The 65,137-nt window shown below is 39.0% G+C and overlaps 2 protein-coding genes across 7 annotated transcripts; one reads left to right on the forward strand and one right to left on the reverse strand.

The window, feature by feature from the left end:
• Positions 1-1,489: 1,489 nt before the first annotated feature.
• On the forward strand, positions 1,490-21,578 carry eIF4E1 (eukaryotic translation initiation factor 4E1). 5 transcript variants are annotated; one of them, XM_067082634.1, is made up of 6 exons: positions 1,490-1,555; positions 6,264-6,811; positions 15,508-15,695; positions 16,709-16,886; positions 17,793-17,932; positions 18,980-21,578. In XM_067082634.1, the coding sequence occupies exons 2-6, from the start codon at positions 6,764-6,766 to the stop codon at positions 19,092-19,094; spliced, it is 669 nt and encodes a 222-aa protein (XP_066938735.1). In that variant the 5' UTR covers positions 1,490-1,555; positions 6,264-6,763; the 3' UTR covers positions 19,095-21,578. The 5 variants fall into 5 exon arrangements, with proteins under 5 accessions (XP_066938735.1, XP_066938734.1, XP_066938736.1 ...); XM_067082633.1 differs by having other exon boundaries at positions 1,539-1,675; XM_067082635.1 differs by having other exon boundaries at positions 1,545-1,675; positions 6,549-6,811.
• A 4,458-nt stretch (positions 21,579-26,036) lies between these two features.
• On the reverse strand, positions 26,037-59,697 carry glu (structural maintenance of chromosomes 4-like protein gluon). 2 transcript variants are annotated; one of them, XM_067082628.1, is made up of 10 exons: positions 59,595-59,697; positions 59,178-59,242; positions 45,228-45,547; positions 41,370-43,844; positions 31,271-31,438; positions 30,648-30,821; positions 29,319-29,507; positions 28,486-28,718; positions 28,114-28,297; positions 26,037-26,377 (listed from the first exon to the last, which is right to left on the reverse strand). In XM_067082628.1, exons 3-10 carry the CDS (start codon positions 45,528-45,530, stop codon positions 26,153-26,155), a joined length of 3,951 nt encoding a protein of 1,316 aa, XP_066938729.1. In that variant the 5' UTR covers positions 45,531-45,547; positions 59,178-59,242; positions 59,595-59,697; the 3' UTR covers positions 26,037-26,152. The 2 variants fall into 2 exon arrangements, with proteins under 2 accessions (XP_066938729.1, XP_066938730.1); XM_067082629.1 differs by lacking the exon at positions 59,595-59,697 and having other exon boundaries at positions 59,021-59,221.
• Between the last annotated feature and the right edge of the window lie 5,440 nt (positions 59,698-65,137).

Here is a 65,137-nt window from a genome sequence, read left to right on the forward strand (position 1 = left end):
GCAAAACAAATCAAAACAAAAATTGTATGAAATCGCTTAGATATTTTACATAGGCGTCCATTACCAAATGAATTTGCAACCGTCACTTAACACGAACCCATATTTATAAGGTTAATGGCGCAATGTTGTTTCCTGAATGCATTCCTAATGTGGAAACAATCCCCTCAACCTCATTACATTAAATAAATTGCTGGAAGTGATTATGAAACACCATCAGCGGCTAAGGTCATCGATACGAAAACAAAAAGCAAAATCTAATCTACCCACGGAGGTTGCCGGCCCTGCGGAGTCGCGGGAATCCGCCCCCGCCCCCCCAACGATTCCTGTATAACCTGCCACTTCACAGAATTAGGAATCTCCTGTCTAGAGATTCCTAATCTCCAGGAATCTCAGATAAGTATATATGCTGGGTTTCTATCAAAATAAGAACAAAGACATTATCATCACGGTGGGTTCTCCATGGTGATCGAGAATTCAAACGGTCACTCTTACTTATGGAAAGATTTCCATATGAAATATGGGACTGCTTCAGTTTAATTTCTCACTATTAAATATTTGATAGTTCACAGTTTTATTTAGGAGCTCAAAAGGTGTCAATCACAGATAAATAAAAAAAATAAATGAGCTTTTCCGTGAATTCCTATTATCTTTATCAGGCTACTGAAGTTCAGATCATCCAGATTTATTTTTGGGACCCCTCCTATCGGATCCCATTTTGGTCCATCGCTAAAATAAGAGGATTCCAGGAAACGGCCTATTTTATACTTTAGTCTTATATTTCAAATTAAAGCTTATTGGAGCGCATAAAAAAAGAGTCTATTATTCCCGTTTTATCTCTGTAGTTCAAAGCTTAATTTTCCCCTCAGTTTCCTAATCAACAAGCGGCGTGATCAGTGGGTGTTCACGTGAGTTTAGTCTCATGCTCCGTACCCGAAAGGAATCGCAGCTGCGCTTAGGAAACATCACCATTATGTGTGTCTGTGTGTGTGTGTGTGTGTGTGTGTGTGGGCGTTTAATAGCTATCCTCTTCATCCTCTACTCGTTAAGATAGTTGGTAACATTGCCAAGCCAACCATAATGACTGAGGACTAATGTCATTAAGCCTTAATCTGCGTGAATCACTTCAATAGTCTATACATATCTGTAGTCGCACGTGTTTCATCCATCAGAGAGTTTACGAGTAATACTGCCTACGTGTTATATCGCTTTGAGCAATGATGACTATTATTCCTGTACCAAGAGGAAATTCTTTTCGTGAACCTCTTTGGTCATTAGTCCTTGCTAATGGGCGACAACAGAACTCTAAGTATTGTACTGTTTCTCGTATTTGGGCATTGGAGATTGAAGTATTTCATATAGAAATTATGCATTACTTAATATCATATTACAATTTTGTAACTTCTAATGAAAAACTTTATAAGATTATTGACGGAGTGAGAGGTTTTAAGGTCATTTCAACTAAGCGGAATAATAAACATTACCTTCGTCAGGCCGCAAACTACCAGCAGTCGGGGTGACACTTCACAGTTCTTCAATTCTTCATAGTTTTGTTTTGGTCTGTGAAGTTTTCGCTTCGTGAATCGTGTTGTCGAAAAACCTGTGAAAGTTTTGCGATGACAAAGTTATTCGTGCTATTTCGTAGTTACTAAAAACTGATAAGACGAAAGCACAAAGGGTAATCCGAGTTGTTAGCCTTTGAAATATGTGATAGGGATTCGAAATTCTCCCGTCCGCCCTCTTTTATGGCCGAATTCGAAGGCCAGGGTTTGTAGGGAAAACTACAATTTTTCGACAGTTAATTTGCCATTCATCACCTGTTTACGCCTGAATTTAATAATATTGAAATCATGGTTGTTGGTCGTATCCAAGAAGTAGGCCTAGTTATTATAAAAGGTTTGAGTTCATTGTATAGTGGTAGACTCGGCAGATATAATATTGACATCTTATCTTACTATAAACCCATTGCATCGCCGAAAAACTTATTTAATAAAGAAATTACTTTGGATAAAATTGTCAGGGTTACCGTGCCTCAGACGGTTAGGTATGCCACGGCGACCTAGGATCATTCTAGTGTGAAATTCAAGTTTGATCACCAAGAAAGGAAAATGAGTGATGGACACATCTTTAGAAAATTGGTACATGACAATCCTTACGAAAAGGAATCATGTTCAATGCAAATTTCGTTGAAGTAGTCTGGAGTAATCTGAAAAAATGTGGCGCTGTGGGTAAACAAGAGGAAGGTAATTCCAGGTAGCTTATGACCATTAGAAATTTAGGAATGGGTAACCACGGAGTACGTTTAGGAAAAACTGTTCAACATATTTAACTTTAGGAAAACTCTTCAACTTGCTCAACTTTAGGAAAAATAAAAGGTGGTAAAATGCATGTATAATAGGCGGGAATCGCAATACCAGCCGAAAAAAAGGTTGTTAGTCGCCGTAGGTAAAAGAGGAACATATTCTGCCATCCTTCATCGAAATAGTGAGGTCGAAACTTGTCACCAGAGACCCAGTTTTGAGACTCATCGCCTTAATTTGTAGTAAAACTGAAGCCACTTTTTACGTTTTGTGTTCGTGTGATGTTACTGTACCGTGCATGCACCGTCTCACTTTTGCACTGATAAAAGAGTATTACCAGCAGGTCGCTTACACACATCGCCTTTAGTTTCTCCCATTTGCAGATTCATTACTCAATTACCAAATGTTATGCAAGCACTGAGTCGTAATGTTGTTATTCTGGAATCATTGCGTCTACAATGTTGATCATTTTTTTAAAACTATGAAGGTTCGAATGAAATTAGCTGATTTTGACATTTTGTCGACACCCAATCCCACCAAAATTGTAATACAATGTGAGTGTTTAGGAAATGTAGCACAAAAATCATCCATTTATAGACATATACTACTGTCCATGACCAGACCATTTTGTTTCAAATTCCCTCCTCATTTCATTTTATGTAATTATGTACTATACGTAAACGGAATGAAAGATAAAAAACATCACAGTACTGGATTTACCCAACAGGTCTTTGTCCTTGTTATAGGCCACTATAAGCAATTATGGAGCTGCATCGATTGTTTCCACGTTGTTATTGTCTTTTTGAAGTGTGTAACTTTTTTTTTTTTACGCGTTTACAATATACAATACTAATTGTAGCACGTCCTCAGTGTGCTGGTCTTTTGATCATAAACTGAACACTGTTGGAGCTTTCCGTTGCACCGAGAGTAGATGGTTGCTGTTGTTGTAGTACTTTGTGCTTTCAGTCGATCAGCTGCTCTCTAGACCAGTTAGTTAAATAAAAAAAATAGTAAATTAAGGCAGAGGATGGATAGGACCGTTAATTTTTTTCAGGTAGTGTGAATCATAGTTATTGTATTACTGGATTTTCAAACGCGAACTCTCGTTTCCCATCCTTTGGACCCTGGTTTATAAGATAGCAAACCCTGGTTTATAAGATAGCAAATTTCATATCAGTCTTAAGCCTAAGATTATTATATAGCTCCAGGAATAGTGTAAGCGTTGTTGTTGGAATAGTGTTAGACCCTAGTTATTGTTGGAATAGTGTTAGACCCTAGTTATTGTTGGAATAGTGTTAGACCCTAGTTATTGTTGGAATAGTGTTAATCCCTAGTTATTGTTGGAATAGTGTTAGACCCTAGTTATTGTTGGAATAGTGTTAGACCCTAGTTACTGTTGTTGTTGTTCAATTAAGCCTGCCTTTTGCCGCTAGTACAAGCTCAAGCGCGGCCCGTTAAGTCTCTCTCTCTCTCTCATACACACACACACACACACACACACACACACATGTGCAGGAAGTGTACGAATACTCGTACGATTTACAGATTCTCATTTGCCGACGCATACCTCAGAGACAGACGGAGAGACGTACAAGAAAACTTCCTCACCTTCATATACAGTGATGTGATGAGGAGGAGGTGGGCATGACGTCAAGGCTCCTCGGCGCTCACGACGAGCTTAAAGATCTTTAATCATTCGCTTCAGATAATCTCGGCCGCGAACCGCGAACGCCATCGCCATTATCCAAATTTTGGGAACGACGGCGTCGCTCCACAAACGATGAGAAATCGCCGCTCTCCATAAATAGAACGTGTCCGGTACAAACAAAGTTGCCCTTCTCTTTGATCCCGGTAAATTCATAATTTCTGCGCTGCAAAATAACTCTCCACTTTTGGCGCCCGTGACACTTTGAACTTTAGGGCGACCGGCGGGAATAATACACTTGACTCGCTGACAATTACCGCCGTCATCACCTCCGGCACTGGGACAAATGAACTGATTGTAGTCCGTTCGGGACATTTTATAATAGGCGGAAAAATGAAAAAGTGTTTTGGTGTTGGATGAAACAAGCATGCGCGCATGTTATACATGCACACACACACACACACACACACACACACACACACACACACACACACACACACACACATATATATATATATATATATATATATATTTATATATATATATATATATATATATATATATATATATAATATATATATATATTATATATATATATATATATATATATATTATATATATATATATATATATTATATATATATATATATATATAATATATATATATATTATATATATATATATATATATATTATATATATATATATTATATATATATATATATAATATATATATATATATAATATATATATATATATATATATATATATATATATATATATATATATATATATATATAAATAGGCATATGTATTTGGTTCCTACTCACCCTCCCAAATCTTCATTTTCATTAAATTCTTTTTTTAACCTTAACAAGAAAGATTAAAAGGAATTTTCCTTTAACATTCTCACGTCTGAAGACCTGCAAGTGTTTAGTCTATAACAGGTGCGGATTTCTAATGATTTTGTTTCGTCTTTCTTCTAATGTTGTAACGTACGCTGACGTTATTCCCGTAAGGTAGACAAAAGATTCCATTGCAGATGAGAACGTAGAAAACGGGCATGCTATTAACAACCCGAAGGACATCACCTCTCTCTCTCTCTCTCTCTCTCTCTCTCTCTCTCTCTCTCTCTCTCTCTCTCTCTCTCTCTCTCTCTCTCTCTATATATATATATATATATATATATATATATATATGAACATTATTCTTTGGAAGCTTGAATTTCAAGTCAGTGGCCCATGTTGGCTTGTTCCATATGAATAGGGTTCATTTTCTGAATAATAATAATAATGATAATAATAATAATAATAATAATAATAATAATAATAATGTGCATAGTGGAAAATTTACACATACTAGAACCATCTATAGTGTACGGGTACCTAAAACTAACATTTTGGGATGTTATGTTCTCTGGAATAGTTATGGTCAGGGAAACGAAGTCATTATGTTATTGACAGTTAATTTCAGTTTTTACCTCTTGTACTTCCTTTTAAAATACATCCTGTTACAGCCTATAGCTTGACAGTATATATCATTGTAAAGCCTTATGTACAAACTAGAATGGAATGCTAAAGGTTTTCCCGTTTGAGCACAAATTTAAGAAACTTTTCAAGTTCGTAAATTGTTGACTATTCCTACATGAATCTCCTTTCACAGCTGGCTACAGCTAAAGTTAAATATAGGCTATATATTATAAATATATATCGTAAATACAATGACAACAGCAATAATTATTATTTTGATTAGGATCTAGGATTAATTTTAGGGATTGTGTAATATGATTTTTAAAAAAAATTTGAAAGCAAAAGTTTGATCTGATGTACTCCATAAAGGGAGTGTACAAATGTACATTACTTTCGCGAGCTTACCAAGGTACCTCGTGACCGATTGATGAAATAAATATGATTATTACTGTTGTACTTTCTGCTCAGATTACATTTCACAGCAACGTTTGTTATAATATATCTCTTTTTTACGATGGCGCCGCCTTCTCTCTCCTTGTCCTGATGTCTTGAAACACGAGTCCGCACGTTACGCTTGTTTTGACTGAACAGGTGGTAAGATTCATAAATGGCGAGGTCTATAGACTAATGGGACTTCCGAATAGGCAAAATATGCAGTAACGCTGACTATATTTTATCAACCAAAATTTGGTCACGTAAAGTTGCTTAACAACCAAACATGTTGGTAGGTGACGTGTTGTGTATTATGGAGGGTCCTGGTTGGTAGGGTCGTTCTTCAGCTGTTAATCTACAGAGACCGCCAGACACCACGTGGCTCATGCATGGTTTCATTTTCTTTTCGTTTTGTTTTCAGATTTTGGTTCCAGAGAAGAACTGGGCCATTGTTTACGAAAAACGTTTTTGGCAAAGTGAATGCGATGGTGCGGAGCTCTATACATTAGACCTTGGTTACTTCCAAACAAGTTACTTTGCTGTAGAAAATACTAGTACTAATGGATTTACGAACTACTGTTTTTTTTCATATATACTTGACATGGTTTTATATTACCATAAATTGCAAGATTATAATCATTAGGCGACCTTTTACCATTCACTGAAACGCAACTAGGCCTACTGATATATCGAGTGCTTCTTCCAGTACCTATAGTGGTCATTTTGAATCTCGCGAAGTGTGACTCATTTGGATTACTTGATCGTCGGCGTGAAACTATGGGTTAACCCAAGGAGGTTATAGTTCGGCAGTGGTCCAGTTGAACTGACCCAGACAGTTTGCTAAGGCGTGTCGTCAGATTTGAAGCGAAGCTGCCTTCGTGAAAACGCCAACATTCAAGCGCTGGGTCATTTGATGAAAAAATGTTGAAAACTGTGAGATGCACAGGTGCAATCCCAAAAGCTCGAAGAGTAAGTACCAATTACTTTTGTTTGACAGTACTATTGTTGGGGCCATTATGTTATGGCGTTAGGCTTATATTTTGTAAGGAGTATTTTTATTACTGTCGAATTGTATGTTGGTATATTTCTTTTGAATTTGAATTCTGTGACTGCGATAGTGCCGATATTCAATAGAGACCAAGAATTTTTATGTATTTTGTCTGTTGGCGATGAAGGTATTAGACAGTGAACAAACAAAGGTTTGTATCAAAGATTTAGCTTGAATTGGCGCTCGTGGGCAGATATTTCAGTGGATGCCTTGTCTAGTTCTGAACCATTTGCCCCAATTCGGAAGATAGGCATTAAGATGAATTAAGTGCAGCCTCAGGTTTGGATATTTTACAGCTCCTTGCTTCCCCCAAGACTCTGGTGTAATGATGGCTGCCCAGAGTAGTTTGTACAAGTTAAATTTTGTATTCATTAATGATTGTTATTATTTTATAAGTATAAAGGAGATGGCATCGAGAAGATATCCATTGTTAATACCAGTTTTTGGCTAAAAAATATAGAAAAGGGTGTATATAATATAGTACATGTGAGATAATCAGAGATAATAAGAAATCTACCGTCTTTTGTTTTTCGTCAATCCCCGAGTGGCTGGTACTACTAAACATGGCAGAATTTCCACAGGACGCCATGTTTAGTACCAGCCCCTCGGGGAATAAAGTAAAAATATAGACAAAATACGATTAATTTCTCATAATCACGGTAAACTTTTCAAATTATCTCACTTGTGTTGCATTATATACACCATTTCCTACATTGTACAGCCGATATATTATATAAAAAAACTATATATTCGTGTGGCCGCCTCGTTTACGCTCACCTTTTATCAGTATAACAAACGGAATTATGGAATATAAAGTTCAAAATACGCAAATGTGAGATAAGCCATTTGTTTTAATAGTCGTAACAGTCGCAACAGGCGTTTCTTACTTAATGATGAGTGTATCAGCACCTTAAGGTACGGTAATTTTTATGAATAATAAAAGTGAAGAAAGTGGTAAGATAGGTTCAGAAAGTGAGGTAGTTCTTAATAAACAAACGATGCCCGAAAGCATTTATCGGGGAAACTTAGGACAATTTGCTGAATGAATTGTTTGTATTGGCCATGAAAGTCTCAGTTTTTTTAAAACACCTCTGACAGTCCTTCTCTTTCCCAGTTTCAAAAATATCGTCATCGTTGGTCAGAATTCAAAGGTCCTCATCAGGCATCTTACACCGTTTAACTTAAAACGCTTAGGGCAAGATTTTGTGCAACTTCATTTAAACCAGCCGGCCTCGGAATATTTTCACTTTTTGAGCTATCGTCCTCCATCCTTTCCAAATGACCAAACCATCTCAAAACACTGATTCATCCAGTCAGTAACATTTATTTATCCTTATTGTATCAGGACTAACTTCTATTTATAAATTGCTCGTAGGTATAGCAACAATTAGACTGGTAGATTTGTATGGGAGGTTTTTTGATATTTCGGTAATGGCTGACAAGGCAGAACTGCGAATAATCTACAAAAAACTGACAATTTTCTTAATTATTTTGTAATCAATGGTAATTCTATAAAGTACACTAAATGTAGGCCTAGAACACTGACTTATGGTACTACTCTCAACAGGATTTGTATTTGACGAGAATTTACCGTTGGCAAAGAAAGGAAAGTTCAATTTGTCGTTTAACTCGCAAATCCGGTTAGTGCTTCACCAACAACACAGTATATTCATTCTCATTTTTTGTTTACGTCATAAGCTAATGTTCTGTTCTATCAGTGCTGCACCAAGGTTCTGTATGATAGTGTTGCACTGTCAACCCTTGATTTACAGAACAAGCTGCAGTTTTGGTCGAATGAGATTTTGTGCAACTACTTTCGCATTACCGTTGATTAAGATGAAATGAAATGCCGTAAAGTTTTGCTGATGATGACAGTTTTGGTTCTAGGCAATACTGACGTCATCTTGTCCAAAATGAAGGTCATTGTGGAGGATGTAAAAAGCTGGATGTGCAGAATGGTTAAAAATGGAAGAGGGCTGAACAAATGCCATATAGGCACAAAAAAATTAATAGTTCTAGTGGCGGGCAAACAATAAGTATTGGTATATGAAACTTGAATGGCAGGTGGGGAGTCATCGTAAGGCATGTGGCTTTTATTAAAAAAAAAAAAGTATTCCGAAATATGGATGGTTGATAATGCTGCTTTTACATATGAAAGTAATCACAGCACTAATCTCAGACTAATTAATGTGATGGCCATGATATTGGGGCCATCACACCACTGACGTCTTTCATAAGGCAGACAGATTAGAAATATAAAATAAATAATTTCCCACTTGGCAGGCATACTTCCACCCTGAGTTTTACTGGATCACTGTTTCAAGCAAGAACAGAGTGTATGTGTATATATATATATATATATATATATATATATATATATATATATATATATATATATATATATATATATATATATATATATGTGTGTGTGTGTGTGTGTGTGTGTTTTGATAATCATAACAAAACCAGCGTGAAATAAGCTATTTTAAATAAATGTATGTTATAGAGCCAAGATGGAAAAGGCATTGGAAAAACTACATATTTTAGTGATACAGAATGAACTAATAAAGTAGTGTTTTTTCTTATTCCGAGATGAGGCCCCACAGAGCGTGTTCTTTAAAGGAGTTGGCCGCGAATAAAACAAACAAGCAAACTAGCAATTGGCATACTTTTGCTGCCGATGTGCATGAGGTTTATCACTCGGGAAAACTTTCCGTAAGATCTCTCCGTTTTCACTTTGGTATCCGCGGTAATTTACGGCTCACTTTAATCTGCCCATATATCATATTCTGTCATATATAATGAGGTTTGTTTTATACCCCGGGTTAGCAGGTCAAAGGAACTACTAGTATTGTTTGACCTTTTTTTACAAAAACTGCATCTGTTGATGATTCAGACAATGTTTATATGAAATAAAATCAGTGGGTATCTCCCATTAGACCTACTAAACCAGGGTCAGAACTGCGCAATTCTGTGGCATATAAGCTATTTCTCTTTATTTTAAACAAAAAAATCTGATAATTAGAATCCCGCGACTTATAACTTCATAAAGTTTGCGCATTCCGCCCCAGTGAAAGATCGGCTGGTAATAATAAAGTCTGCACTTCCTACTTCCTTGAGTGAAGCGACCTGAATTACAAGGAAGCTGTCGAGCCCACGAATCCCGTTATCCAGTTGTTAAGTAACAATTTGCGGGATCAAGTACCCTAGTTAGTTAGTGTATTGACAAAATATACAATACATTATGCAAGGAACATTTATTTACACACAAAAGTTCATTTTTCAAGTGACAAAAATCAGTAAAACCAAAACAAAACTTTTCATTTTTTCTTATGTTTTGTTCACTTCCGCGATTTTGCCTAGTAAAATATTTTCATCGCTTTCTAAATACATTTATGACCCTTGAAAGACTGTTGGTGGTGATTGAGAGCAGGAAGTTGTAGGTTGGCATAATATAATTAGCGAATGCATGTACATTCAGACAGGAAGTGAATCAGTCTGCATCAGTCTTCACGAACTTGAATTAACCCAATTAATACGCACGCAAACATTCATTTGTACAGTGAGGCATATTTTTCACATGAAAGAGATTGAATTACATTTCGAGGAGTTCGACATTGTTCGAAGCATCCGAGTCTCGCTGCGATCGGAAAGTTTCGGCGAAAAGATTCGAGTCATCTCTGAATTTTAGTTTATTATAATGTTTTAATGAGAAGTTGGTATAATGTTTTAGACTGTTGAAATCTTTATTGGTGAATGACTACTCTATATTTATATTGAAAATTGGCATTGCTGAATGAAGTCTCAAACGGGATAAACGAACGTGAAATCCGAAGCATGTGGCCTAATGTCTTCCGAACTCGGGTTGTATGTGTCTCACTTCATTTCAATATGGCTGCTGATGGATTAGACGTGATGGAGGTACGTGGGAGGCAGATGTTTGCCATTTTATTGTATTACTACCCCATGGGAGGTTTTCGTGCGGGAATTGGGCAACGGAAGAGGTAATTTCAGTGTATTTTTCATTCATGTAATGTCCTGCAACAGCCTCAGTTCGCGCCGAGGACGGAGTATCGCCCCCATGACCGACTTGCGACCGGTCTAGATATTTGGGGGAAAAGTTGATGACCCTCTCTCTCCCTGTCAAGGAGCCACGCACACGCCGCCAGATTTTCGTCGGTGATTTTCCCAAGACGGTTTTGATGTCGGTGGTGAGTCTAGGAGAAGAGTGCCGGAAAAGATACTCGGGAGGGGACTGACTGACCTGTCAGTCTGGCGATCGGTTTTTTTTGTCGGTCGTAATATATACTACGTGGCCCCGTCATTGAATGCTTCTAAGTCACTCAGCAGTTATTATTATTTTTTTAGACGTCCTCAGTTTTGACGTAATCCTATCCATCAGATGGTTTTTGTTAGGCCCGTAGCCTCTGCTAGGCTATTCCACTTTTAATTGTCCCGTAACCCAGGCTAGCCTGACCACTGCCCCCTAGCCTACAGGTAGGTTAGGGTGTTAAACTCTAAGGCCCGCCAGCTTAAGCAGCAAGGCCTAACCTAGGGTAGGAAGGGCAAGTGTTTTAGGTTGGTCCTTGACTACTTCCTGTTCAGAGCTCTTCAGCCCAAAATTAGGCCTGATACCCATGGCTAGGAGGAACCCGAGTTGGGGGCTAGGCGAGGTCAAATTACTAAAAGATGTCTAACCCTAGCCCCTCTGTGATAGCCTGACCCAGATATTAGAGTAATCAAGCCTGATAGTTGATACATTGACATATGTTAGATTTTGCCCTACGGCATACACAGGCTGCAGATGGCTAAGTCCCGTAGGGGGTTCGTGCTGTCAGTGCACCTCCAGGGGTGCATAGTAGGCGTCACTAAAGGTTCTTTGCAGCGTCCCTTTGACCTCTAGCTGCAAGCCCTGTCATTCCTTTTAGTGTACCTCCGTTCGTATTCTCTTTCTTCCATTTTGCTATCCACCCTCACCTAACAATTATTTCATAGTGCAACTGTGAGGTTTTCCTCCTGTTCCACCTTTGTAACCTTTTACTCTTAGTTTCACGTCCAGCGAAGAATGCCCTCATAGGTCCCAGCGCTTGGCCTTTGGCCCAAACTCTATATTCCATTCCGTACAGATGGCTAAGCTTAAGGATGTGGTTCAGTCTCCGGTGTTAGGCTTGCCGAAAACTAGCGCAGGGTGTATTATAAGTGTTTGTAGAGAAACGGATTGAACAAGCATATCCTAGTAGCTGAAATGCATAATTTTTGTCTGTCAGTTGGGTATCAGGTGTGATTGGGTTTCGGGGGCTAACGCTATCATTTGTTTAGAACGCAAACTGTGGCAACTAGATGGAAGTGTGCAGACCAAAACAAATGAGAAAATATGCAATCCATGTAAAATACATAATGTTACAATTTGAAGTATGAAAGAAAAGCTACATAAACCTTGTTCCCTACTATACGTATGCAGCAGAAATGATTAATTTCAACTTGAATATCAGGCCCATTTGTGTGAATACCAGCCCCACTGGTATGGAAGTTGAAACATAAGGATGGTAAACGTCGTGGTTTTGGTAAACGTGTGACGGATTGTCGTGTGTTTTTTGTAATAAGCTTATTAAGGAGACCTGAGGGGATAAAACAAGGAACTCCAATTTTGAGATTGGGGACTGACAAGGAAAATGGAAATTTTTACCCATGACAGTAGAATGTTAAGATTCATGGCCAGTATATGATGGGAAGCTTGTATTCCGAATGAAGAACTGGGGAGAGGTGGTATTAAGAGGCTAGAAAAAGACTGAAGATCTTAAAGGTTTAGATGGTTTAGACAGTGAAGAGAAGGGATGGAGACTTGTATGAAGACCCAGGAAATTATAGAAGATGGCGAGCGAGTGAGCTGTGGATGGAAAATTGGTCGGAAAGAGCAGTGAACAGAAAGAAGTAGAGAGAGAGATCATTTGTCTATTCAGTTCAGGTGCATTTCTCTGGCTTGTAATTTTTGTGAAGTTAGATTGAAAAAGGAGAATGAAATATGAAGTTCTCAAATGTGTGCTTGAGACAGGCTAGATTTTTCATGTATTTCCTGCATGTAACATGATACATATATACAGTACTGTACTATAATTGTATAGCAACTTCTGTAGTACATATCAAACAAGAGTTTGTATTTAAGACGATAGAACACAAACAAGAGATTGTATGTAAGAGGATAGAACACACTCAGGGTTGATGTAGTGTTAGGAACATCCTGAATCCTGTTCAGGTAATATTTAATGTGCAAAATGATTTGCAGACTTGATTTGTGGGCATACAGTAATTTACAGTTGTATGCCAATTAGTGAAACCCAAGCAGAGTATAAATTGAAGTTGCTGCAAGTCTTATATAGCCAGTTGTGAACAGTTCTGCTTCGTGATTTGCTTTAATAGACTATTTGATGGCACTGAATGGTGTTAACGTTAACTCCAAGCTATCCTTTTCATGTCACGTGAGAAATTATCCATTGCTTTCAAGGCTTTGTATGTCTAGAAATTATTGGATTAATGCCACTTGCTGCAGAAGTTTTGTTCTGCAGTTATGTGATTGTGATCTGTATGCTTAGTTGTCAATAACTCTCTGGATCTTTGTCTTTTTAGACAAGATTGCTTCAAGTGTAGAGTTCCCTCCTTTTTCTCCAACAAAGATTAATGTGATTTATACTTTGAGGAAGAATGTAATTTGTGTTTAGAAATTCATCAAGCAGCTTTAAAGTTATGTTTGTGAATAGTAAAATAGGCACATACTGTATATAGGCTATATAGTGAAAGTTTGTAGTGTAGTATACTGTACCATGTTTTTTCATTTTGAATGTTAGTGATAGGAAAAGTAAATCTTAGCCTTGAAGTAGGAAGTACCTCTTCCGGCAAAACCATTGTTCTCGAAAGAAAGAAGCACTTCAGGTGCTGTGAAAATGAGAAGTGTGCTGTCGTCAGTAGTTGTGAAGCCTTTTATTAGCCACTGCTTTATTGGAGTATGGCTAGGAATTATTTTCTGTATGTCATTGTGGTATGCATTGCACATATGGTAAGATTTGGAATGTTGATTTCGTAGAATATTAAAATACGATAATTGAAGATGTGAAGTTATCTATGAAAGCTTTGAGACCAGAGGTGCAGCTCTTACTTGTAAAGCAACTCCAATTTGGTAGGTCAAAAACAGTGTGGAGTATTTATTCCTACATGAACTGTGTAACTTGTTGCATGTTTATTGCAGATATTGCATTAATTCACAATTTATGAGGATATTTAATGGTTCAGGACATACTGTCTTTTATTAATTCACATTTTATAAGGATATTTAGTGATTCAGGACATACCATCTTTTCAGTCTTATTGTGTAGCTGAGGTCATATTTTTAAAGGTATCGTGTCAGTGGAATAATATGAGGTCCCATGGTTAGCTTTTACAGTATTCTCTAACCTCAGTCTTTGGTGTATCCTGTATACCACCAACTTTCACATTTTGAGTTTTAGTTCTTTACTTGAGGCACACTTGCACTCAGTCTGGAAAGTTATGGTAATTAGGATGGCCTAGTACAAGGTTTGAGAATATGGTTATTTAGTTGTCACCCATAGTAAGTTAACGAAGTTTACACTTTTAATATAATAAAAACAAAAGAAACTTTTAATATAATAAAAACAAAAGAAACAGCTACTGGGCATCCGAAATACTTCTGAGGAGTAGTTAATGGAAAGGCCCGTGGTGTTTTGCACGTAGAATGTACGGAACTAATATTCACGTAGTCTTGCCACAGCATATATGAAATGGTTAAGATATCTCTTTTACTGTTATACTTGGTCTTGGCTAAGAGCAAAGCTGAGTATCTCATGTTGTAATATCACATGTTATTTCACCACTTCTCCTTTCTCTTTTTCTCCCAAATAATCATTCATCATCGTCATCTTCATCCTAAAAGTTTTTCACCTGTTTCAAGGTCAAATGTATGAAATAAGTTCTCTGCACTTGTCTCTTTCATGTGCTTTCTCATCTTTTAACCCCCATCTGGTCAAGGTTTCCATCTGTTTCATTTTTCCTTGAATTCTTAGGACTTCCTTCAGTTCTTCTTTTGCTACTTCCATAGTTACTGCTTTTTATGACCAATTGTCCCTTATCTCATCACATGTCCAAACCATCTGTCTTATTCTGCCTCTTGATACCACATTTCTGCAGGGGTTTTCCATTTTTTTTGTATAATTTTCCCACTGTACACCAGCCTTGAATTCTCTGGTCACACCTTTTCAAAATCTCCTTCCTTTTCCTTGATAGTGGCCATGTTTTTGCTTGTTTGAATAGTACAGGCCTTTTGTAAATCTTTCCTCTGTATTATTAGTTCATTTTTATCTACCTGTCTTGGCACATTTCATCCTTATTGCATCTACTGGGTCTCTTACTGCTTTCTCAAATGCTGCTTCAGAATTCTGTATCCATGAAGGTACGGAAATGCTCTACCTCTCAATTTTTGCCCACCTGTCAGTACAGGGTTTTCAGTTCCTATCCCTTCCATTTGCTTTGTTAATGAACTTCAGTCACTCCCATTGTTAAAAAGTTATGTGGACATTGTGTAATGATTGTTCTGATTTTGATCTTTCAGAATGACAAGGCCCCACCAAAAACTGGAGAAGAAGGTGCAGAACAGCAAGATGTTTCTCCAGAGCTTGTAATTAAGCATCCTCTACAAAATACATGGACTCTATGGTTCTTCAAGATAGAGACAAATCGATCCTGGGAGGATTGTCAAGTTGAAATTGCTAGTTTCACTACTGTTGAGGATTTTTGGGCGTAAGTTTTATGATGGTTGCAATTCGCCATTTGTAGAAATTACAAGTTGAGGTGTACACAGCTTGATTTGTAATAACTTTTTCAAAATTGTTGCTTTGGGGAATTTTCATTTGGGTTTTTAAAGGTCAATGCTTATCTCAGTCATTTGCTTCATTTTTAATTATTGACCATATGTTTGGCTTAATATTGGAGTTTTGATTCATAAATATCTTGAATTTTTTTCAATCAAAGCATAATGAAATATTTCAGGACCTGTTGCTTTGAGAAGGAAGATCTTGACTGGGGTATGGTTGTAATTTTTACACTGGGAATAAAGGACGTAATATGCAGTGATTTTAGCCCAAAAACCCATCTTGTGATTTGTAAATTTTTGCCCTTTTCAGTAATAAAAAAAAAATTATTGCCTACTCCATATACTGGACAGTACTAGATACTCGACTAGAATGAAATTAATACGATACAAAGCCCTGTGTAGACAACAAATAGAAGTCAAGAAATCGTGATGAAAGTTGTTGGTATGCATAATAAAAATATAGCAATAAAATTTTCGTAAACTCCCCAAAATTACTAAATTTCAATCATTTCAGGTATTAGAAATGTATCATTAAGTTGTAGTTAAATTGGTAGAAAAGTTGAGAGTTGGCAGTTGGAACTGGGGAACTTATATTTTAAAATAAGACTTGCTGAAGTTTGGACAGTTTGACTGTGGGTTTATGCATCTTTGACTTAAGTTTCAAGGTGACGTCTATTGTTTTGGTGATGTTATCTACTTTTGTTGGGGGGAAAAGGAGCCAACAGTCAATTTTGATAGTACTTTTATTAAAATTAATGAAATTTTTAATGAAAGTTATGTAATATATTATTCTGACCAAATTTGCATTTTACTACTTATACAAAAGTTGGGATTTTCTACAAACCCATTTGAAATAATCTCAAAACATTTCAGTTTGCTTTGCTTTAGTGGCTACCATCCTAAACCCCGTAAGATTTGTGAATTTTTCTTTTCTTTTCAGGCTTTATAATCATATAGAACCTGCATCACGACTTAAAGTAGGCTGTGATTATTCAATGTTTAAGCATGGGATAAAACCTATGTGGGAGGACAGCCACAATAAAAGTGGCGGCAGGTGGCTGATAAACCTAAACAAGCAGCAGAGATCAACAGAACTGGACAATTTCTGGATGGAAGTGGTGAGTATTGTATCATTTTCTTTGTTACTCATGAAATATTGTGGAATTAATAGTAATTGAAGCCTAAAGAAGTTGTCCAGCAGGCTTAAGGAATATTTGGGCATTTCTGAAATATAGTTCACCTCATATCCAACCTGTAAGGTTTGTATTCATGTAATACTAATGGAAATCAAACAGAAGTAAGGTGAAAAATAGAAAAAATAACAAAATTGAATGAGAGATTTACCGTTACCTTGCAATAATAGTTATTACCATCATATGGAATAACTCCATTTAATTCATAAACTAGGAGCACTGCCTTGTCTTGTGGAAGTTACATCTAAAACAGAGTATACTAAATAAAAAACATGAGGGAGTTCAGACTCGTAAATCTTTGTTTGTTAATTAAGAAATATTTGTTTGATAGACACTGTTATTTTACGTGGCATTGTCTTCAACCATTCCTTGCTGAATAATGGGTTTACTCAGTGACAAGTCATGTGTTATTGGCAATGTATCGTTTTGACTGTTAGTTTTGCTAAATTCGGACCTCAAATTGTGTCTCCTACATATCTAGCCTAGATAACTTTTAAGATCATGATTTATATTTGCGGAGCCGTAATGTTTCAAGTTTTGGAGAGATGCATGGCACCAGAACTTGTTCTGGTCAGACACTTCCTTAATTGCACCTATTGCCATTTCTTGATTTATCAAAAGTAGATCTCTTAAAGATTCAGCCTTAATTGTGCCATCTATAGATATCCTTTAAACTTCTCAGATTCACAGTTGGCAGTTCAGTCATGTTGTTGTTGACATAGTCGGTTTCAGATTTCAGCACAATTTCTTTAACATTTTAAAAGTGGTTGAATTGTCAGGTGTATAAGAATAACCTTGTCCTCATAAATTGAAAAACAACTTGATTTACAGCTCTTGCTTTTGATTGGTGAAGCCTTTGAAGATCACAGTGATGAGGTGTGTGGTGCAGTGGTAAATGTTCGTAGCAAAGGTGACAAAATAGGTGTGTGGACAGCTGACGCCAAGAAAAGCGAAAGCATTTTGAAGATTGGGTAAGTTTTTATGGATTTACTCATGTTGTCTACAAATAAATGGTTCCTTATGTTTTTTTGTTTGAAAATTTTTCTTCACAAATGGATCAATGTTTTTAATTTTTCTTCACAAATGGATCATAAAGCTGTTATTAAATAAAACCAATAGAAATATAAAAATTTTACATGACTAGAAGAGTTGACGACAAGTTAAAACAACATGCATGCTATTACAGTTTGGACCTTTTTTAATCTAGCAACATTGGGATGCGGCTGTTGCTGCACTACAGAAATTAGCATTTGAGACCCCTTAGGGGAACCTTTATTTAAGCAAATGTTTATTCCACATACATAATGTTGTGTTCTCAAAGGTAGAGCCAAGTTTAAGTTAATGCAGTACTACCATTAATGCTTCAAAACATGGTATTTTGGCCTACTCAACAAGCATCTTCTAAGAATTGCCAACACCTACATTAGGTCAGAGCTCAAACCACATTATAAGTGTACTGTTTACTTTTAGCAACACTTAATTTGCCACTGTGATGAATGCGTACAATTGAAAAGTTCTTGGCAACTTAGCGTTTAGCCTTAACTCATTACTTTCCAGTATGGGGCTTGTTTTTGGTTTTATCTATCATCTGATCAGTCACTTATTCACTGATCACTTATTCAGTGTTAAAACACTGAATAAGTGGGACTTTAGCTGTTCATTATTTTTGCCACATACTTAGATCAATCATTGTTGAGACTCCTCGTTGTTTATATGAGATACATAATCATTGTTTTTGATCAACATACTACAAGGAACATCCAGTTACCCTTGGTTATTGTACCTCAGAGTGTATTGTCTTTACAGATTGCTTGAGTCCACATGCTGTTAACATCAAACATTTTCTTGCACTCCCATGTAGATTATCTTTTTCTCATAAATTTGGAGATCAGGTTGATTTTGAAGGTTTCCCTGCTACGTGGATTTATGCCAAGACTAAATACTTGCATTGTAATACAAAATTTGTACAAGTTGTCAATTTGCAAAAAAGTTGTAACAACATTTCCTCTACTTTCCAGGCACACTCTGAAAGAACGTCTATGCATCCCACGAATGATCAACATTGGCTTTCAGGCTCACACAGATACAATGGTTAAATCTGGATCAACTGCTAAGAACAGATTTACTGTCTGACAACTGCAGTTAATTATAGTTCCCCTCATTTACATTGTGGAGATGCAACAGTTAGCCTTTTTTATGTTCATATGTTTCTTGATTCCTATATATATATGTATGTACTTTGTTGCAGCCAGGAAAAACTTGATACCTTGGAGAATTAGTAAGAGTATGCATTACTGTAACTAGTTAAATGCAGCATTTTCCAGTTATGGACTGAAGAAGACTACATGTTGAGCAATCCAGTTTTGTGGTTAGTGTAAATGAAAGTTGATATGGACAAGTAAAACAAAAATTTTGATTAGTAACCTTTTTCATGTATTGATTTTAGTTAACAGTTGTAAGGAAACGGATAATGTGTTAAAAGCAGTTCAGTGATTTCTCTGTAATTTGTTTTTCATGTGAAAAGTTTGATCAAATTCATAAATTCTAGACAGCATCTTGCATTGTATGGAGTATAGTCATAGCCAGAGTTTCTGTTTTACTTATCCAAATAAAATTACATAATACAGAAGAGTACAGTATGTAAATTGAAAAATAGCCTATTTGTTTTTGTAGTTAATTTATTTACAATGTTGCTTGTTACTTTTATTTAAGCTTGGGAGGAATATTGTTGCTAATGTAAAAAAAAAAGAAAAAAAAAATTTAATGCTGGAATTCTCTCCAGCAGATATTCATTTAGCAAAAATTTTCCGAGTCCCTGATAATAAATCACTATTTCTATTAATCATTGGGTATTTTTGTATATAATTTATGAATTGTGGTGTATTAGAAAGTGAACTTTAGCTTGACATTGTGTGTCTAATATGTATCTAATTACACAATAAGTGAATGCCTCTGCATACCCACAGGAAAATATTTGTGTAGCTTTACACAATTATGTTCACCGCTAATGATATGGCTGTTATCATGGAACTTGCCACTGGAAGTGTGTTGGCTTTCAAAGTGAATGCAGAATTCTATGGTTGTCAAGTAGTGTATAGGAAGTTGGGTTAGGAAATTGTAAATCAAAGGAATAAAGGTGAGCTCCTAAATGAAATTTTATCTCAAAAGTCATAGCATATGGAACACGACGCAGTAAGGATTTTGTAGCATAGTAGTTTGATAAGGAATTTATAAGAAATTATTGCAGTCGTTCCACATGCAATGATTTTTCTTTTTTTTTTTTTGCTTAGAACCTCTGGCATTTGTTTTAAGCTTGTTTCAGGAGGTTGTCTTATATTTGCATAGGGAAATGTTGCTTAGCTCTGTTGAATGCGAGCTCCATTGCCTTTGAAGTCACCCACACCCTCTATGTTTTCTCTCAATTTGTACAAGCTTTACACTCAAGACCTTTGCATCTCCCAAAGTTTTTTGGCCAAAGCCTATCAAATGCCTGAAAGTGAAATGAAGGTGATGAACCACATGGAATTTCATTGTTGTTTTCCAAGTTCTGTTGTAAAAGACTCAGTAAATTTTGCTGGTTACCCTAATTAATATGGTTTATCAGCTGTGAAGCCTATACTCTACTTTTTTTAGTCTGTCAAAAATGCACATAGAAGTGGCCTGCAGCTTCTTGACGATTAACTATATGTAACATATCCAAGTAGCTTTGGTATATAGCATAAAAACATTCTACAATTAATATTTTGGATCCAAAACCCATTTGAAAACTTTGACTGGCAACTTTCTGGCTTAGCAACACATTTTCTCAGTTTTGCACTTCAACAGTCTTACTATATTTGATGGGAAAATTTGCTAAAAGGAGCTATCATTGGATCACAGTAAATTATAATTAGCATAAGACCAGTGTTTGGACATGTAACACTCAACCAACTGTCAAACTGCTGGCTACTTCTTAATGCATTTTTGCCTTATAAAAAAGAAAATAGACTATAGGTGGGGTCATGTCTGTATTGCAGGTTAAAAAACAGCACCTATTTACATAAAGTAATGAAAAATGTAGAGATGATTTTCAAAGAACATGCAATGGGTGTCTGTAAAATTCTGTGATAACCCCATTAAATTATTTCATAATACATGTACATAAATGTATCAAGTTTGCTCTTACTGAGCTCTCTTGGAGGTTTAAAGTTTACTTTATATTGTATGTAAAGATGGCTGGCTATTTTTCACCAGCTTTATATAGTGAATAAGAATGGTGGGAAGTCACATTTGTTTCATGGCTTAGTCAATAATATTCTTGCTTGTCTTGAAACTTCCAGACATGGTGTTGGATGTTTATGTAGACTTTGTTCCTATATTAAATTTTAACTAGCTATGATTCCACTCAAGTGGTTTGCATTAAGGGAGAAGTTCCAGGTTTTATATTTGTTACTACTAAAAGAATGGATACATAGCTAGACTTTTTCTCTCATGCCTTATCTGTGACTTGAAAAGATCATCCATCATCACTACATTTACAGAAACTAAAGGAATTTCTTTCTTACAAAATATTAAAATTTAAAAAAATATATAGTTGTAGACATACCTCTTTTTTTGTAATAAAATAGGTGTTAAGAATCTAGTATAATTTAATCCCGAAGGCATATTAATCAGCCATTGGTTTTTTTTTTTTTTTTTTTTTTTTTTGGGGTATTGCCAATAAAATAAATGGAATAATGGAAATGTTCTCCAATTGTGCACTTTACATTTCTGGCAGTTTTAACAACGACAAGGTCTCTAGAAACCCATGTATTTATTACGATGAGAAAGGATTTTTAGTGTTGTTAAACCCCTCTCCAGTATGCTGTTCTTTATGGGAGCCACTCCAGAAATAGATTAGTGGCAGCACAAGCAAGAGCGGCCAGATTAATACCATTAATCTGAACCATGGATGTAAGGGGACAGAATTCGTCAATTTGTACTCGATATTAGTATAGAAATTACTCAAAAATTTGTAGTAAAGATAAACACACCAACAAAAAATTATATCCTAGTTCATCTGGCAATACCTCCTTCCAATGTGCTTTGTGTGAAAAGGGTTCTATAAAGTTCTATTGCTAGTGTCTAATCAAGAATCTATTAAAACAGTTTTTCTAGAGCACAAGCTCTCTTGTTAAAAACTACTTCAGCACAGGTTTGGCTGATACAAGTTCATGACCTTGATCAAATATAAAAAAGTTTTGTCTGATTTAAAAGTAACAAAAAAGTTTTGTTTGATTTAAAAGTATGACTATGGTGAACATTAGCTGAAAAATTACTAATGACTAAAAATGGAGCACCTGGAGTGAGTTCCTGCATTGGTCTTAAAATAAATACTTTCCCTAGGGAGACCTTGCACCTCAATTTTACTCGATCAGATGGGAACGCAACAGATTAAAATAACTGGAGCTGAGGAGAGGGAATGTTACAGTCTATGAGTAGGTAACAGCTAAAGTTATTGGAACAGCAACTGGAAGGGGCAGGCATCCAAAAGTTCAACCACAGAAACAGGTGCAGCAGTATGAGAATGATCATAACCAAAGCAGCAACAGGTGCCAGAACAAATGATGTAAGCCTGACCAAAACAGCAACCATAAAAAGGCTGCTGGATAAAATGTGGCAATGGAAGCCTGAAGCATTGGCTGTGTGGCAGTCTTACAGACATTGACTGAACATTGTAAATGTCTTCTGCAGAGCAGGTGCCAATGCAACATCATCAGGATGGGGTAGTGGACACAAAAGGCAGTACAGAGCTGCATTTACAGAACAGGCAATTTTCCATAGGGATAGCAAACATGGCCAGTGTAACAGGCTGTACAGGGACCATGTGCGCCGGAATAGGTGTGGCTGGCAATACAGATGAGTAGAAAAAAGAATAGCATATACACCAAGCAGGACAGGAACAAGTCCAAGAACAAATGAAGCTACAGCTGCCTTTACAGTAAGCAACAGAGGAGCTGTATATGAAGGAGATTCTTCGCAATGCTGTCCTTCAATGGTTTTCTCTTCGAGTAGTTGCACCTCCTAAGATCAAGGATCAGATATTCATTACATTTCATAATTTTCTTTCACTCTGAGATGTAATCCAGTTTGTTCACCTCCATAGATTCACACAACTTCACCTTAGATAATTTCACTTACAATGCTACTGTTAAGATCTCAAGATCTGCTCCAACTTTGACCAGCACCTTAACTTCAGGTTAAATATCTTTCATCCATGACAGCTTGCAAGGCTGTCCTCATCTCTCTGGCCAAATAATTGCATCACAAGCTTCTGCACCTGAGAACTGTCTTCCTTATTTCCTTAAGCTTTTATAGTTTGTTCTTACCATTTCCAAACAGGGCTCTAGTCTAAACTATGACCCCTGTTCCCCTTGGCATGTCAGGATTTTTTTTACTGTTCTTTACTAAGGAGTTCACTTGTCTCTTTAGGTCCTTTTCACTTTTTTTTTTTTTTGTGTCCTTCCTGTCTTTGCTGCTATTCAGGATAAACACAGTGCCCTTCTAACCAAATGCCATGGCTGTCAGAGCTGGACTAGACGAGTCAAAGCACTTTTTAGTTAAAAGGAACTCGAGGAACATTTGCATATGAACCTGCCTACTAATTTTTTTTTTTTACATTAGAATCGTATTTCGGATTCTTGCACAACAAACAAATAAGTTATAAGTAATGGATTTGTTTTCAAAAATAATAAAAAATTAAATGTTTTATTACACTAAAGAGCATGGTTATTACCAACACCCGGGCATCTTCTCTGAGGCTTAGATGATTCATGGGTTTGCATTTTCTGGGAATGGAAAAAAACACACAAAGCACAATATAATACAGAACCACACGAACAAGAGTGAAAAACCAGAATGCCAAGGCATTAAATGGGCAGGAAGTGCAAAAAACAACTGGCTTCTCAGCGAGAAAGACAGCACTTGTCTTGCTTGGAAGGCAGTTAAGAGAGAATTGCAGTGTCACAGCAGCCACTAGGGGAAAACAAGGTCAGGCTCCGCCCACCTCTTTCCCCGCTGGCTACCTCCCGTTGCCACTAAAACCTTGTGCTACTCATAACCAGACTCCAGCTAAGTGCTTGAGAAAATCCCCTTATGTTAAGACCTCAGGTTTGTTAGTTATGAAAGATACAAACTGATTAAAATTTTGTCATGTTTTTAAGGCACTTAGCACTAGACATGAGTTTTATCTGCACTGTTGTATCTTATCAAGTGTTATAATTCCACATATCTATAGCAGATATTTAAATATTAAATGCTGACCACTCTGGTAAAATTTCTTTAAAGATTCATTTCCAAAATTTAGCATTCAGTGTCAACTGAAATTAAGGCGTTCACATTCACTGTTAATGAATTACAAATTATACACATGGAAACTGTGTCATGTAGCATATTCAAGTCCATGGGTCAAACAAGATTCTAATTTCCTAGGAAGGGGATAGAGATGTCAATTCACAACACATGGTGCACTGTAAATTACTGCAACTCTTCAAGCCCCTAGCTGCACCCAGCTTTTAGCCAAATACTTTACCTACATTCCAACATCTCTTCAATCTTATTGTCCAGCCTCTTTAACCATCACTTTTTAGTGCACCTGTGAGTGTGTATTCCAGTTTCACTTTTGGATTCTTGTGCGTCAACTCCTTTTAGTTTCTTGATCTCTTTTTCTTGGAATGCTGAATGACAGAAGAGCCTGGTGTTTAGCTTTATGGGCTAAATTTTAAAATTCATTCACCAGCTTTAATTTTTACTCTTAAGATCTCAATTCCTTAAAACCTAGCATTTGTTAAAAACAAGATTTCAAGTGATGCATAATCACTTATGGGAACAGCTACACTTCAAAGGGACATAGCAGTTGCAGCTTTGTCCACATCCCCATCTCCTAAAACAGAGCACCTACACAAGTAGGGGTCTATCTTTCAGCATTTGTAACACTTCACATAATTTGTAAGAATATTTACGTTACCAGTTTTTGAAGTTTTTCCGTGATTCAGGAGCACTTGTGTTCATTAAAAATTATGGCGTTTTGTCATTTACAACCAGTGGTTAGGTTAAACTACATTGAGATAAATCACTACCTTCAATCACACCAAACACAGAGATACTGTACCAGATATCACCAAGACTACTGTCCAGCAATACTGACAAAAGATGAGGAAGTGGATTAGCTGGCCCTTACAATTTATAAACCAAAAATTGTCAGTTTCAGTTAACGTGACCACCAAGATCAAATTTAGATCTTTTCCCTAAAGACTGTTGTTCTATCAATTTCAATACTTTGTATTCTTTACTTATCTGCAAATAAAAGAACATGTAAAACAGTGTATTTATGTATCAAAACACTCTTTATAAGAGCAAAATACAAAATATAAAAATATAAGGGGATTTTAAAGTAACTACAACGCAAAAGTTCACACCGGGATGCATATTCCATAAAACAATTTAAGTGTAATTGTCAAAAGATAGCAATGATTAACTAACATTCAAGTTGTGAAAACTACATCAAGATGTAAACTCTCATGAACTAACAAACATCAAGATGGTCTAGCCATATGTTTATCATTTCAATTCTGTAACTGGACAGCTTTGACCTACTGTAAACCTGTTACTAGAACTTAATTTTGGGAAAGCGCTATAATACTTAAGTATGAATTTCTGTATACTGTAAATGAAAATGGCAGCACTAGCAGTTGGTGTAGTTCCAAAGGCTAAAATTATCTTTAAATTAAGCTAGCTACATTACTCTACACAATGCCCAGACAACTGAGCACAGGGAATTTTGTGAATTAGATGGCAGCAAGAAAACTAACCCCTGGTAAGTCTAATTTATCCGTTTCAACAAAGAACAGGATAAAATAAGGGTGTCCTCAAGTCTACTGTTAAAAGTTATACAATTTAAGCATATATTGCACCTTTTCTATAATCACCATTCTACTACATGCAGAACTACAAATCTGTACTTGTGGAACTACAATGGAATCTACATTAATATGGTATATACAGTAATATGAAAATAAAATTAACATGAAAACCATGTTCCAAAAAATGACACGAAGATAAAAGTCAAATATTTATTATGTCTATACATCATGAAAATGAAAAACTACAAAACTATACACTATAAGGAAAATTCAGTTATACAACTATACAGTTAAAATTTATCTTTCTAATAACTACCCTCTACTTTCAGTTAAAACAGGAGGAACAATTGCTGTCTGGTTCAAGGCACCATTTGTTTTCTCATTAGTTGGTCCTGCTGCATTTACATACTTATTTGGGTTAATGGTGACGGACTTAGTGGCATTGTATGTCTTGTAAATTCCTACCAGTCTATCTGCCAGTTCAAACATTTGCGAACGCAAGGAGATGATGATGAATTGGGCATTCCTGGTACGCTCCTAAAAGAGAGGACATATATGAGTAATAATAATAATAATAATAATAATAATAAAAAACATTAAACAACACAAATAAATTAAAGTTTGAATAAATTGAAGGAATTAAGAATATCTATCTTGTTAATATTCAAATACTTGTACTTAAATGATAAATAATATGACAGCACATTCTAAACTCAGATGACTGATGAGACAACCCTGACAAGTATTGATATTGTAGAGGTATGAGACTAAAATAAAATTGATGTTTTTATACAAATCCATTACTTCATATTAGCCTAATCTGTGGTAGCAGCAGTACTCAAATGTCCCAGACAAAGACAAATGTAACATGTCTTGAGGCTATCCTGACAAGAGATCAGGATGCAGGCAGGGTCTTGATAGCATGCTCATGGGTTAATGCAGCAATAGGTTAAAAGGCATAGTGATGGATAACACCAGATATTTCCTAAAGGTCAAAGGATGGTTTATGAGGATGAAACGGGTGATGAATGTAGCCATTCCCCTCCTTTTCCAGGTTGAGAAGGCTTCACGGGCTGCCACTACAAAGTCAAATAAATATGAATCCATGTACCTATAGACTGTGTCTTTCAAGACAAACTTAACGAATGCAGATGTGGGGGGACTTCCAGTAGTTAACATGCGTTAACTTGAGAAGCAACAGAAGCCGCAAAGGCCTTAACATAAATTGTAATATGGATGCACGAAACTCAAAGGTAGACATATAGGCACCAACAATTACTTTCCTCAGCCAAATACAATGAAATTTAACAGAACACTCCTTTCTAAACTCTGAAGTCTTTTCAAGGTAACATCTTATGGCTCTGACAGGGTAAAGGAAGATTTTCCTTGCTAGATAGCTGCACACGTAATGCTGGTACATCAAATATGTCATGAAATCAAGCACATCAGACAGACTAATACTCTGCTTGCTGTTTGGTGAGTAAGAATCCGTTGGATTAGGCATGGGGCTTACTCAAACTCCGAACAGATGCTAAAGTTAAAAGGAGAGCTATCTTCATGTCTAAGTTCCTTAGAATGACAACCCAAAGGGATCAAAGACATCACTAAAAATACAAAAAGGACAAGGGCTTCATGGATCTTAGGACACCCTCCCTTTAAAACACTTTGGCATATGTTGTAAAACATTTTGATGAATCCAAATTAATGCCTATGGACTCAAAGGAAACAAGATTAAAATTTGCTGAAAGCTCCAATAAAATTAACTACCGATCTGTAAAAAGTTGACTTTTTGTTCCCCTAAAGCAAACCATATTGCTCTGTGACTAAAAATGATATAATAGTTTTCTTCTTCAAAATAGGGGTGCATCTTCTGTGGCCCTGGATATAATATACCTACAAATTACAGCACTAAAATTTATATCTACTAAGTTTATCAATGTCCATCTATTGCTACTCATATTTACAATGCTATTGTTTCCTATAGCATTTTCTTATTAACATACTATTAAGCAAATGCTGAGGCAAAATTAGTGTTTCCACAAGCACTAGTTATGCATGGGCTACACAGCTAGACAATTCTAAAGGAGAAATTGTATTAAAACTGTACAAATTACATGAAATAACGAAGTACAGTGTCATTACAATATGTCACAACAGTCATGCTCTGTAAAGTATTATACACAACATTATTTTACCATCCTAGACCAGAAAGTATCCCAGATGTAAAGTGATGCATAACAGTACAAAATTGTGTACAAACTCAAATAACTCACCTTGATATAATTGCCAACAATGGATACGTTTTTGAAGTCCAAAGCAGCATCAATTTCATCCATGACATAGAGTGGTGTCGGCTTGTAATAATGAAGTGCAAATACCAATGCAAGTGATGACAAGGTTTTCTCACCACCAGACAGATTTGTGATGTTCTTCCAAGATTTTTTAGGAGGACGAACACTGAGGAAAAATGTTGATTACTGGCAAAATTTCTTAATAGCTCTTTCACTATTTATACTCACACCATTATGAAAAACGCATCAAAAACTGTTGGTAATCTTAAAACTAAAAGTAAACTGAAAATTACGACAAAATTAATGAGATGACAAATACCAATGGCTCACAGTTAACTGTAAATCTTATCTTACCTGAAAACTATTCCCTCACTAAATGGATCTAAAGAGTCGACCAATTCCAGCTCTGCATCACCTCCCAGAGTGATCATCTGATACATTTCTTTCAATTTGTTAGAAATAATTGTAAAACCAGCCATGAATTCATTTAAGCGCTGTTTTCGTAAATCTTCATGGTACTTTCGCTGCTCATCTCTTTTTCCTGTGATTTCATCTAACTCTGCTACACGTTGCAAGTAAATTTCTTCCTGTAAAAAAAAATGTAAAAATTTTATGTGCATTTTATCAACTGCTATTCACATAAATTTGAGTATTATACCTGTATATGTAAAAGCATGGAGATAAATGCATCTCTCTCCTTCTATCCATAACTACACATTCACAAGTTAAATTTTATGTGCATTTTATCAACTACTATTCACATAAATCTGAGTATTATATATGTAAAAGCATGGAGGTAAATGCATCTCTCTCCTTCTATCCATAACTACACATTCACATAAGATGTAAGAAAGCAAAGCATAAAATAAATAAAAAAAAATACATAAAACAGAAAAGGACAAGAGAAGATTAATACAGCAGATGATTAGAACACATGAGTCAATAATTCATCATACAGAGGGCAAATATCAAGCATACAGACGCATAAAAAGGATGAAGTACACAAATATACTCAATAATGGGTAGTGGTTTATAGCCTTTCATGAGCTCACCCTCACTATCCCACACAATCACAGCAGTTTTAGTATATACCTTCTTAAAATCAAGGTTAAGGATCTGGGGGAGCTGTAAGCCTACACCATGGGACATGACTGTCAGTCAAATAAACAATCAGAAAAATATCTTACCTTTTTGCGGTACTCTTGAACAGCTGCTAAATTAGGTTTGGATTGAGCAAGTTTATCTTCCAAGACAGTTATTTGATATTTCAATTGCTTTATATCAATTTCATCAAGGGCAGCTTCATCTAATACTGCCAATTCACCTTCCTCATTATCCTTTTCAAGGGGGATCTCAGATAGTTCTAAGCGATTCATCTGTTGGAGAGACACAAAATACAAATAAATCCAGTATGAAAATAGCCCTGTCAAGGTGTAAGTCTTGATAACATGGTATACTAAGCACTCATTAGTAGTAATTCAAGAGTGTATTTTTACTCATTGCTTCCAAGTAAGGGGACATAGTTGAACTAAGTTCATTGTAGCAGAGCCTCTACTATATGAGTCTGGAGAAGTTCAAGTTTTTGTCAGAGTTAAATATAGGATACACAAGGTAGGCAAAGGACATAGGTGCATGTAATGACAGAAAAGGTACCGACTCCCTCAGTCACTTCTCAAACACCACTTCACTATTATATGCTTGCATTAATAAAAATCAAGAGTTTATTTGTATGGAATGAAATATAAAATTTAGGCCAAAGGCCACGTGTTGAATGAAGTTATTCAGAGCTGAAAGGGAAATGGAGAGTAAAAAGGTTTAAATGTGTATCAGGAGAAAAACCTTGCAGTTGCACTGTGAAACAATGTAGTTAAGAGTGGGTGGAAAGTAAGATGGAAGAGAATATGAAGGGATGTCCAGTTAAAAGAATGAAATGGGTTGCAGCTAGGGGCTAAAGGGACTCTGCTAAGAACCTCAAGTAATGCCTACAGCGCAATGCGTGAGGTGCACTGAGGGCACTACCCCACTATGGAGAGGGTTTAATTTTTTCGAGCGGGAAAAAAATTAGGACTGGGCAGTCAAGTATTGCAGTGTCTTTTATGTTAATGCATACTCGAAGGCGAAAGCAAAAATGCAAAAATTTTCAAGTCGTGAGAAAAAATCTGAATATTGACCATTTGTGATTCCAATGACATTATCCTGTTTCTTCATCTGTTTCTTTACAAAATTTTCTGCTAAATTTGAGTCCCTTTTCCCTTTTCTTTTTGTTTTCCATGTATGAACATATTTCAATAAACTAGATATTCAGCTTCAAAATGATAAAAAAAAACAGTTTTAATACCACCAAACATGAACTCGCAGTAAGCAATGCACGAAATGCAATGCTAAACAAGTTCACAGCAAGCAATAAAAGAAAACAATACTATGCTCACAACCTGTCCATGTGTGATTTGCCAAATGAATTTCACGAACCCCCCTAAATCTCAGTTAAAAGCAACTTAAAATTTTCAAATACTCACCAATTTCTTCCAGTGTGCCATTTTTGCTTTGTTTTCCTTGATAATGCCATCATACTTTTCCAATTCTTGGTCAATTTCAATCCGGCTTGCCTTAATTTTGTTTTCTTTTTTGACAATCTCTTCATGCTCAGCTTTCAGTTCAGTCAATTGTTCACTAAGCTCCAACTCCTCTTGCTGTTAAAGACAATTATTAATTGACAATTATACAGACAACTCAATCACAAACATTGCAAGCTGAACTGTATTCATTACAGCACCTAGAAAATTAAAGGTCAACAGCTGAACCTCTCAAGAAAATTTCCCAAACATATACCAATTTACATACAGTATCTATAAGGATGGTTCATCACCTACATATCAACCTCTCCTACAAACTGCTATCTTGCACACATTCACTTTTCCTGGATACTAAAGGCCTTCCATTCCAACATGTCTTCCACGCAACATTTTTATTCCCAGACTACCACACTTTCAAGGTCTGGTATCAAGAACTATATTTCAAACACCATTGGCAGTCAGATTTCCTTACCAGTATAGTTAAGGAAGATAAACTACGCTATAATAATGGCTATAAAAAATCTCAAGCCTAAGCAAGTAATATATAAATAAAAATTATAACTTACAGTCACTTCCTGCAAGTTTTTTAAAACCAAACTTGCTGCATCTTCAATAGCTTGCCTTTTCTCTTGCATTCCCTTGAGTTCATCTTCTAATTCCTTAACTTCAGATTCCATGGTAGCGATCTTCTCTTCTGTCTTCTGGGTGTTACGTTTAGCCGTCTTAATCGCTACCTGAAACGGATTGTCATAATGAAAAACTGGAAATAACATGACAGTATAATGTCTACTCATGAACCCAGACTAAGGGAAGATGACCCTATGCTGATATAAAACTGTCAGATTTTACTGTTTATTCTAGCTTCTGTTGTATGTCATTTCACTTCTTTTAATCTACAATTTTTATTATTTTATCCACTACTTCTTTACTAATGTTTTTATTCAGTATACTTTGCTTCATGATACTTCCTGAAATAATTTCTAAATGCTTTTCATCTACTGTTTGGCAGATCATTTGTCAAAAATATTTGAAAATCTTATCTTTATCTACCTACAGACATTTCTAATGACTTACAGACTTGTGTTTTCCGTCTTATCAAATTACAAATTTTGAATATATCTCAGCATTCTGGTTTTTTAATTACCGGTGTATGAGGTGAATTTTCTAAATAGAGGATGTCATCAGTTTTCCATATCCACCTTTGTTCTTTGTTTTAATGATTTTGCTGTGTTAACTCAATATTTTCCATATCTAAATTTGATAGCATTTTAAAATAATTTTGCTGTTGGTTACTTCATACTATTTCAACTGTCTCTTTACATCTAGGATAACAAGACCTGCAAGAGTTATCAGGGATTATTGATTTATCAGATCTGGATTAATGAGGTTACATTATGCACATAAAAATGATATTTTTATAATAAAATAAAGTTTGTTCATACTTACCTGGCAGATATATATATAGCTGTATTCTCCGAAGGGACCGACAGAAATTCAAAAACTTACGGCACACGCAGTTGGGCCAGGTGGTTAGTACCCATTCCCGCCGCTGGGAGGCGGGTATCAGGAACCATTCCCATTTTCTATTCAGATTTTCTAGAATCTAGAACTACTGTCTCCTGAGGGGAGGAGGGTGGGTACTATGATTACATATATCTGCCAGGTAAGTATGAACAAACTTTATTTTATTATAAAATATCATTTTGTTCACGACACTTACCTGACAGATATATATATAGCTGAATCCCACCATTTTAGATGGGAAGAGACAGAATAGGATTTAGGAAACAATTATATGTAGGCGATTGACGCCTTGGTTCCTTACCTGTTAGCATTGCTGACTTCGTGATTACTGTCACCCAAGTCTGCTTTTGCTTTACTAGAGACTCCAGCGAGGTAGGGACCTATAAAGCTGGTGAAATCTAGATGATCTGTCAACAGGGGCGAGACCACAATGTGACTAGACCATATGACCTTACTGTGAGGGCAAGCGACAAACCAAACAACCACCTGACCAAGCCTAGTTACGTCATGAATTCATAACATAAACTAAGGACTGGGACGACCACCACCGGTGGAGACACAACAACCATAAAAACAACACCACTAGAAAATTTAAAGAAAACACACCTAACCAAAATTAAAGGAGAGGATGAGAGTCGCTTTCTGTCCCCAAGATCGTATTTGCGGAAACGTAAGGCCCTAGCGCACAGCAATTCTCGTAGGACGTCTTTACTTCAGTAAGATAATGCGAAGCAAAGACAGAATTGCTTCGCCAAAAAGTGGCACCCAGAATGTCATTGAGAGACAGGTTTTTCTGGAAAGCCACTGAGGTAGCAATGGCTCTCACTTCGTGAGCCTTAACTTTCAAAGGTCTCAAATCCTCGTCTTGAACACTGGAATGGGCATCTATGATGGTGCTTCTTAAAAAGAACGCCAGAGCATTCTTAGAGAGAGGTATATCAGGCCTCTTAACCAAGCACCATAGATTGTTAGAAGGACCTCTACAATTCTGGGTCCTCTGTAAGTAAAATTTCAGAGCCCTGACAGGGCACAAGGTTCTCTCCGGTTCTTGTCCAGTGATGTCCATCAAGCCCTTAATTTCGAAGGACCTGGGCCAAGGGAAGACGGGTTTTCATTCTTTTGCAAGAAACATAGGGCTCAGAGAGCAGACAGCATCAAGGCCTCTAAAACCTATAATCTTGCTGATCGCCTGAAGTTCACTAACTCTCTTAGTGTCGCCAGAGCAGTTAGGAAAATAGTTTTCTTGGTTACGTCCTTGAAGGAAGCAGAATGTAAAGGTTCAAATCTTTTAGACATAAGGAATTTTAGAACAACATCTAAATTCCACGAAGGTAACTTAGGGAGGGCTACCTTAGAAGTCTCAAAAGACCTTAGGAGATCATGAAGGTCTTTGTTGTCCGATAAGTCAAGGCCTCTATGCCTAAAGACCGCTGACAGCATGCTTCTGTAGCCTTTGATGGTAGGTACTGCCAGCTTTAATTCCTTCCTCAAATAAAAAAGAAAGTCTGCTATCTGGGACACAGAGGTTGTGGTAGAGGAAATTCCCTTAAGTTTGCACCACTTCCTAAAAATGATCCACTTCGACTGGTACACTGCACTGGAGGAGGCTCTCCTGGCGTTGGCGATCGCCTTAGCCACTGGTCTAGAAAAACCCCTCGCTCTGAGCAACTTTTCGATAGTCTGAATGCAGTCAGACTCAGAGCGGGAAGGTTTTTGTGGTACCTTTCGAAGTGGGGTTGTTTGAGAAGATCTATTCTCATGGGAAGCGTTCTTGGAAAATCCACTAAGAATGTCATGATCTCTGTGAACCACTCAGCTGAAGGCCAAAAGGGGGCGATTAACGTCATTCTCGCCCCTTCTGAGGCTACAAACTTCCTGATAACTTCCCCCAGAATCTTGAATGGGGGAAAGGCATACAGGTCCAGACCCTTCCAGTCCCAAAGAAAGGCATCTACTGCTATTGCCCCCGGGTCGAGCACGGGAGAGCAGTAAAGAGGCAGCCTTGTGGTCCTTGACGTTGCAAAGAGGTCCACCAGGGGACGCCCCCAAAGCTTCCAAAGCTCCTGACACACTTCTGCGTGCAGAGTCCACTCTGTCGGCAGAAGTTGACGCTGCCGACTGAGAAGGTCTGCGCGTACATTCTCGACCCCTGCTACGAAGCGCGTGAGAATTGTAACTTGACGAGAATATGCCCACAGCAGGATCTCTTTTGCAATCAGGAACAGGGACCGAGAATGAGTACCTCCTTGTTTCTTGAGGTACGCCAGGGCCGTGGTGTTGTCTGAGTTGATTTGAACCACTCGGCCTGCAACTTGATTTTCGAAGAACTGAAGAGCTAAGAGAATCGCTCCCAGTTCTTTTAGATTGATGTGCCAGGACACCTGTTCCCCCTTCCAGGTGCCTGACACTTCCTCCCCCCAGTGTTGCTCCCCATCCCGACGTGGACGCGTCGGAAAACAACACTAGGTCGGGGTTCTGAAGAGAGAGAGAGACCCCTTCTGCCAATTTTACGGGATCGAGCCACCACCGTAGATGGTCCTTGACAGAGAGAGAGATCTTGAGAGACTCCTCTAGATCCTCCGTGTTCGTCCAGTTGTCCGCAAGGAAAAACTGGAGGGGCCTGAGATGCAACCTCCCCAGGGAAACAAACTTCTCTAGCGATGAAATGGTCCCCAGCAGACTCATCCATTCCCTTACCGAGCATGTTTCTTTCCCCAGGAAGGCCGAAACTTTTTCGAAGCAGTGCTGCTGACGTTCCTGGGATGGAAAAGCTCGAAAAGCCACTGAATCCATCTGAATCCCCAGGTAAAGAATGGACTGAGAAGGGATCAGATGTGACTTCTCTAAATTCACAAGAAGTCTCAGGGACTTCATCAGCTCCAATGTTGAATGTAAGTCCTCCAGACACTTTTCTTTCGAAGAAGCTCGTATGAGCCAGTTGTCCAGATAGAGCGACATCCTTATGCCCGCAAGGTGAAGCCACCGGGCAACGTTCCTCATCAGGACTGTGAAAACCATAGGAGCCGTACTCAGTCCGAAACAGAGAGCTCTGAACTGGTACACTCATCCCCCCAGGACAAACCTCAAAAACTTTCTCGACCGAGGATGAATGGGGACATGAAAATAGGCGTCCTGGAGATCCAGAGAGACCATCCAATCGCCTGGTCTTAACGCATTTATAACAGACTGAGACGTCTCCATTTTGAACTTCTCCTTGATGACAAAATGGTTCAGTCTGCTGACGTCCAGGACTGGTCTCCACCCCCCTGACTGTTTTGGAACCAAGAAGAGACGATTGTAGAAACCTGGAGACTCCAAATCCAGGACTCGCTCTATGGCTTTCTTCTCGAGCATTTGTTCCAGCAGATCGAAAAGAATCTGTTGCTTCTCTGGGCGGTAAGAGGGCGACAGATCCCTGGGAGTTGAGGACAGGGGGTCGAGGAACGGGATCCTGTAACCTTTGTCGATTACACTGAGGACCAGGAGTCCGCCCTCTTACTCTCAAGCTTCGAAAACAAGAGAAGCCTGGCTCTACTGGTGTCTGGAGGTTTGGCGAGTCATTTCTTGCCCCTTGGGTTAGAAGGGCTCCGCCTCTGGAGAGGCCTCTTCCTCGAGAAAAGGATCTTGAGGAGGAAGATTTGCCACGAAAGGGCTTCTGCCTCTTGGAGGCTAGTCCCTGCGATGACGTAGACGGGACATTAGGACGTCTGGAAGACTGCGCAAGGAGGTCCTGAGTAGCCTTCTCCTTAAGGCTGGAGGCGAGATCCTTGACTAGTGGCTGGGGGAAGAGATGGCTAGACAGAGGGGCGAAAAGCAATTCCGCCCTCTGAACAGGAGAAACCGACTTCACTGCAAAATTGCAGTATAAAGCCCTCTTCTTCAAGAGGGTCGTACCAAAATGAGAAGCCAGTTCATCCGCACCATCTCTGACGGCCTTGTCCATGCAAGACAGCACACTGGACAGCTCCCCCAGAGAGATAGAGTCTGGACTCCGAGTCCTCAAGTCCAAGGCCCCCAAGCACCAATCTAAAAAGTTGAAGACCTCCATAGTCCTGAAGAGGCCTTTAAGATGGTGGTCAGTCTCAGAAAGCGTCCAGGTCACCTTAGCTGAAGAAAGGAGAGCCCTCCTCGAAGCGTCGACGAGACTCGCGAAGTCGCCTTGGGAAGAAGAAGGGACCCTGGAACCAATTTCTTCTCCCGTCTCGTACCAAATTCCAGCTTTCCTGCACAATCTAGACGGGGGTAGAGCAAAGGAAGATTTGCCTTGAGATTTCCTATCTTCCATCCAAGAGTTCTTTCTTGAAGGCTTTTCTAGTAGCGAGCGAAGTCTTCATCTGCAGGAAGCCGGGCGATTTCCTCACCTTCGAAGAAGCTAACTGCGAAGGGGGGGATAGAGGAGCAGAAGGCTGAAATTTATCAGGAAATAATTCCTTCAGCATACTGGCCAAAACCTGATAGTCGGAAAAAGACGACAAAGGGGGCTGTTCCTGCTCTGCAGGGTCCGACTCCTGAGACAAACCTCCCTCTTCGATGGGAGCGACAGGAGAGCCTTCCGGGATTTGAGGAAGACTAAGACCTTTAGATCCGATTCGGCAAAGAGACCTCTTCTTGTGCGAAGAAGCAGAAGAACACTCCGGAGCGTCCCGCACAGAAGCGTCCTGACGAGTGTCCTGCCTCGCAAGCTGCCGAGCATCCTGATGAGCGTCCTGCAGTGAGTCTAGACGGGATGGGAGAGAAGCGTCCTGGTGAGCGTCCTGAAGAGCGTGATGAGAAGCAAGACGAGCGTCCTGTCGAACGTCTTGCCGCGAATCCCTACGAGCGGCTAGCTGAGCTGCAAGAGGGGCGTCCTGAGCAGCCAGAGAAAAATCAGGAACAGCAGCCTGAGGAGCGTCACGACGAGGCAAGGAAAGCCGACGATCCGACGAACGATGAGGACGACTAGGAGAACTCGCAGGAGAGAGAGACAAACGAAGAGCAGGAGAGGAAGACCTCTTAGACCTCTTAACTGGCAGCGTCAAATCTTTGCGGCGCCTACGAGGCTCAGACTCCTTTGCAGCGAGAAGGGAAGCCAACTGCCGCTGCATGCTCTGGAGAAGACGCTTTGAAGGAGAAGAATCCCTCTCAGGAGAAGGGCTGCTCTTATGAGAAGAAGAGGGGGAAGGAGACGTCCTCCTCCTTCTACCATGGCTGACGACAGCTCTCTTCTTGGGGCGGCTGGGACGCTCAAAAACGTCCTCCTCAGAAGAAGTCCTGGTCCTCTTCTGCGGCGGCAACTCGTGCAACCAGTCAGGTGAAGAAACTAGCGCACGAGAAAGAGGAGGAGAAGCGTCCTCCTCTGCGAAGCTCCTCTTGAAAGAACGAGAGTCCACCCGAGAACACTACCCCTTGCGTGAAGAGGGCGCCTCGGAGGACGAGAAGCAATCCTTAAGGACTCATGCGCGAGCACGATCCTTGGCAGCCTGGGAAACGTCAACATGGCCTGCCGAAGGGACGCCAGATCGGTGGGGGGTCCCCGTAACCCTCTTGCGGCTTTCGACATGCCCACTCCCTAAGTCCTGGGAGTTCGGCAGAGGTCCAGGCCTAGAGGCATTATAGGGCCGATCTGACGCCCCCTCCACAACACTAGGGGGATCACTGCACTTCACTACACTCTCAATAGCCAGCACTTTCGACTCCAAGGCACGAATGGAGTTCAAAATCTGCGCAAGGGCATTACCTTCCGCAGACGCAATCACAGGGTTTGAAGGCGACTCTACAGGGAAAGGTGAAGCATTAGTAGGATTAACAGGTGACAAATTAATACCCTGACTCCCACCAGCAGACACACTCCTGGAGGAAGACCTCCTGATACGGTCACGCTCTAACTTGCGTATGTAAGAGTCGTAAGCCTTCCAATCAGAATCAGGCAAAGACTCACGCTCCTTGCAGCGATCATCCAACAAACAGACATGCTCCCTACATCTCATGCATACTGTGTGAGGGTCTACCGAAGCTTTCGGTAGCCTCACCTTACACTCCTTCACAACACACACCCTGAAACTAGCAGAACTAGAACCAGACATCTTGTTCAAGAAAAGCCAAAACCAAAATCAAAACAGTCCACAGAAGCGTATGCCTATCCACAAATCCAAAGTCAAAAACCAAAAGACAATCAGAATACTCAGTGGGAAAGTTTCCGAAACCATCAGCGACGGAGGTATTGACAACAGGTGTTGACAATACCGGCGACAGAGAAAATCTGAATAGAAAATGGGAATGGTTCCTGATACCCGCCTCCCAGCGGCGGGAATGGGTACTAACCACCTGGCCCAACTGCGCAGCCGTAAGTTTTGAATTTCTGTCGGTCCCTTCGGAGAATACAGCTATATATATATCTGTCAGGTAAGTGTCGTGAACAAAATAACATATACATCACCTGCAAGCAAAACAAAAAGTATACAATAACTGATCAAACTGATACCACCTGACCACTTGATTACAAACTAAAACATTACCACAAAGACAAAATTCCACCAAAGACGCAAGTTAAAAGTTGTCACCTGAAACCTATAGAGAATTATCCTTCCCTCTAACAAAAAAATTACTTTAAAATAGCAGTCCTAGATGGCTACAGTAATGCTATAACAAAACCCACCACACTCCTCAAAATGTACATTTATGAAAATGCATGAACACTCTTAATAAAATAATTGATTTCAATGCTCAACAGAAATTTAGCTAAGTATAACTTCAACAATGCAACAAAGAAAGAATTTCACAATTATACAGTACCTGGTTGTTTTAATGGCAAGTCTGTTTTCTACTTTCTCACTTGCAGGCAGCTCAAGTGAGTTTCCTGCCCTTCTTTTCTTTACCCTACAAAATTGTGGGGAAGTTGGGAGGGGGAGGGAGGGATCATGAATGTGTGGTAGGTTCAGCATTATTATTTAAAAAATAGATGAAACCTAATCACATGGAACAAGCATACAGGGGCCATTGATTTGAATTCACGCTTCCAAAGAGTGTTGGTTTCAACCTCCCAACGCGACCCCACACTGCAACAGTAACAGATCATGATACAGAGCCGGTGATTTTTCATTGCCCTGGGGGAGACACAAACCCGTGGCATCTGAGTGGTATGCCACAACACTAACCACTATATGAATTAAATAACTTCATTATGGAAATTCCTATTTTTTTTTTTTATAAAACTTACCAATGAGTTATCTATATGCAGACATGAATATTCATCTTCCTCTGACTCAAGGGTTACTGTCTGCCTCAGGAATATCTGACTGAGCTTATTGTTTCAATACCAGAGTGTCCAACAATCACATTAGTCTCTGAGGAAAATGTAACTAATGGATCTACCAACTTCTAAGCCAATGTCTCAGCTGAATAAAAAAAACCTGAAGGTCCAGGCATGGAAATAACCATTAAACATTCAAAGAGCAGTAACTTTCAACACAACACTAGAGGGAGAGCTGGGCAACACAAGATGCTGAAGTGCATAAGAAAGATGTACAACCACTCCTCTATCTTACCTTGACAAGAACAGCTATGTGTGAAAACATATCTTACCTGGACAAGAACAGCTATGCGTGAAAACATACTCAACTAGAAAACCGTTAGGCTGAAAGTGGTCATTATTGTCTGTGATAACAACAGTTCAAAGATGTTTAGCGCTCTTTGCAGGTGAAAATTCTTTTGTGTGGTCATCAAAAGCAACAAACTTACCTCCACCACTAAGAATCAGCAAGTCAGCAAGCAAATTATGCACCTCCTTCTATTTACCCTGTTTACTACATCAAGATGGTGACAAGCTCTTATCAATTCTCACAGTTGTATTTGGGTGCACTATGTCCATATCTGAAGGCACACTGGAAACAGAATTTTTGCTGGACCTGTCTTTTGGGGATTGTTTTGTCTTACCACAAAAGGGTTGACATGGAGCTTTATGGATTAAGATGTCAAGAGGAAAAAAAAAGTTCTGTCTTACCCTCCTCCCCTCAGGAAATCAAATGGGAACAAAGGAAGGATGCATGAGGGCACAACCCATCCTTGGCTGACTCATCTCTCAAGTCTACACCGTGAACATTTGGTTCTGTGGGTGAAGCAAGTCTTGTGGAATCTACCAGACCATTAGAGGGCTCATTCACATTTGACTGAAAAGGGGACTTTGAAAGTCAGCATATCATGGAGGGAACTGGCCCACTGGCCTTCTCCAATATTTCTTTCATCATACTAGCCATTTCCAACATCGTTTCCTTACAGTATCTGTATCTCTAGTTAGTAGCTTAAATCCCAAGAGAGTCCAGAGGAGCTGCTTGGCTGCTAGGAGCAGAAGGAATGAGATCAGAGATAATGGATGGGTCAAGTGATGTAAGATCCAAAATTAACCTACTCTCGTCTTCACTAGCACTGGTATTCTTACTTTCTCTGATTCTGCATTTTCTCTCTGTATCTTCCAACTTAATTTCTTCCTGTTAACCTAAAAATATCTCAGCTTACACGAACCTTACCTCTACTTTCTAGATCATAAGTCTGGTCTACAGATTCCTCACTATGAATGTGGCCATCACAGTTCAACTTATGAAATCTATCTGAGCAATCCTTTGCTCCACATATCCTAATGGAGCTCTCAGATGACAGCCATGAACGACAATTCAACAACAGACCATTAATCCTGCGTGAAATTCCTTCAACCAGTACCGCTCAATAGCAGCAGAGTAAAGAATGACTGGAAAAGTGGAAACTCACTTTAGCTACCTGCAAGTGATGAGTTAGAAAACTAACAGCTTGACAACCCAACCAGTTATAAGAGTAAAATTTTTCTTTGCTGCACGGGTAAAGTTATAGCCATATGAAAGTTTTGTAAGTACTGATATAATAAAATTTTTAAAAGATTTTTGATTCAACAAATATCTTAGGTTTACTTCAGCAATAAAGAGAAAATTAACTACAAGCCAAATAGTTACTTAGTGATGAGGCAGAACAATACGCCTTAATATATAAACGTATGCACCAACCTCAGGTGTCTATAAGACTAGCAATGCTAAAAGTCCTAAGGAGTAAAGAGCAAATGTTTCAGCACACTAGTTATAATGCATACTACAATAAAGCTGAGTCAAAGAGAAATGAAACAATTAAAATGTTTCCCACCTGAAGACGAGTAATTTCAGCAATGACTTTCTCCAGCTTCTTTGTAGCAGTATCCAAAGCTTTCTTTAGACCTTTCATCTTACCACCAGTTACTTCGACAATCTGTGCATGGATTTTTGAGACTTCGCTTTCTATCTCCTGGGCAGATGATGCAGCTTTCTTGTAAACTTTGACTTTTTCACCAATATCTTTTTCCATGCTTTTAACCTGAACTGGATCTGATTTTACAGACTTGACCTTTTCTTCTTGGACTTTGATTTGTTCTTTGAAAGATTTGAACTGTTGTTCGGCAGCCTCAATAGCCATTTTATGTCTTTCATTATCAGATTTCATCACTTTTATATCTCTTGTGAGCTGGCTGGTCAAGTTGTCAAGTTCAGCCCTTTCTTTCCGGAGCTGCCCAGACTGTTGAGTAAGCTGGTCAACTCTGGTCTCTACTCCTTCTATTTCTTTGGGATCAATATTTACTATGGCAGCCTGCTTCCCCATGCGACCACGATTTACTGAGCGGCCACCTCCACTCATTGTGCCTGATGTTTCTATTAGCTCTCCCTTTAAAGTGACTACACGGTGACGAACTTTTCCATAGGCAATACGAGCAGCCTGGTCCATGTCATTTGCAACAAGTGTGTCACGCAATGCATAGTAGAATGCCGTTTTAACTCTTTCATCATTCATTCTTATGAGTTCAAATAAACGTGGTACATTTTCTGGAGTCTGCATACGTCTTTCACACTGAGCCCTCCATCTTTCTTGCTTATCTAAAGCTATAAAAGTAGCAGTCCCTATACCATTCTTCTTTAGAAAGTTGATACACTGCTGGGCGCTGTCTACACAATCTACAACAATATTGTCCAATGCTCCACAGGCTGTACTAACTGCAACATCATACTTTTCATCAATACCACCTAAATCACCAAGACGTCCAAATATACCAGGAATGTTTCCATTTCTTTTCTGCTCCATTATAGCATCTAAAACTCTACCTCGAGACCGGCATGACTGCATCGCACTTCTCTTTTCATCCAATTTTAAGCGAAGAGTTCGCAGCTCTTCTTCTACCCTCTGCTGCTCAGGAAGCAGTTGCTGAAGTCGTTGTGTATTTTCCTTGAGTTGTTTTTCTTTCTGGGGAACTTCTTTCTCCAATCTCTTTATTTCCTCACTCTTGCTTGTTATTGTTTCCTTAGCCTTTTCCAAACCAGTTTTGATCTGATCAAGTTTCTTCTGCTCATTACGCTCTGTGCTCAAGTAAATATCCAACTCTGACTGCGCAATATCTACGACACTCTTTGTTTCGTCCACAACTTTACGTAAGTCAATGAGCTTTGTCTCAAACTTAGCTTTTTCATCCTGAAGCTGCTGTGTTTCTGAGTTTAGTGTAGACATAGCTCTATGGTAAGCTTCCTCTTCCTTCTTTCTTTGCTTTTCTAAGTCATCACGAAGCTTCTCACATTCTGCAATATCTTTTTCATTCTTCTCAGGTACTTGGAGGAGTTCTTCCAGCTTATCTTTCTCAGTTTTCAGCTGGGCAATTGTTTTCTTTCTTTTCTGATTTTTATGTTTGAGATCTTCCTGTAGCTTCACATCTTCACTTTCAAGTCCCTTGAATTTTTCAGAGCATTCCTCCTTTACTTTGCTGATCTTCTCCAAGTTCTTACCAATTTTCTTGATCTCTTCAGACTTCTCAGTTCTTATAGCTTCAATCTCTTCAAGTTTTTTCTTCACATCACTCATACCTTCATCAATAGCCTTTTTCTTTTCTTCTGCTTCTTCTTTTGTGCGAGCACAATCAAGGGAATTATGCTGGTACAGAACATGAACTTTCCGGGTCAAATCGTTTTCCATCTTAATGTGCTCTACCGCAGCGTCTTTCGGGCCTTCCAGTTCATCCTTTTCCTTTTCGACGAGTTTAACACGATTCAATTTTTCTCCTCTGGCTTCATTGAGTTCCTCAACCCTTTTGAACAATTTTTCAATAGGCTCCTTGAATCTTGAAGAACCAACTATGTCTTCTAAAAACTCCAACATCCCTGTGTCATGCTCTGTGAGTGCTTTAGGCCTCATCATAGCAATCTGTTCAACTTCTCCTTGAAGAATAAGGAAACGGTTATGGTCCAGATCAATTCCGAAACTTCGCAACTCCTTTGCTACCTGCTTGAATTGACACCTCTTTCCATTCATTTGATAAAATGAAGAATTATCTCTAAAAGCTGTCCTTGACACAACAAATTGAGTATTAGGAACAACTTCAAAGTCTTCTCCTTTATCAATAATCTTTTGAAAATGGACAGCTACCGTGCAGCTCTCAACATTTGGATGTGCTTCAGAATTATGTATAAGCACAGATATCTTCTTTGAACGAATTTTTTGGGCTCGATACCCAAACACAAATAACATGGAATCAATAACATTACTTTTTCCACTTCCATTTGGTCCAACAATGGATGTGAAACTCTTGTGGAATGGTCCAAGAACCTGAAAATATGAGAAAATATCTAATGAAAACAAGCTTTTTTTAAAAGCTCTGGTGTTTTCACATAAAGTTACTTAGGAAGATAACATGAAAGTTCTTAAAACCTCCCTGATTCTAAAATAAAGTTCAGAAAATACTACTAATATAGCACTTAAGACAACTGGATCAGGCACTTGTTTACATTATTATGTAATTTAACCAAACTACTGATCTCATTGGCAGGCCCGTAGGATTTGTCTGAGTTAATGACAGTGTTTATATTTTTATTAGATTAGAGCTTTTTTATAAAAAATTCTATTATTAGTTTAAGTCCAAATGATGGAGATTCTGACAAAATTCTTCTATCGATGTTTCCAAAACTTGACACTCGTTATTGATTACATTTTGGACATTCACACACAAAACGTTCAACAGTTAACGTTACTTTACATTCTGTCCATAAATGGATTGGATCAATGTAATCAGGGGCCAAACAAGAGGACAATAATAAGATGAGTCAAAATTACAGTACCAGAGAGTGTCCTTCCTTTTCATATGACGAAGTCCCTATTGCAATACTGGGCTTGATCCATTTTTATCTGTTACTATCAGGACACACGTCTACAGGCAAATGTTTCTCCCAACTGTACCTTACACTACATTCTATTCCCCAAACATCTAATATCACTTTGTGGCATAGTATATATCAAACAAAATTCTTACACATTTAGTTATAAAAAGACCTCTCTAACTAAAGATCTCAACTTTCACACGGCTGGGTCAAAGTGTTTGCCCTCATGAAAAGAATCAAATCAACTACATCATACAATATCTAATATGCTGCTGCTTTGTAAACTTTGACAAGATACTCTGAAAGTGCTGAAGATTCTGATGAAACTTCAAGAGATTTATGGTAATACTTGACTGAAACATGAGGATTCACAAACTTTCCTTAACTGGTACATTTCCAAAGTTTACATTCACTGTTTATTTCAAGTTTGGACATTCACATAAAATTTTTTTCACTGTTAAAGTTGACCTGCATTCACTGCATACAAGGACTGGAGCTTCTAGATTATTAATTGGACCAATCTTGCTCCAACCTCCATCTCATCTCACAGTATATCTAATGAGTTTAGATATGAAACTCAGTAGCCCAGTTAAATTACTCTGCTGGATGATAATGTTCACATCTGCTTCTCATTTTTGTGTCTTTTTTTATATATGGGCACTTTGTTATTGGTCCTTTAGGTTGGTGCCATCCACTACAAATTTCCAAATGTTGAATGATGTTTCATATATAGCAACGTTGTCTTGATTTAAATTTACCATGCGTCCCCACAATATACAATACATTAAACACCAATTTTGACATTTTCAACACTTAGCATATCAATGATACTCACCTGTCGACCAGCATAACTCTTGAAGAACTCGTTCTCAATGTGAGTTATAACTAATCGTGGGCCAGTGCTATCAAAAGTGCAAGCAGGCGGTGGTGGAGGAGGGAGGTAAATGTCTCCTATACGAATTCCCCCTTCCTCTTCCTCCTCTTCATCTTGCACCTCCACATTCTCTACCTCCTCCTTATCTTTTTCTGATTCTGAGGGTGGAGATTCCTTTTCCTTTTCACTGTCTTCATTGTCCTTATGCCTGCTTCTTCTTTTCCCCCTTTCCTTCTTCTCCTTGCTCTGCTTTTCTGACGGCATATTACTTTTAATTTACCCTGTTGAGAAAACTGACAATTACCATTTCTTAGACAGGAAACAGGGCATGGCACAGTAGTATACTTCAAAAGAAAAATATGAAATTTTGCAAATGAACCTGTCGATTTAATACAAATAAAATCTATACAGTTGACCTGAGACATGAAGAATTTGGTACCAAATTTGCAAGCTCATTTACTTTTCAAATGAAGGAAGTCTATTTTCCTTGGTATTTCTCATGACAATGAAGAAAAGTACAGATACTTTTCAGGGGAGTAAAATCAAATACTTACATAGTTCAATATAAGATGATAAAGTTTCCCTGTTTAATCCAAAACAAGAATATTACTTTGCTTTAGTTTTGTCTGAAAGCCAAAATGCATATGGCATAATTACAAATTTTATCTTTCTAAAGGTTCTGTAATCTAACAAGTAACAAATTCTAAGGGTCAAATGTGCATACATGAATAAATATTTAATGCTCAAAAAGTAATTATATCAGCGAAAAGACGCAAGACAAAAAAGGGTTAAATATGCTGACTGTGGTGTTCACACAACGAACTAAAACAAAATTTTAAAATTTTTTTAAACCACACTTTTATTTCAAGATGCACCAAAAAGTATAAAGTAAAACTTTCTGAGATCCACAATACTAACGGTTACTTACGGCTAAACTTCCGTACAATTCTATCCAGACATATTTAAATTGAGAAGTTTCCGAAAGCAAGATCTCACAGCACGGATACGTGGGATTAAATCTTGCTATGTGCCGAGTGATGATGTGAGCAATGAAGGCAGTAAAGTGATTGTTATCAAAGACTTGCATGTAATTTGGTTCCATACCTGATAAGCTTCCTCAAGACCCACTAAGTGTAGGCTACACATGTCATTGTTAGAATTGCTTGACAATTCGCATTACTGACGTAAAATTTTGCATCCATAAAGTTCTTTCTTTACCTACGTCTGTATATTCACATTGCATCAATAAAGTACGTTTTCAATACTCACATCTGTATAGAATCGTATGCAAGTTAGGGTAAGCAGCCCACAATTTTATGTTTAGGCATCAGCAAGCACAAATGTCGTGCATACCAGAGTTTTTTGAGGAAAGCAAGGAAAAGAATGCAGGATTAAGCAAACAGGCGCCCCACACTTTTGTTTAGGTGTAAGTAACTATTAATATTGTGGATCACAGAAATTTTATTTTATACTTTTTGGAGGATTTTAAAATATAAGCAGTTTTAAAATTTTGTTAATTAGATTTACTTGTGACTCTTTACTGTTTGACAGTTGAATAAGTACAGCTTGCATCACCGAGTGACTGAACTGACTGCAAAGCCCCATCCACGCTAGTTTACACAGTCATCACAAAAGCGTACGCATCTATGGTCCCAACACTGCATTTTCACACCTATGAAAACATGATCCCTTGGCTAGGTTTTTCTGCATACTACACAACGATAAAATTGAAGTAGTATTTGAACATGTACACCAAATCTGGGCGAAGTCGTTTCGGTAGACGTGGGTCAAAAATCTATTGCAAGTTTTGACACAAACAGACAGACAAAGTCAAGTTAAATAGAAGCATGTACAAAAACTTGGAATGGAATGGAATGGAGTATAGAGTTTAGGCCAAAGGCCAAGCGCTGGGACCTACGAGGTCATTCAGCACTGGAAAGGAAATTGAGTAGGTAGATTTAAAAAGTGTAACAGGAGGAAAGCCTCGCAGTTCCACTATGAAATACAGTACAGGCAGTTCCCGGTTATCAGCGGAAGAAACAGGATATGAATAGACGGACAATAAAAAGAATGGAAGGGGTTGCAGCTCGGGGCCGAAGGGACACTACAAATAACCTTTAGTAATGCCTAAAGTGCACCTCACATACGTACTACCCCCCTACAGGGCCAAAAAGACTTGGGAATGGAGACTTTCGTTTTGGTGTTAAATTTCTAGGGTCTAGGGAATTTACATGCATTTCAAACTTGAAATGACCTTGGAAAGTGTAGTCCCTCATTACAGTATGTAAAAAACAAGAAGGTTACCACAGAAAAATAAGGTGTGCATAACAAACCTCATACTGAGTTAATTTTATATATGACATAAAAAAACATGCCAAAAAAACAGGGCTACTCACTAAAACTGTCAAATCACAATTTTCTTTACTTTCTAACGAATCATCCCCATTAACTAACTTTCCAATTCTCATGTCTTCTATAGAGCCTTGGGTATGTATGTTTCCGCAGGCTTCCAGACAATTCAACTTCTTAAGAGGGTATGGTTGTGCACAATTTATTACCTTATCATACTTTATTACATACTTGCCAAGCAAGACAGCTTCATGTCAAGTCATTTATATCACAGAACATTTGCTGCTTTGAAGGTCACAATTTTTATATTTACACCCATCGAGCTTCGGAATAAGCGTTAACTAAATGAAATCCCTTTAATTATTAAGCTGTCAAACCATAACTGGAACAGTGAGGACATTAGATCATGGCTTTCATAATTCATTTCACTAAAAATAATAATGGCTATAAACATTATCTGTCATAATGCCTTTATAGAGAAGGGCAAGGTTAATTGTATGAAAAATTTTCTATTGAGTTGTTGCCAGATCCACTACCTTCCAGCATTTTTTTTATGTTGCTAATGGAAAAAAATGTTATTTTCATAATAAAAAAAATTTTTGAACATACTTACCTGGTAGTTATATATATAGCATAAGTCCCAGCGATCCACGTCACGGCAGAATTTCAAAACTCACGGCAATCGCCGATCGGTAGTCAGGTGAACCACCTGTGCGCCCTCTACCCAGGTACCTGGAACCATTCCAACTATTCCTCAGATCTTCCATGCCCCTAGTCTCTAGAGGGGAGGAGGGTGGGAATATAATTATATATAAATCAGGTAAGTATGTTCAAAAATTTATTTTATTATGAAAATAACATTTTTAAACATCTAACTTCCCTGGTAGTTATATATATAGCTGATTGACACCTTTGGTGGAGGGTCAGAGACAGCTAACATCGTTGGAATTATAATTAAAGTTGTAAATCAACTCTAGGTTCCTACCTGTTAAGGAAGCTGACTTCAATATTTCTCATTATGTCTGCATTCCTTAAGAGATCCAGCGATCCACCCAGGGGCTGAAAATCTCTAGGGCTGTCAACCGTGTATAACCTCTATGTGACTAGACCTCCTCTCAATACCCTTGTTCGGGCGCTACCAAGGAACTTTCATCCCAATGATTGTGGAAGACTAAGTTTCAATCTTCACAAACAACCATAAAATTTCAACCATTCCAAGGCAAGAACAAAAGGTATTGTTTTATGGAATTGGATTAAGGAAGCTGACTTCAATGAACTCGCCCTCATTATGTCTGCATTCCTTAAGAGATCCAGCGATCCACCCAGGGGGCTGAAAAATCTCTAGGGGCTGTCAACCGGTGTATAACCTCTATGTGACTAGACCTCCTCTCAATACCCTAGTTCCAGGCGCTCCGAGGAACTTTCAAACCAATGAATGCGGAAGACTGCGTCCAGTCTTCACAAACAACCATAAAAATTCTCCATCCCAAAGTAAGAAAAAGGGTATTGGTTTATGGGACTGTAGGGTATTACCCTCTCCCACTAGTAGAAGCTATAAACGGACCCAGCGTATAGCAGTCTTCGTGATAATGTTTGGACTTGTTTTAGACAGTGAGAGGTAAATACTGACTTGTTTCTCCAGAAGGTCATGTCCAAGATACTCTGCAGGGACCTGTTCTGTTTAAGTGCTACAGAGGTTGCAACTGCCCTGAACTCGTGCGTCTTTACTTTCAGAATCTTATGTCCAACTCGCTACCTTTCATATGAGCTTCTTTTTCAACTGCCTGATAAAATAAGACAGAGCATTCTTCGACACCTGTACAGAGAGCTTTTTGACTGAGCACCAAAGCCCTTCTGAATTCCTTCTTAAGTCCTTTGTCCTGTCCGGGTAGTGCCTTAGAGCCCTTACCTGGAATAGGACTTTCTCTCTCTTATCCCCTGTAATGTCCGTTAGATTCGGAATCTCGAACGTTCTGTGTCAGGGTTGTGATGAGTATTCATTTTTTGCAAGGAATCCTAGTTGCAGTGAGCAGATTGCCTTGTCTTGTCTAAAGTCCATATTCTCGCTGAGAGCATGTATCTCACTAACTCTTTTCGCTGTGGCCAAACTGAACAAGAAAAGAGTTTTCATGGTGAGGTCCTCTTAAAAATGTTCTCTGTAAGGGATCGAGCTTACTCCCCATGAGGAACCTCAGGACCACGTCTAGGTTCCATGCTGGTGAGTTCTGTACTCTCTCCTTAGCAGTTTCGAAGAATCTGAGTAGGTCCTGGAGATTCTTATTGTTTTATAGGTTCAAGTTTTTATGTCTAAAAACTGCTGCCATCATACTCCTATAGTCCTTAATGGTAGAGGTAGGAAAAAATTAAGCTTCCTCTTACGGTGTAGAAGGAAGTCCACAATTTGAGTTACAGAGGTACTGGAAGAGGACACATGGTTGCTCTTGTACCATCCTCTAAATATCTCCCACTTGGATTTGTATACCCTCATGGTGGATGACCTCCTTACTCTTTCTATAGCACCAACCGCCTCTTCGAAAAAAAAACCTGTAGCTCTTGTAAGTTTTTGATAGTCTGAAGGCAGTTACTTGTAGCGCTTGGGGTTTTGGTGATATCTTTCCAAGTGAGGTTGTTTGAATAGACCTACTCTCTGAGGTAGGCTCCTCGGGATGTCCACTATCCATTCCAGAACCTCTGTGAAACAATCTTTTATCGGCCAGTAAAGGGCCACAATGATCAATCTGGTACCCTCGTGTGAAACAAATTTTTTGCAGTACCCTGTGTATTATCTTGAAAGAGGGAAATGCATACACGTCCAAGTTGGACCAGTCCACCAGGAACGCGTCTATGTATATAGCCCCGGGATCTGGTACGGGAGAGCAGTAAGTTTCCAGCGTCTTCGTTTGCGTTGTGGCGAAGAGATCTATGCAAGGACGTCCCCAAAGTCGCCACATGCTACTGCACACGTCCTGATGTAGCATCCATTCTGTTGAGAGGACTTGATTTCCTGCTCAGAATGTTCGCCCTCACATTTTTTCTCCCCTTGGATAAAGCGGGTTACTAGTTTGACATTCTTCTCTTTTGCCCAGAGAAGAGGTTCTCTTGTTGTCTCGTATAGAGACCTGGAGTGAGTGCCCCTTTATTTGCTAATGTAGGCCAACGCTGCCGTGTTGTCGGTGTTGACCTGCACCTCTCTGTTCCCCACTGTGTTCGAACTCCCTGAGAGCTAGAAGGATTGCAGTTAGTTCCTTCTAACTGATGTTTAACTTCTCCTGCTCTCTGGTCCAGGAGCCCGAGACTTGTTATTTCCCTAGTGTTGCTCCCCATACTGAGTCCGACGCGTCGGATAACAACACTAGGTCTGGGTTCCTCTAATATAGAGAAGGGACCTCCTGGAGCTAGACGGGGTCGTTCCACCACTGTAAATACGGCCTTATTGGTTCCGAAATGGGGATGCACTTGGTCTCCAGTTCTATTTCCTTGTCCCAGTTCTGATTTAGATGAAACTGTAACGGGCATAGAATTAACCTCCCAAAGGAGACAAACCGTTCCAGCGAGGAAAGGGTCCCCAGCAGACTCATCCATTCCTTCGCCGAGCATGTCTGTCTATAAAGTCCTGAAATTTTCTTAAGGCTTGTCCCGTCCTTGCAATAGACGGAAAAGCCCGAAAATCCTGACTCTGAATCTTCATCCTAAGGTATAGAAACTTTTGGAATGGGATCAGCTGAGATTTCTATCTGTTTATCAGTAGACCTAATTCCTTCTATACCTAAATCGTGGTCTGAAGATCCTCCAGGCAGAGTGTGCGGGAAGGAGCTCTGAGGAGCCAGTCGTCTAAGTACAAGGAGATTCTGATGTTTCTCGAGTGAAGAAAAAACCTGCTATATTGGCAATCATCCTTGTGAAAATCTTTGTTAGACGCTTGATGCCAGTGCATCTTGCGTCCTGAGCTACCTCCACATCTTGGTTTCCAATATCTTGAAGCCTGACGTCCTGACGTCCAATGCCTTGACGCTTGACGTCTTGGGTTCATTGACGCTTGTCGTCATGGTGTTTCACTCCTAGATGCTTGACGCCACTGCATCCAGCGTCTAGAGTTTCATTCACTACGTTCTGCGTCTTAAACTTCTGGACGTCTAGAAGCTTTAGTTGGACGTCTATTATCCTTCTTCTCTTTGCCTGGTTGTCACGCTTGTACCAGGGAAGACAAAGTCTGCTGTATATTTTGTAGTAAAGCTATATGCGGGGCTTCCTGCTGTTGGGGACAGGTTGGGGAAGCCTCAACTACGGCAATTATTTCCTCCTCATCGTCAATAATGGATCGTGGAGAGGGTTCAGCAGACAAGTACCAATCCTAAGGAGGAAGAGGAGGATGTACAAAAGGCAGCACAGAGTCCGCCACGCTCTTGCAGCCTGGTATCCTGACTGAACAGGACTGTCTACATTTGTTCTTAGTAGGAGAGCTACCCTTGGGGCTGGAAGGAAGAGCTCCGGCTGCTCCAGTGGCTACAACCTGGAGTTTATGAAGTTTTATCATGACGTCCCTCAATATTGGGTAACTTGCTCTTGAGAGGTCTCGACTCCAGAGCCAGACGTCATCCCGTCTGTTTAGGCTGAAACAAAGAGACCGAAACTGGAAAAACCTTTCCCGTGGACGAACTTCAGAAAATTCTTGGAGTTCGGGTGCATGGAGATGTAAAAATACACATCCTGGAGGTCCAGTGAGGCCATCCAGTCATGCTGTCCGACAGCTGCTAGAACCGATTTTGTCGTTTCCATAGCAACCTTTGTTTATTGCACAGAAAAGTTGAGTGCAATCACGTCTAGCACCGGTCTCTAACCCCCAAGCATTTGGGGATCAGGAATAACCGAATGTAGAATCCTGGGGAATTCGGATCTTGAACTCTCTGTCTGGTCTCCTTTTGCAACATCATAGACATTTGTTGCTATAAAGCCTTTGCCTTTGTTCTGTTGTTGCATTTGGCAAAAAAGTCTAATTGTCTTGTTACTATAGGGGGCCTCCTCAGGCTGGACAGTCTGGCTCCTACCGCAGTCTGCAGGAGAAGAAAGGCAGGTCCTCTTTCTTCCCTGTGTAGAGCCTCTTCTCGTTGCCATTCATCTACCCGCCCTAGAGGAACCTCTATTGGAGGGCCGACCACGAAAGAGCTGAGATACCTGTATTAGGATCTTTGGTTGTTTTATGGCGGTTCGGTAGTTTGTTTATTTGGCTAATCCTCCCCTCCTCTTATTTTCACAGGAGTGTTTACGTCTGTGTTGGCGTGGCGCCAACCTTTAGTCAGGTTCGGGCAGCAGTAGCGAACAGGTTGTTCTCTTGGGAAGAGAACTTTGAGTACCAGCAGCAGTTCGACTTTGAAGACGTTTCTTGGGCAGCCGGTGTTTGGGCCCAGACTGGAGCAGCGCACCAACGAAGATGGTTGTTTGTTGGCCGCAGGTGGAGACCCTGTCCGCAGTTTTGGCTCGGTGCAGTGGCCCGTGTCCTTTGTATTTTGGCGAGACGGCAGCAGGACGCCGTGATATTACGCCTGTTGTCGTTAGTTGGTGGACTTCGCTGGAGATGGCTTTTTTTTGTATCGACTGCTGCTGGTACTTCTTTTTGATATAAAGTAATATTGCTTTATTTTTTGTGTTTCGTGGCCCGGACCTGGCTCATTTTGTTATGGCCTTTTTTGTTTAAGATTTTTATTAACTTTAATATTAATAAATCTATTTTTATAGCAAACTCCTGTATTTTTGTTAAGCTGTCGATTAGCCAGAGCAGCCCCAATAATATTTCCATCTAGATCCTGTGTTTTTCTTAAGGGCCGAAAAGTTCGGTTCGAACATTGGCGACCGTGTGACAGGATTGGCTCTGCTCTGGTTGTCGGAGTTTTCACCACATTGAGGAGGTTGGTTATTTTGAAAAAAAAAAAAAAAATTTTGTAATTTTTTTTTTTCTGTCGAGAGGGAAGGTATTAGGATCTTTGGTTGTTTTATGGGCGGTTCGGTAGTTTGTTTATTTGGCTAATCCTCCCCCTCCTCTTATTTTCACAGGAGTTACGCCTGTCTGTGGTCAGGTTCCAACCTTTAGTCAGGTTGTTCTCTGGGGAAGAGAACTTGAGGCAGCAGTCGACTTGAAGACGCTTGGGCAGCCGTTTGGCTGTTTTAATGTCCTCCCCTCCTGGCGCCAACCTTTAGTCAGGTTCGGGCAGCAGAAGCGAACAGGTTGTTCTCTTGGGGAAGAGAACTTTTGAGTACCAGCAGCAGTTCGACTTTGAAGACGTTTCTTGGGCAGGCGGTGTTTGGGCCCAGACTGGAGCAGCGCACCAACGAAGATGGTTGTTTGTTGGCCGCAGGTGGAGACCCTGTCCGCAGTTTTGGCTCGGGTGCAGTGGCCCGTGTCCTTTGTATTTGGCGAGACGGCAGCAGGATCGCCGTGATATTACGCCTGTTGTCGTTAGTTGGTGGACTTCGCTGGAGATGGCTTTTTTTTGTATCGACTGCTGCTGGTACTTCTTTTGATATAAAGTAATATTGCTTTATTTTTGTGTTTTGTAGCTCGGACCTGGCTCATTTTGTTATGGCCTTTTTTTGTTTAAGATTTTTATTAACTTTAATATTAATAAATCTATTTTTATAGCAAACTCCTGTATTTTTGTTATTCCTCCTCCTTTGTGTGTGCGAGCTGTCGATTAGCCAGAGCAGCCCCAATAATATTTCCATCTAGATCCTGTGTTTTTCTTAAGGGCCGAAAAGTTCGGTTCGTAACACCTGAAACACAGGAGCCTCAGCCTTACTCTTTTTAGCGATGAAAGTCGTTAGTAGGACTTTTCTTGCTATTTTAGATATTAAATCTTACGTGGTTTTCTGGGCCAAGGATGAAAAGGTCTCTTTACCAAATCTTGAGAGAAGAGGTGAGAGGAAAAAAGGGGTATAAATCAGTTCTGATTTTGATTGGACGTGACCCCATTAGCTAGGAAAGAGCAAAGATGGGCTCTTTTCTTCAGGATTCCCGCTGAGAAAGATGCAGTAGATTCGTTGGAACTATCTCAGAGTCCTTTATCCATACACGACATCAGATATATGAGTTCTTCGGCGTCAGTCGTGTTGAATAATTCCATCTTCCTTCCTGGGAAGGGGCAGGTATTTCGAGGCCGAACGATTCTCTAGTTTGATACTAAACGCTAGACCTTGAGCTAGTTTGGTTGGAGGGAAAACAAAGGTTGTCTTTCATTGTTTCTCCTTCGAAAGTATCCATTCTTCGTAAATGCTGCCCTCTTAGACGCCTTCACAAGAGTAAATTCTGAAGGCGGGGAACAAGGAGCAGTCAGGATAAATTTCTCTGGAAAAAATTTCCGAAAATAGCTTCATAAGTCTTTTCAAGTCTGATGAAAGCTGATGGTCTTTTATATTGTCTTCGTCGGAAAATCTCTACAATAGGATTCACAGGAGAATGCAGGATATTATCATTCTCTTCTTCCGATTTTCCAAGACGGAAGTAGCGGCGTCTTTCAAAATATCATCTTGACGCCTGGCGCCCTGGCGCCCAGTCTCTTGGCGCCTGGCGTGTTGGCGTCCATTTTCTTGAAGCTTAATGTCTTGGCGTCCAGCTTAATGACGCCTGGCGTCCTGGTGTCTAACTTCGACACTTGACGTCCTGGCGTCCAGCTTCACGCCTGACATCCTGGCGCCAGCTTCCGACGCTTGGCGCCCTGGCGTCCAGCTTCTCGACGCTCGACGCCCCGGCGCCCAGCCTCATGACGCCGCGCCCTGGAGTCCAGCTTCCGACACTTGACGTCCTGGCGTCCAGCTTCTCGACGCCCTGACGCCCTGGAGTCCAGCTCCTAGACGCCCAAGTCCTGGCGCCCAGCTTCCCGACGCAGCCCTGGCGCCCAGCCTCTCGACGCTGATGTCCTGGCGTCCAGTTTCTCGACGCCTGACGCCCTGGCGTCCAGCCGACGCCCGACGCCTGGCGTCCAGCTTCTCGACGCCGATGCCCTGGCGTCGAGCTTCCGATGCCTGACTTCCTCCTGGCGCCCTGGCGCCCAGACTTCTAACGTTCGTTGTCCCCGCCAAACCTAGAGGTTACTTGAGAACTGGCCGCCTGTGCGACATCGGTCAAAAGCTTCCTCCGGTTGACGTACAGCAACTGGTGGACGAAAAACACTTTAACCTCGCCTTTCCTATGGCGAGGTGAGCGCCCTGGGAAATGTCAACAGGTACGCTCGAGGGGACGACTGCTCGGTAGCTAAAGCCTCTTGCCTCCCTTCATCTGTCGACTTTCCTTCTCACAGGGGTTGGTGAGCCTGGAAGAGGTCTAGGACTAGGAGCACAACAGGACCGAGCGGTCGCACCCTCCACTGCACTTGCACTAACAACATATTAACACTTGTATTTCTTAGATCTCTTATTGTCGATCACATATTATCCCTGTCTTCTGAGAGGGATTTTACCTGTTGGGCCAGGGTCTGAATGGCAGCCAACAAATCATTAAGTGTTGGGTCCTTACCTGTTTCAGTAGGGGGTTCAGAGACTACCACTACGGGAGAAGGATCAATAGGATAGTTAGCAAGGGAAAAGAATTAACTATTCCCTGGTTATATCAAGAAGAGTGAGACACAGTACTCTTGGCTCTTCTGAGCCGGTCTTCCATTCCGTTCTTCAGACATACTGAGTGGGGATCCAAGGAGACTTTAGCAAGCCGCTTGCATCCCCACACACACATTTTCACACTCGATGAAGTCAGATATGTTATAAGAAAATAAGAAAATCCAAAAGTACTTCACCAAAATAAGTGAAAGCCAATTCCATTGATGTTACTTCACCAAAATGAGGAATACGAGTTCCAAATTCCATTGATGTTACCTGACACAGCTGCAGGGAAGATCTGAGAATAGTTGGAATGGTTCCAGGTACCTGGGTAGAGGGCGCACAGGTGGTTCACCGATCACCAGGGAGTTTTTTGAAATTCTGCCGTGACGTCAGGGACTTAAGCTATATATATAACTACCAGGGAAGTTAGATGTTTAAAAACTTATTCTCCTTATGTGATAATTTTTGTTTTATTATTTATTGGTTAGGAATGTTTCGGTTCTGATTTTTTTCTAGCTCCACTGGACATATTTCAATAGCGAAATTATGATAACCATTGTCAACTTTGCAAATTATCCAGGTAAGTTTTCCCTTAATACCAGCCCCACATGCATGAATGCCACGTTCAGTGCCAGTCTGAAATGCATAAATACTGAAGGGTATCTCAACAAAAGTATATTTTCTATAAGTTCTGGTATGTTTTCTTATAAAGGACTTTTAAGAGGCTTAAGAATGTTTTCTTATAAAGAACTTTTAAGAGGCTTAAGAACAAAGCAAAAAATTCCAGTATCAAGAACTCATATGAGTAAAAAAACTGCCAAAATCACCAGTATTCTGCGTTGATAAGCAATCCTTTTAATTAATGACCTAAAGCTAAATACAACACTGCAAGCTATTCTATAATTAGGAGCAATCATCAGGGGCAAAATCAATGTTGTAAATGGTAGGTTCGATGGAGTAAGCATACACCACTGGAATTAGTTTTGAGACATCTGTATAGCCTATCCGGGTATTTTCTGACCGACAGTAATTATGGGATAAAACTGAATTGTGTATTTTTCAACTACTTATCTGGTGGATTTGGCATTTTGGACAATTCTTGTCAGCGCAGTTCACTTGTTTTTAGTTTCCCCCAGCCTACAAGTGACAAATTTGTTGTAGGTATAAAAAGGTGCCCATGGATGCGTAACTGAGAGGTGTACACCAACAGTAACAATCAGGATAGGTGTAAAGGAGATGGCCACATGAAGATCCTTATCAATATAATTTTCTGACTGAATATAGAGAAATTTGAGAGTTTCCGAGATAACAGGAAATTTATAATTTTTTTTGTTTTATGTTCATCCCCTAGGGGCTGGTACTAAACAGTGCGAAAGCTCCACAGGGCACCATGCTTAGCACCAGCCCTTGGGGATATACGCAAAAACACAAAAGAACAGTTGACAAATTTCCCATTATCATGTATACTTTTCAAATCCTCACCTGTACCGTATTTTATGCAACTTATTCTATGTTCCTTGGTCAAGAAATTAATGGATAATATCTTAGTGTGGCCACCTCATTTACATTTACCATAATCAGAAATGCATAAAACACCTGACGGAGTGGATGCAGAGAAGGGAAATGGGTACAAATGCATAAAACATTTGACGGAGTGGATGCAGAAAAGAGAAATGGGTAGATGTGAGAAATCCAACCGTGAAAATGGTCCACACATTTTCCATGCCTAACCAGACTTTACCTTCCTAACCTGACTTAGGCTAAGGCGCCGTGTTCTGACCTGGCCAGGGGATTTTGCCTACCCCCTGGACCCCACAAGTAACACTGAATATCAGAAACAGATCTGGAGAAAATTGTTGATTGGCAAATTGATGGAAATTAACCAAGTAAATTACTTTTCAGGTGGTTTGGTGAATGTAAAGTAACTTTTATTCTAAAAAAGTTTTTGCTAGGGGATGCCTACCCCTTTCTCTCTACGCTGCATACTGGCCCATTTGACAAGCAATACCAAAGATGTTGGTAAATCTGAAGACTACTAATGCACCCCTCTGGTTCAGTAACTACCAGTTTACGTGCAAAGTGGGCCACTTGGGGATGAACGTCAGAAACTTGGGCAAAAGATGTATTATAAAGGCATTTCTGAGTAATAGCTCCACACAGACTGTATGGAACGGTTCCAAGAAAACGAAAGTCATTAGGGAGCCATATGTTCAAGAAGGGATTGGCTAAGGAAATCTATTATAAAAGGAACCACACTGACCTAACGTACCCTAACCTAGTGGGCCTTGTTACTCAGCCAGGATGGTGGACGCCCCCAGTAAAGGAAACCTATTTTTTTTTTTTTACCAAAAGTTCCCCTATAACATTGTGCATGCATGATAACATTCCAGGCTGGCCAGCATACAAAAACATAATCAGTTCTGGGTTAATTACAGGTTAATTACAGTCGACCAACAAAAAAATAACGGTAAATTCTCAAAAAGCAACCAAACTACTATTGGAAAAGTCGGTTTCAAAGGAAATACCCGACGTAGAGTTAACACATAGTTCTACCATTATAAATACACACAAAAGACATAAACATAAACAAAACCATAAACAAAAGGCTTTAAATATTCCAGTCGGCGACCGGCGGGAACCAGACCGCGGTAGTAGTCTTCAATTTTACAGCCTAGCCTATAATAGCCTGGTCTCTTGCTCCAAAGCTGCAAACTTGGGAAAACTACAATTTAAAATGCATTCTCCATTTAAAATAGTCACATAAACTAGTAGTAGTGGGCAACAAAGAGCATCTTTTTTTTTTTTACGGCTATACCTACGTTCAGAATTGCCGTTACATTTTCTGCCGATTTAAACTTGACAAGACGATGGTTTCAAGTTAATTTCTCAACACACAGGTGCACTCACTCATTAAATACAATAAAAGGTTGTCGGCACGATACATAATAAGATGTATAAACTTAAATTTTCACTTACATATCACTGGGTTGGAGTAAAAGATTTGGCGCGCACAGACCAGTATCAACAATCTCGTTGCCATGCTGAAATTGTTTTAGAATTGTTGTGACAATTCATGCTACAAATACGTCAATATTCTAATATTAAAAAATTTCTCTTTGATTGCCAAAACTAAATAACGAATCAAATTTACAAAAGGCTCGGTCTTACCTTCAAATAAATAAATAAATTATACATTTACTGGTATCTCGTACGTTTCAAATGTTGTTATTGAAAATCATAGATGTCTTATGGCTAATAGAGGCTTTTTTGTTTCAAAAATATAATTGAAAATACATCTTTACGACTTATACATTTTGAAATAAAAGTAGCTGACGCTTATACAGAGTATGTCACAAAAGGATGACGTTCATTATGTAAAATGTTAAAACTTACGATAATTTTCGTCGTTTTCAGAACCCAATTTCTAAATCTATCCTGTACCCGTGATTAATTAGTTGCCAGCACACACACTCACTTAAAAGAGAGCAGTTTCTACGTCTGGCATTCATTTATGTACACAAATTCTCTTACTCGTTTCAGTTTACTTTGAAAAAGTCTACCAATGGTCAAAGTAAACTATACTTCGACCATGGGTGTACTTTTACACTAAAGCACTTGGTACTTAGTTTTTCTTTTCCTCCTTTATAGCAAACCTACAATACGTACACACACACACACACACACATTATACACACACACACACACACACACACACACACACACACACACACACACATATATATATATATATATATATATATATATATATATATATATATATATATATATATATATATATATATATATATATATATATATATGTGTGTGTGTGTGTGTGTGTGTGTGTGTGTGTGTGTGTGTGTGTGTGTATGTATATATATACATATAATTGCGCGCAAAAGCTGGTGTCGATCAAAGTTAATGTGAAGTTGGGCACTCACAAAGCCATTTGCAGGTCGGAGACAGGGTCCAGCGGGTCGTTGGGACTACCATGGCCCGTCATGTCTTTCAATTTGGAGTGCACTGCAAGTAAGGTAGACACTTATCAAGGAGGCTATGCAATGTAAGAATGCTGTACCAAAAATGGAAGAACATGTATGATAGTGCATCGCTTAGAAATCAGCAATTTAGTTAACTTAAACTATATATTTCAGAAAATTACACAAATACGATACTCTCATGAAGCAAACCAGTTAGTCTGCGGGGTTGTCTTGTGGCTGTTTCGCTTATATGCATGTTTTATATTTCCTTTGTATCTGTGTTGCACTATAAGTTGGAAATATAAATAAACATGGCTCAGAAAATTTCCGATTCTTCTCATGGAATCCAGTGATGAGTGCTCAACCAACCAGGCTGTCAAAGAGAGCAGATCTGGTTGAGTACTTGTCACTGAATTCAGAGATAGTTACCGCAGGTGGCTTGAGGCCGTCGGGTGACTGTCACTCATCAATTATAATTCCCGTTCGGTATTATTTCCAAGGTAGAGCGAACTGGATATTCAATGAAATGTGTAGCTTAATTTATATATATATATATATATATATATATATATATATATATATATATATATATATATATATATAATTCTATTCGGGAACAAGAACACCAGTGATAAAATCTCATTATCAATGTTGTGGGCACACCCTGCCCCCATCACCAGGCTGAGAGACGAGAAAATATATATAGAATAATAAACAAACGTAATAAAATAAAACATCTAAAACAATCTTAACATTCATATATATAGATAAGTTAGATATTGTAGCGAAGGCGTGAGCAAGAGACTGCGCCTACAAACTTACTAATTTATTCAAGACAACAGACAGGTCAAGAGCCTGACATGAGGCGGACAAAACAGAGATTAACACACTGTCAACTATATTTGCTTGAGAATGGAAAATGGTACATAATTCTATATACAAGTTACAGACATAGTTCTGATAAATATAGCTGGAAAGCTGACATTGTATTGCTTCCAGTAGGAATGATACATTTGATGTGACATGATCATGGTACATAGTATACATTACAAGAGTGTATGCTGTCGGCTGTGTCTCTTAAACACGCATGTCCACCGTGCATGTTCAGAGAAACTCTCTGTGAGGAGTGGATTCTGGGCGATCTTCCCTTCTGCGTTGCCTGGTATTTAGCCCCAGCCTCAAAAGAGTACTACAGTTCTCAAAGAAAACGGACTATTAGTAAATGAAGACATATGCGAGGAGGCAAAAACGACGGTGGAATTTCTGGGAGTTAATGATTGCAAGTCTTCACAATTATGCTAACTGCTTGCTTTGGATGTACATGTTTACTTGTTTATTTTTCTTTAAGTGCGCCCTGTTACTGTAAATATTACGTGCTGTGATGATCTTGGTATTCATACATACTGTAGGCTATATATCTATATTTTACTGTGATTGTTTATTATTCTATATTTTCTCTTCTCTTAGCATGATGATGGGGACAGAGCATAACAGAAACGTTCATAATGAGAATAAAGACGATGTTATGGATTTTACCACTGGTGTTCTCGTTCCTGAACATAATTAAATTTCCAAAGGGAATAAGCACTGCTGCCATTTTGACCTCTCTCTCTCTCTCTCTCTCTCTCTTCTCTCTCTCTCTCTCTCTCTCTCTCTCTCTCTCTCTATATATATATATATATATATATATATATATATATATATATATATATATATATATATATATATATACATATATAAACATACAAATGCACACGCATACATATAATATAAATATATATATGCACATACACATATACACTGCTTTATATATATATATATATATATATATATATATATATATATATATATATATATATATATATATATATATATATATGAATGTCTTTTCCTGTAATACTACAGTGTAATATGAAAATAAGAAGGCCCATAAAACACTATTTAAATGTTGAAACCATATATTTGGCACTTGTTTCTGTGCCCTGTTCACTGGTAGAATATGGACAGGTGGAAAGTTACAATGGTATATATACAAAAACATGAAAGTGTGGCCTTGGGCCTCCGATGTTAAGGAGGTGGCGTTTCTTAGAAGGAGGAGATTGACCAAATTCCCTAGTGGTTTTTGGCCTCATTAGCTCCCGTTTGGCGATGGATCTGGCGGTCGCGTTTCTTGGGTCATCTTCCTCAAAAGGGGTCCGAGGATTAAGGTGTCAATGGCGTCCGATTTCCAATGTCCTCCTGACAGGTTCATATTGTTGGTTTGATTGATGATAGCAGATTCCAGCATCTTTCTTTTGTACGGACAGCTACTCTTGAAAACCAACTCCGCCCCACTCCAGTTAATGACATGCCTGTATTTCTAATATGTAGGAAAATTCCCGAACTCTCGAAGCGTAACGTACTGATCTTTTGTGCTCTGTTATTCTTTGCGAGGCGATCTACCTGTCTCCTACATAAATGTCATGACAATTTACTACACGGTATCTTGTAAACTCCAGCTTCTTCCCTTTTGTTATTTAAGTATACGTTAACGAGCGAACTCCCGATGGATTTGGGATAATGGAAAATGAAAGGTTATTAGAACTGAGTTGCTCAGTGGCCTTTTGGATGTTTCATCATTATGGAAGCTTTATTTTGTTGTTGAAATCTATTTGTCTGTTGTGAGTGGGACCTCTGTAGTATATTTTATTTTGCTTTATTAATAGCCCTCTCGATAATGTGTGGTGGATAGAGCAGTTGCGTTAGGTGTTGGCGGATCGTGTTAAATTCTTGATCAGGTACTCATTTGAACATATCCCTAAGTCCTCTGAGAATAGGTTGCACCCCTACCATGATTTTTACGGAGACGTCGTGGTAGCCAAGAAATGAATGTAGGAGACAGCGAAGGTGGGTTTTCTATATACTGTAAATGCATACCTGTTCTGTTTTCTTATGATCAGTACATCTAGGAACAGGAGTTTTCCGTCCTTTTCCCATTCTGTTTTAAATTTTATGGTCAGAACTAGCGAATTTAGCCTATTAAAAATTCCTTAAAGTCCCCAGCTATTGTCCCAGAAAGTAAAGATATCATCTACGTATCTAAGCCAGATCATATTATGGGGTTTGATAGACGACAAAAGTTCTGTTTCGAAATATTCCATGTACAAGTTTGCTAGAAGGGGTGATAGGGGACTTCCCATGCTACAGCCAAATTTTTGTTTGTAAAAATTGCCATTGAAAAGAAAACACGTTGTTAGTTACACAGAGGTTGATAAGTTTTAAAGTTTTATCTATGCCAACCATATGAAGACCATTTTCCTCTTGGCATAGATAAAACTTTAAAACTTATCAACCTCTGTGTAACTAACAACGTGTTTTCTTTCAATGGTATTTTTACAAACAAAAATTTGGCTGTAGCATGGAAGTCCCCTATCACCCCTTCTAGCAAACTTGTACATGAATATTTCGAAACAGAACTTTTGTCGTCTATCAAACCCCATAATATGATCTGGCTTAGATACGTAGATGATATCTTTACTTTCTGGGACAATAGCTGGGGGGACTTTAAGGAATTTTTTAATAGGCTAAATTCGCTAGTTCTGACCATAAAATTTAAAACAGAATGGGAAAAGGACGGAAAACTCCCGTTCCTAGATGTACTGATCATAAGAAAACAGAACAGGTATGCATTTACAGTATATAGAAAACCCACCTTCGCTGTCTCCTACATTCATTTCTTAAGCTACCACGACGTCTCCGTAAAAATCATGGTAGGTGCAACCTATTCTCAGAGGACTTAGGATATGTTCAAATGAGTACCTGGATCAAGAATTTAACACGATCCGCCAACACCAACGCAACTGCTCTATCCACCACACATTATCGAGAGGGCTATTAATAAAGCAAATAAAATATACTACAGAGGTCCCACTCACAACAGACAAATAGATTTCAACAACAAAATAAAGCTTCCATACGATGAAAAACATCCAAAAGGCCACCGAGCAACTCAGTTCTAATAACTTTCATTTTCCATTATCCCAAATCCATCGGGAGTTCGCTCGTTAACGTATACTTAAATAACAAAAGGGAAGAAGCCGAGTTTACAAGATACCGTGTAGTAATTGTCATGACATTTATGTAGGCGAGACAGGTAGATCGCTTCTCGCAAAGAATAACAGAGCACAAAAGATCAGTACGTTACGCTTCGAGAGTTCGGGAATTTTCCTACATATTAGAAATACAGGGCATGTCATTAACTGGGTGGGGCGGAGTTGGTTTTCAAGAGTAGCTGTCCGTACAAAAGAAAGATGCTGGAATCTGCTATCATCAATCAAACCAACAATATGAACCTGTCAGGAGGACATTGGAAATCGGACGCCATTGACACCTTAATCCTCGGACCCTTTTGAGGAAGATGACCCAAGAAACGCGACCGCCAGATCCATCGCCAAACGGGAGCTAATGAGGCCAAAAACCACTAGGGAATTTGGTCAATCTCCTCCTTCTTAAGAAACGCCACCTCCTTAACATCGGAGGCCCAAGGCCACACCTTCATGTTTTTGTATATATACCATTGTAACTTTCCACCTGTCCATATTCTACCAGTGAACAGGCACAGAAACAAGTGCCTGAAATATATGGTTTCAACGTTTAAATAGTGTTTTATGGGCCTTCTTATTTTCATATATATATATATATATATATATATATATATATATATATATATATATATATATATATATATATGTATATATATAAAGATGCACACACACTCACATATATGTGTATATATATAATACTAAAACACTGAAACGTTTGTTTGTTTGTTTGCTTGAATGCACACTTTGAGATTCGAAAGGCTGCAGCAGAAGGAGCTGAAGATAGCTGGATTCTTGAAGACTTCTTAAGGAAGCCGTGATAATCCAGTGGGTGTTTATCCAGGAGTTCTTTAGGAGATGAAGACGGCTTCACAGG

Source organism: Macrobrachium rosenbergii, chromosome 39 (genome assembly GCF_040412425.1).
Source record: "Macrobrachium rosenbergii isolate ZJJX-2024 chromosome 39, ASM4041242v1, whole genome shotgun sequence".
In the NCBI taxonomy this organism is placed as follows: Eukaryota; Metazoa; Arthropoda; class Malacostraca; order Decapoda; family Palaemonidae; genus Macrobrachium; species Macrobrachium rosenbergii.

Coding starts and splice junctions, on each gene's coding strand:
- eIF4E1 (XM_067082636.1), top strand. CDS start 10,728: ATGTGGCCTAATGTCTTCCGAACTCGGGTTGTATGTGTCTCACTTCAT. Junction 15,696..16,708: donor ACTGTTGAGGATTTTTGGGC/GTAAGTTTTATG, acceptor TTTTCTTTTCAG/GCTTTATAATCATATAGAAC. Junction 17,933..18,979: donor GAAAGCATTTTGAAGATTGG/GTAAGTTTTTAT, acceptor TCTACTTTCCAG/GCACACTCTGAAAGAACGTC.
- glu (XM_067082628.1), bottom strand. CDS start 45,530: ATGCCGTCAGAAAAGCAGAGCAAGGAGAAGAAGGAAAGGGGGAAAAGA. Junction 43,845..45,227: donor AGAGTTATGCTGGTCGACAG/GTGAGTATCATT, acceptor TCATATTTTCAG/GTTCTTGGACCATTCCACAA. Junction 28,719..29,318: donor TTCAAGAGTACCGCAAAAAG/GTAAGATATTTT, acceptor TTTTTTTTACAG/GAAGAAATTTACTTGCAACG.